The following is a 72089-nucleotide window of genomic DNA, read 5'->3' as shown; positions in this document are numbered from 1 at the left end:
CGTGGGTTTTTCTTTTCAGTGTAAACACACTCTAAATGCTGTATGTCCTCCTAGTACAAGCACATCTGTCCCAGTCTTTAGGATGCTTCTTGAGGCCCAAATGTGGAAGTGCTTTGAGCATTCACTCATATGAAGCTCACTGAACCATGCTGGGATTGCCATTGTTCTTCCCATCTCCCAGAGTACTCTCTCCGATACCTGCCACTTTTCCAGGTGAGGTTAGACCATGAGTGGTTTTCCACACTGGCACAAGGCAGACATTGCTATACATTTTCATAGCCATGAACGTGGCTGTGCTCTGGGCAATATCAGAAGGTCATTAACAAAGCAGAAAACAAAAAGCCGCTGAAAAAATATGAGGCCACAGTATATGTAGAAAGTAAACTTGGTATATTACTAGTAAAGAGGAATTTGCAAGTTAAACACGTTCCTGAATGCAGTACGAGAGTTTTTTAATGTATAGTGTAACTGAAGCTTAGTTCTTTATTTCCTGGTATCCTGGTTGTTTACTTCATGTTAAACAAATTCTGTGTTTCACATCTGGGAAAAATAAAGACTCAGAAAAGTGGGGCCACATACATCTGTGGTACTAGTTAATTTTACAATTCTAGTACCGCAAACCATTTCCACTGGCAGCATGACCCACAGACAAGATAACATGTGGTAGTTGCATGCATTTAACTCATATCACTGCTTTAGCAGGAGGAGACAGTGGTTTTTGTTTTGCTTATGTTTTGGTTTCCATTTTCATCTGAAAATCATGCTTTCTGGCCAAGAGATTTTACTCCAGTGTTTCCCATAGGCCTTTACAATAAACAGACAATATTAATTAAAAAGAGGGGGCTTTTTCTATTAATCAAAAACTTAATGTAACTCTGAAAGGGTCTATTTTCCTCTAGAATATAGGCTCTTTCCCTTTCCCTATTACATTACTTTAAAAAAAAATCTGTTTAATATATGCTATAATACCACCTGCTAAAATCAAGGTAAAGTGTTATTTTGTATCTGCACTAGGAAAAGTAAAGTTTAGGTCGGGTTTAGTTAGCCCATTTTGAACTCAACCTCTTGCCTAGTCTAGATACGGCCTATGAGTAACAAATCCTCATAGACATGACTAGGCTTTTCAACTTAAATGATCCTTCCCTGAGCCACACTTCAAGTGCTATGCACTATCTCACTAGCACAAAGTGGGCCTTAGCCCAGCAGATCTGGTGTCCAGCAGATCTTGTCTGCATACGGTGATCCTTGGGTGACTTAGAGATGTAGCAGCATTTAAGGAACTACTCTCTCCCTTGCTAGCACACAGGATGTAACCAGGGAAAAGGCAGTCATGGCCTGGGGCGCCCTTCCCCCCCGCCTCCCCGGTGATTCCTGGCAGCTATAACAGCTCTTTTAGGACATTGGCTATGGGCAAAGATGGTTATAACCTGTCCTGAGGGACTAGCCCACCACATACTAGCCCCAGGATTAAGGAGCACTAAGAGCAACTTGCAACCCCCACTTCAGCAATGGGTAATGTTCCTTATTTTTACAGCACCCAAGGGTGTACAAGGTGTTTACAGGACAAACAAGAACACTTGGTCCCTGCCCTGAAGAGCTTGATGAACTCACGGAGCAAAACAGATGCTCAGGCCACTACAGGTGATGAGCACAGTTTAAAGGGCCAGACAGACATGAAATCAAATGGAATTACACTGACATAAAGCCAACATAAATGAGAGGAGGGTCAGCCCCTTAGTGTCTGCAGAATAAGCAGGCATTTGACTCATAGTTATAGTCCTTGCAATTGTGTAATAACCGGTTATGTTAAATGTAGGGTAGGAGCAGCAAGACAGTGAGCCTCACCAGGAGGGGAGGCTGCATTCCCTCCCAAAAGGGAAGAAAAACAAGCCCAAAAGACTGGCTGAGAGAAGGAACGGACTGCCCCTGTGCATCCTAGAAGGACTGTTTTACCAAAGCCCGTCTCACCAAGGCTAAAAACAGCTGAGGCACGTGAGACTGAGTAGGTGCCTTGCCACACACGGTGTCAGGGGTGGGATGTGTGAGCGAGACTTCATGGCATACCATCTCACGGCAGGGTAAATCACCCCCAAGAAGAAGAAGAAAAAAAATGGAGGAGGCAGTGAAGGCATTGGTGCAGGCCACCGTGGCCCAACAAGAGGCTACAAGGGTTCAGATGGCTACCCAGCAGGAGTCAGTGTGGATATAGCAGGAGACAAATCAATTACTGATGAGTCAAGCGGCCCAGGATCAAGCCACCCTGCATGAGGTTGTGATCCAGCTAAAGTCCCTGACCACTCTAACGCACAGCTCCCATGGGACCCGGCTGCTGCAGGCAAGCAACTACTTACAGAAGATGACAAAGAACAACTACGTAGAGGCATATCTCCTCGCATTCAAGAGAACGGCGCTGCAGGAGGCCTGGCACCAAGACCAGTGGGCAACTATCCTTGTTCCTTTTCTGTGTGGGGAGGCCCAGAAGGCATATTTTGACATGACAACAGAAGCAGCTACAGATTACCCCCAGCTGAAAGTGGAGATCCTGGTGAGGTCTGGCGTGATGACAGCCATAAGGGCCCAGCAGTTCCATTAGTGGAAATACTGGGACAGCAAAGTCCTGAGGTCCCAGCTGTTTGATTTGATCCACCTAGCCCAGAAGTGGCTGCACCCTGAGACCCACAGCCAAGAGAAACTTGTGGAAATCATAGTTTTGGACAGATACATGAGAGAGCTACCACCAGACATACGAGGATGGGTCAGTCAAAATGATCCCTACTCCTATGATGAGCTAGTTGCCCTCGTAGAGAGACACTTAGCAGCCCAAGAAATTTCTCGGACCACCGGGGAAGGAAGGTGCGAGAATAGGAGGCAAGTCTCTATGCCGAGGGCCCGGGTTGCCATAGCCCCAGGCAGAACTATGGAGGGGAGGAAGGAGGCTGAAGAGCAACTGGAGATTGCAGAGACACTTGGAGACTGGGGGAGAAGGACTCGGGGGGTAAGGCCCAACAGCCCAAGAAATAGGGGGCTGCCCCGAGCACAGTACAGATGTTATGCATATGGGGGAAAAGGGCATATAGTTGCCCAATGCCCGAACCTAGAAGAGCCCATGCAATGCGACCTGGGAGATATAGGAGGACCATGAGACCTAATAAATCTAGAGAAGGTTGTGATGGTCTCTCATAGGTATACTAGACCAGTTAAAATGTATGGAATAGAGACCACCGCATTTGTGGACTCAGTCACGCTGGTCTCAGGAAAGCTGGTCGGGCAAGACCAATTATCTCGGGCCAAGTGCACAGGAATATCCTGTGTACATGGGGATGCCAATTACTACCTGACCATCCCAGTAAAAGTAGAAGTCCTGGGAAACCCCACTAAGGCCTGGTCTACACTAGGACTTTAATTCGAATTTAGCAGTGTTAATTCGAATTAACCGCGCACCCGTCCACACCAGGAAGCCATTTAATTCGACCTAGAGGGCTCTTTAGTTCGAATTCGGTACTCCACCCCGACGAGGGGAGTAGCGCTAAATTCGACATGGCTATGTCGAATTAGGCTAGGTGTGGATGCAAATCGAACTTACTAGCTCCGGGAGCTATCCCACACTGCACCACTCTGTTGACGCTCTGGACAGCAGTCTGAGCTTGGATGCTCTGACCAGCCACACAGGAAAAGTCCCGGGAAAATTTGAATTCCTTTTCCTGTCTGGACAGTTTGAATCTCATTTCATGGTTGGACATCGGGGCGAGCTCAGCAGCACTGGCAGCGATGCAGAGCTCTCCAGCAGAGGAGTTCATGTAATCTCTGAATAGAAAGAGGGACCCAGCATAGACTGACCGGGAACTCTTGGATCTGATCGGTGTGTGGGGCGAGGAGTCTGTGCTTTCGGAGCTGCGCTCCAAAAAACGGAATGCAAAGACCTACGAGAAGGTCTCCAAAGCCATGAGAGACAGAGGATACAGGCGGGATGCAACGCAGCGCCGCGTGAAAATCAAGGACCCCAGACAAGGCTACCAAAAAATCAAAGCGGCAAACGGACGCTACGGAGCCTGCCACCACTGCCCCACCAGTGACCATGGACTCTGACGATGGGACAGTGTCGACGGCCAGTTCCTCAGTGATGTTCGCGGACGGAGAAGATGAGGAAGGGTTTGTGGAGGACGAGGCAGGCGACAGCACTTACAACGCTGGTTTCCCCGACAGCCAGGATCTCTTCATCACCGTCACGGAGATCCCCTACCAACCATCCCCGGCCATTAACCCGGATCCTGAATCAGGGGAAGGAGCAGTCGGTAAGTGCTTTAACCATGTAAACTTTTATTCTTAATATAACAGGAATCTGAAGTATGTGAAAAGGAGGTCTCTCTATATATGGGGATAGAACAGAAATCCTCCTGGGAGATCTCCACGAAGCTCTCCTGGAGATAATCGAAAAGCCTCCGCAGGAGGTTCCTGCGGAGAGCTGCCTTATTGGGTGCTCCATGGTAGCACACTTTTCCGCGCAAGGCTTTCATGAGGTACTCAGGGAGCATTGCCTCCCCGAGCACGGCTGCATAGGGCCCTGGTTTGTGCTGCTTTCACGCAGCATGTGCTCTCTATCTCCTTCAGTGACCGTCCTCAGGGTGATCTCGCTCGGAGACTCCTGCATCTAATTAGGGGAATTACTGTAATGTTACGCCTGGTCCAAAGTATTTTTAAAAAATCTCCGGACAGACGGCATAGCAGAGACTCAGCACGCTGCTGCATGACGAGCGTAACGGAAAGCCAAAGAATCAAATGGACGCTCATGGAGGGAGGGGGGACTGAGGACGCAAGGTATCCCACAGTTTCTGCTGTCTCTGAAAAGCATTTGCATTCTTGGCTGAGCTCCAAATGCTTCTAGGGTCAAAAACAGTGTCCGCGGTGGGTCAGGGCATAGCTAGGCAATTTACGCAGCCCCCCACCCACCCCCAGAAGTGAAAGGGAAAACAATCCTCTCTTGACTCTTTTACATGTCACCCTATCTTTACTGAATGCTGCAGATAGACGTGATGGTGCAGTACTCAACACCAACATCCTTGCTCCCCCCACGCTATGGATGGCTGATGGTACAATATGGCTGGTATCCGTCCTCATCATCAGCCTATTGGCACATGGGGCAGTGCAAAAGGACTGGTAACCATGCTGACTACCATCTGTCAGGTCCCCCAGTGTCAGGTGAATCTAATTTTTCATGGTAGACGGTGCAGTATGGCTGGTAACCGTCTTCATCATAGCAACAGGGGGCTGAGCTCCATCAGCCCCCACCCTTCATGTGTAAAGAAAAGATTCAATTGCCCCTGGACTAGCAGCAGGATGCTGGGCTCCTCTCCTCCACACTCCTTAATGTCCTATCTGGACTATCATAGCAACTGGAGGCTGCCTTCCACTAATTTCTCACTAACAAGTCACTGTATCTTATTCCTGCATTCTTTATTACTTCATCACACAAGTGGGGGGACAATGCTATGGTAGCCCAGGAAGGCTGGGGAAGAATGGAATGAACAGGTCGGGTTGTTGCAGGAGCACCCCCTGTGAATAGCATACAGCTCATAATCTATGCAGGATCTGACACAGAGCAGCTGTGCTCTCTGGTTCTCTGATACAGTGGTTCTCTAGTACACTTGCCCATATTCTAGGCAGGACTGATTCTATTTTTAGATACCAAAAAGGAGGGATTGACTCAGGGAGTCATTCCCAATTTAACTTTGCCCCTGGCTAAGAGCAGCCAGGGGCACTTATGACAGCAGCAAATGGTGCAGTGCAAAAGGACTGGTAACCATGCCCATCTTATTACCAATTTATGGTATGGTAGATGGTATAGTATGGCTGGTAACCATCTCTGCTGTCATGCAAAAGCAAAAGCATGCTGCTGTGTAGCGCTGCTGGACTGCCTCTGTCAGCGGCATCTAGTACACATATGGTGACAGTCACAAAAGGCAAAACAGGCTCCATGGTTTCCACGCTGTGGCGTCTGCCAGGGCAATCCAGGGAAAACGGGCTTGAAATGATTGTCTGCTGTAGCTTTCCCAGAGGAAGGGATGACTGACGACATTTACCCAGAACCACCCGCGAAAATGGTTTTTGCCCCATCAGGCACTGGGATCTCAACCCAGAATTCACAGAGACAGACTAGACTGTGTTCATTGTTCGCAAAAATTTATCTTTGCCAGGAATTCACTCCCTTTTTCCCATCATACAGCTTCGACTGTCTCCAGACCTGCCACAGCATCCCCCTCACAGAGGCTGGCAAAGATTAGGCAGCGAAAGAAAAAGACACGGGACGAGATGTTCGCTGAACTTATGGGGTGCTCCCAAGACGAGGCGGACCAGCAGAGCCAGTGGAGGGAGGCCCTCTCTCTGTACCAGCGCTCACACAGCGAACAGGAGGAGAGGTGGCGTGAGGAAGACAAGCAGGCGTCTCAAACGCTGCTTGGACTAATGAGGGAGCAAACGGACATGCTCCTGCGCCTTGTGCATGTTCTGCAGGACCTCAGGCAGGAGGACAGAGCCCCCCTGCAGTGTATCTGCAACCGCCCTCCCCCGCCACAAAGTCCCATACCCCCCTCACCCAAAATAACCAGAAGGAGGGGCACCAGAGGCCATGTAAACTGTCACTGCACCCCAGCAGAGTGCTCAAGTACCCAAAAGCTCTCATACCCTAAATTTTGAGAAGTCCTTTCCTTCCCGCCTCACCCAAGCCCCCATCCCAGTTTCATCCCCTAACTGTCTAGTTGATAATAAAAAATACTTTTCTGTTAATTACTGTTTCTGTCATGTTCTTTTAGAGGAGACTGTGTTTGAAGGGGGGGAAGGGGGTTGGTAATTGGACAGGACAATCACCTTTAGCAGGGTACAGACATGGGGGCAGGATCAGCAGCAGGTCACACACACACTGCAGTCAGTACGCACCCTGGTCGGTATGGGAGGTGGTTTGCAGGTTCTGTGTGGGGGGCGGGTACGTGACTTTGTAGCGGGGGAGGGGGGTTACAGATCTCATGCAACGGTCCCTGTCCTGAACCACAGAGCCACGCAGCAGAGGAATCTGTATCCATCCTCCCCCGCCAAAAGGCCACATAGCCCCCGCACACAGAGTCCCAAAAAGGAGGGATGGCAGGCTCCGTTGAAACATCCAGTCCGGCACTGCAGACCGCTCTGGGAGCAGGAGCCTGTCATTCCTTGAGTTTACAGGCGGTCTTTACATCACTGCACACCCTACCCAGCACAGTCCGTGTCCCAGTTTCAACCCTGTAACACAAAGTCATCAATAAAGAAACCTTTGTAAAGTTACAGTGGAACATGTATTTTATTTTTAAACGTGTGTTGGAAGTTGGGGAAGCGGGGTGGGCGGGGTATGTAACTGCAGATGCTAGTCAACAGTCACTTGGTAAAGAAACAGGGGCAGGTTCAGCTTCTCTGTAAAGAAACTGAACAGTCACAGGTCATGCTGCTCACTGCTCGCTGGTACCTGAAGAGTTCCTTGTCGCTGTGCAAGGCGCCTGCACAGAGCTTCACGAGCCAGGGCATTAGCGGGTAGGCTGGGTCCCCGACGATCACTATAGGCATCTGCACATCCCCAAGACTTATTTTGTGGTCCGGGAAGAAACTACCTTCCTGCAGGCGTCTAAACAGACCAGAGTTCCTGAAAACACGCACTTCATGAACTTTGCCTGGCCACCCGACGTTGATGTTGGTAAAACGTCCCCCATGGTCCACCAGTGCTCGCAGCACCATTGAAAAGTAGCCCTATTTCTCAGCAGCTGAATGTGGAAGAGGTGGACGATAAGGTGCGAGGAGTTGACAACGGCCATAACTGCAGCGGGATCCGTGCTCAAAGTGCTGTGGCGCCCGCGCTGTCACTGAGCAGAAAAGTGCACGAACAGATTGCCCGCAGGCGCTTTCAGGGAGGGAGGGAGGGCGTGATTGACGGTTCAATGATGACAGTTACCCAAAACCACCCTCGACACATTTTTCCCCCCAGCATGCATTGGGGGGAAATCCCAGAATTCCAATGGGCAGCGGGGAGTGCGGGAACTGTGGGATAGCTTCCCACAGTGCACCGCTTCCAAAGTCGACACTGGCCCCGTTACTGTGGACTCACACAGTCGAACTAGTGTATTTAGTGTGGATACACAACTTCGACTTCATAAGGTCGATTCCACAAATTCGAATTAAGTTGATTCAAAATAGTCTTGTAGTGTAGACATACCCTAAGATGACAGTTGGAGTAGTCCCAAAACTCCCCTATCCAGTCCTCATAGGACGAAACTTCCCAGGGTTTGGCTGCCTACTCCCCGGAGAGGAGTCAGAGGAAGGTAATAACCCTGAGAGCAATGGGATGACCCTGATAGTTATCACACACTCCCGGTCTTCCATGAATTTGGCCAGGATTTGTTCTCTCCTCCTGGGAAGCTCAGGAAGACTCAGCGAGAAAGGAGGGCAGATAAAAGGAGGGGAAGGAGAATCTTGGCCCAGAACCAGAAGTCTACACTTGTAGGGGAAAGAGTTGGCCCAACTGATAAGGGGGACTAGGCAGGCAGTTGACAAGCTCGCAGCTGGACCCAGTTCCCTGTGGACTCTCCCCAAGAGGGAGAAAGAAATAGATCCCCCTGAGTTTGGGCAAATTGGACCTTCACTGGAGAATTTTGGGCAGGATCAGGCCAATGATCCGATATATAACAATACTGGCAAAGAAGTAGTTGAGGTGAATGTGGTCCCTGTGGAAGGGAGAGCCAAGGGCCCAGGGATATATTATCTGATAAAGAGGGATCTGCTATACAGAGCAGTCTGGGTCCAAAAGCAAGTAGTGGAACAGCTCCTAGTACCGCAGAAGCATCAGAGGGGCATGATGTATCTAGCCCACAGCCATCTGTTCGGGAGGCATCTAAGGGTAGATAAAACCCTCGATCGAATACTGCAGAGGTTTTTTTGGCCTGGAATTTATGCGGCGGTGCGACAATATTGTGCCTCCTGTCCTGAATGCCAATTACATGGCCTCCGACCATACTTAAGGGCCCCTTTGGTACCTCTGCTGATTATTGAAGTCCCATTCGAGTGAATAGCTATGGACCTAGTAGGGCCACTGGAGAAATCAGACTGGGACTATCAGCACATACTGGTTGTGTTAGATTATGCCACCCGATAGCCCAAGTCTGTACCCCTATGGAACACTACGTCCAAGACCATAGCTAAGGAATTAATCCAATTTTTTTCTAGAGTGGGGATACCCAAAGAGATCCTGATGGATCAAGGAAGCCCTTTGTGTCTAAATTAATGAAGGATTTATGTGCAATGCTCCACATACAGACCATAAGGGTGTCACTCTATCATCAGCAGACCGATGGCCTCATCGAACACTTTAATAGAACATTAAAGAACATGATAGGAAAGGTGGTGAGCCGGGACAGGAAGAACTGGTACTCCCTGCTGCCTTACCTAATGTTTGCTATAAGGGAGGTTCCTCAGACTTCAACTGGGTTTTCCCCATTTGAGCTATTATATGGTTGCCACCCCTGTGGCATACTGGACATTGCCAAAGATGGTTGAGAAGAACAGCCGAACCCAGGAAGAAACATCATTGAGCACGTGTTTCAGATGAAAGACAGGATAGCCCAACTTACCCCCATAGTGTGGGAACACATGGAGAGGGCACAAGGGACCCAACAGACATACTACAATTGCCAAGCGATGATCTGAAAATTCCAGGTGGGAGATCAGGTAATGGTGCTCGTACCCACAGCGGAGACCAAGCTCCTGGCCAGGTGGCAGGGGCCATATGAGATAATAGAAGCCATTGGAGAGGTCGATTATAAGGTCTGACAGCCTGGTCGCCAGAAGCTGGAACAGATCTATCATATAAACCTGTTGAAACCTTGGCAAGACAGAGAAGCTCATGTGGTCACTCTAGGGTCACCACCCCCTGGCCAAGTGGGAATATCCCCGGAATTGACAGGCATTATATAATGACACATATAATGCTTGCATCTGTGATTTTCACTCTATGCAACTGAAGAAGTGAGGGTTCTTACCCACGAAAGCTCATGCCCAAATAAATCTGTTAGCCATTAAAGTGCCACCGGACTCCTTGTTGGTTTTGTGGATACAGACTAACACAGCTAAACCCAAAAGACTGGCTGAGAGAAGGAACGGACTGCCCCTGTGCATCCTAGAAGGACTGTTTTATCTCAGCCCGTCTCACCAAGGCTAAAAACAGCTGAGGCTGGTGAGACCGAGAAGGTACCTTGCCACAGTATAAAATAGCTGCTAGCTGCCAGGAATTAGGAAGATGTTTCCCCCATGGATAGGCTATTCCATAATTGTTTGATATGGGGAGTCTTGCCATTGTCCAAGATAGGATCTGAACTATATGGACCAGTTGTGACCTTCTATGGAAATTCTTATGTTCGTCATTATTTCCATAGCAAACATAACTATTTTAATGAATTAACCTACTGCAGGAGATCTCATTGATGGAGACTTAAAACAATCACTTATCAGGGACTGCCCAATTTTGTGATATCACCAGCTTCTAAAATGAAAGTACCAAAAGAATTAGAAATAAAAATGGAAGGACAAGAAAAAGGTCATCACAAAGATCCCAGTAAGAAAACTTTTGAGTTGGGTTGAGAGGATTGGAGATGGGATTTTAGCCATATTTACAACTAAGGTATATAGTTTTGTAAATAGCCATTATGCTCTACCGTCAGTGCTGCACTTACCTGTCCACACACATATCTCACCTCCAACCCGTCACAAAAGCTCAGAGGAATAGACTTGACACCATTGGCTATTGGCACAGATTAGAGCAGCCTTCAGACTGCTATAACCTGTCCTGAGGGACTAGCCCAGGTCCGGTGTGGAAAGGGGCAGTGCTCTTATTGCTGGGGCTTTGCTGGATTTAAAGAGGCTTGGCAAGTACAGGTGGGAGTATAAGGAGGCACAGAGCTGAGAGTGGGAGAATGTAGCACAAGGCACAGTTAGAAGAGAAACAGCATGGCAGGTGAGAAGGAAGGTAACATGAAATGGAGCCACAAATGTGTAGTAGGGGAAAGTTGTGTGAGGACCTGAATATGTGGCTGAGGATCCTGAATTTAATGCTGAAGGAGAGAAAGATGAAACTATTCTACTACCACCCAGATTGATAGTGACACAAATTTGTTACCGGCTCATGGCTGTTTGTTTGGTGCCCTCTGTGAAATCAGTTGGCAGTGCCAGTCCAGGTTCTATTACAGATGTGTCTATGTTTCAAAACCGCTGCCACAAGTGGACTATTTGGCACCCTTAATGGTGGGACATACACTAGATGGGCATGGAAACAACAATGTTCTCATCCATAAATGTGATTCCTGCAGCTGAGGGAGGAAGCATTACATGGTGAGCATTACATGGGCTTATTTCAGTTCTGTGGCTTTAGCTTCCAGTGCTCGCCATCAGACAATTTTTAGTAACACTTCACTCACTGAGATATTTTAAAGAAGTCACTTTGGTTTCTAAGCTAATCCAGGGTTTAATAGATTCCTAGATGTCACTTCATGTTTGAACCTATTCACTATTTTCACCAATTGTGCGGGGCAAACCTATTTGAAATTTCCCGGAAAGAGAACGTGAGGAGGATTAAGAGCTTTTTTCCCATCTATTTTTGTTAATCTGTGGATGAAGCTTCCTGCATATGTGGATGGGAACTCCTTTCCCTTTCCCTGAGGATCTAGGGAGCCACAGAGCTGCACTAATTACATTCAGGAGAGAAGTGAAATTTTTTTTCTTTCCCTTTCTGATGCTGGAAAAAGAACATTTGAGGGCAACGGTCCTATTCAAGAGGAAATACTTAGCTCTTAAAATTCCTCCTTTGAGTATGGGGGAAGGAGAGAGGAGATAATCCTCCATTTCTCCCAGAGTCCTTTGCAGGAGAATACTTTCCTTTCTATGGAAAGAGTCAGCAAGATCTATGGGCAGCTAGCAGGATGCTGCACCATAAGGGTTATGGGTATTAATATGGTATCAGTACCATTATATTCCTATTTTCATAGGGCTTTACTACTGCCCCTGTATGCAACATCTGTGTGGATGGGGCCTATCCAGCTTGTAGCTATGAATAGTTCAGGATCACACAGGCATTGATCAGTATGTCCTGATTCAGGGTGGCAGTACATAATGTGGAACTCTGTGTTGTCTATGCAGAATAGCTGGACTGAGCAAACAGAGGCTCTGCATTGGGGCCTAGATACTTTGCTCTAGCTTGGTACAAGATGAGCAGTGGGCATGTGAAGGCGGCTTTAGTCACACTTTCAGCCCACAAATCTTGGGAATGGCCAAGACCTAGACTGCTCCCTGGTGTAAGATCACCCATGCTTACAGCTGTCTGCCCATTTCCTCAAGGGACTGTAATGACAGTGGGGTATCACCAGGATGTAGGGACATTTTGACTTTTCCTCAAGCCGCACTCTTTCCCTGCACTGGGATCTGGGAAGGAGGGTGGCATAGAAATCATTCAGTGTGCACAAAGCAGCTGGACAACAGAAAAGCAGTAGACAACCACCACTGGTCCTGCGGCATGCCTGCGGGAGCTCCGTCCGAGCTGCGGGACCAGCGCACGCGCCGGAGTCATGCCTGCGGGAGCTCAAGCGAAGCCGCGGGAAGAGGCGACCCTCCGCAGTCATGCCTGAGGCAGGTCCGCTTGTCCCGGGGCTCCGGTGGACCTCCCGCAGGCATGACTGCGGAAGGTCCGCCGGAGCCAAATGCCGCCCTGCCAGGACAATGCTGCCCCACGCGCCTGCTTGGCGCGCTGGGGTCTGGAGCTGGCCCTGGTTCTATGCAGGGTAGTAGTAAAGATCCCTACAGCACAGGACCCCTGGGGCAGCTCATTGTCTATGCAGCACATGCAGTCCCTTGGGTGGGGATTACAGTCATCATCTCAACAACTCCTCCAGAGAAAAAAGGCAAAGAAGGACCTACTCTTTATGCAGCAAGTTGTCACCCAGTCCATAACTTGTTAAGACTCCCTCTGACTACATAGCACAAGACTACATTGCACATAAATGTGTACTCCTGAAAATCCGGGCATCACATGTTTTCCAGAAACTCTTTGGAAACAGTTATGCTGAACAGAGCTCCCTTTCTAGGCATATTTTTTTATTTGACTCGTCCATCCCATGAGTAAAGTGGGCCCATCAGGCTTATTTGCCCTCTGAGGGCTCTTGCATACAAGTGTTTTCCATCTGTAAATCCTGACCATAGTTTGTCAATGCCTGCTTAAATGCTGCTCAAAGGTCAGCCTGCTGGAACATGCTCCCTGAATTGGAAGGGAGGAGCTTGCTGCCTCATGAGCACCATGGAAAAAGTTGTGTTTTAATCTGTTGTTTACTTGCTCTCATGTTAATGGGGTATAGGAGGGAAAGGTTAAAATGGGGAGCTCTACTCATCATATGAAAATTGTGTGTTTTCACTCTTGCTTCAGTTCCTGTGCTGTAAGGCACTGTGGGAGCTGGCAGGTTCTAAAGACTTGCTCCCATGGGAATTGAAATAAGCCAGAATGGGATGTTGACAGAAAGATGTTCTCATTGTTTTAAGCTGTTCCTTCATGTACTATGTCCACCCTGTACTTGGCAAATAAACTTTTCAACTTAGACATCAAGCATCATCACTTTTCCTTTGGAAACTCTACATCCTATTTTTTCTAAATACAAGCTGTATCTACAGCAGTAGTAAATTGGGGGAAATGTCAAACAACCTTATACGGAATAGAGCAGCATCAACCCATAGTCATAATAGTAAACCTGCAAATAGCATCCTGTATCTCAGGAGCTGCAGGGCTCTCCCGCTGTTCATCACACTGCATTATGGTTTGGCTGCTGTGTGGCTTAACAGACTCAGTGAGCTAACATTGATGAGGTCTGGTACCTGTCATGAGGGAACCCTCCAGGCAGAAGAGCAGCAAACTGCTGCTCACAATCTGTCAGAGCCTATAGCATTGGCAATCTGACCCAGTGGTTGGAGCCCAGATCAGGGTCAAGGTCATGGGTCAAAGCCAGAGTCACAAGCCACACACTGGAGTCAGTAGCTGGTGTTAGGGTGAGGAAGCGGGAGCAAGGTGTGGTAACAGGCACAGGGAGTGGGAACCAGGCCCCTCTGCAAGGTACCAACAGTTAAAAAGGAGCTGGAACATCAAAAGTGTGTTTATCAAACCATTGCAGCAGGTAGAGAGAGAAGGCAAAGTTGTGCAGGATCAGGATGCAAGTGGATTAAACTCTTCCAATTAGTCTCAATCACATCCACTTTTGTTTACTTAGTTAAGACTACAGGTGGTTGGAGATGCTCCAACTGAATGTTCGTTTGTTTCTTTTTCAAAATACTGATTCATTTAAAGCAAAATGTTTCATGGAGACGGTTCCAGTTTGACAAAGCTGTGATGGAACACAGGCAGGATTCCATCTGAAACCTAACTGGTTTCTCACCAGTTTGCCTATCTGGTTCCTCAGCAGCTTGCCTGGTGGACTGACAGGTTGCTGAGAGCCTGAAGCCCTGGGGCTTTGGCATCCAATCTACTCTGAAGATTTCCTGATGGGCTGATGGGAAGTCAGGAGTGTGGAAACTGTGGCTCCCAAGCTCCGAGGTTCCTAACTCTGCTGGTGCTTATAGGCTCCTGGATCCCCTTCTGGCCACCAGGTGAGTTGGGAGGGAGCTGAAGCCTGGGAGCAGTGGTTCCAAAGCTCCCTGGCTCTCCCAGGGCTCCTCCAAGGCTTGTCGGGCAGGCTGCCAAGGTGCCAGAACACTAGAAGCTCTGGGAACAATGGAGCCTAAACTTCAAGGTCCTGTCTTCTCCCAGCCTAGGCTCCCATAGCATTTCGGATCTGCTCTGGATCTGGACTCCATTCCCTTTCGTGCAGAATTTTGGGTTTTCATTCTACAACAAACCAAATTTCACAATTTTTGCAATACTCTGTGAAAGAGGATTCCCTTCCTCTGCCCAGCTCTAGAGACACAGTGCAGGGATATCCTTCTTCTCCACTTTGATCTAGTTATTTTGGCAGTGGTGCGTGATCACTGCATGGATGGGTTGAAATCTAATTAAATATTGCATTCACATCTGGACTAGTACACCTGCAACTGTATTGAAAAAGCTATGTTAGAGAAACACTCAAGTTAATCTTTGCAGAGTCATGAGCTGAATGCAGCAGATTTATTGTCCCGATAGCAGCAGCAGGATCGAACAGGATTAATCAGTAGACAAAAGTAGGGTCACCCAGAGGATTCAGGGGGCCTGGGGCAAAGCGAGGGAGCTGCGGCACTTGTATTGACCCAGCGGTGGTCCAGGTCTTCAGTAGCACTGAAGGGCCCCTCGCCGCCAAAATGCTGCCAAAGACCTGGAGCGATTGAAGGGCCCACCACCTCCAAAGACCCGGACCGCCACCAGGCCAGGGCTCACGGGGCATTTCAGCGGCGGGGCGCCCTTCAGTCACTCCGTGTCTTTGGCAGCACCGAAGGGCCCCCCGCCGGCAAAATCCCACCGAAGACCTGGACCGTCACCGGTTAGCCCTGGACAAAAGTTAATCTAGACCCCAGTGATTAAAGCCAGCAAGTCTAGAAGAGGCTCATATGTTAGATAACATAGTTCTTAAGCTTCTTTATAAACATATGAAGCACAAGGAAGAGATGTCACATCAAGAGGTATAATGTAAGGAGGATGTTAATAGTTGCAGTAACTGCCTTGTTCCTAATTGAATACTGGATCATTTTTACAGGGTTATCTTTTTATTTATGTATTCATATTTTATTGATTTTTCTCTCCAAAATAAGGAGAGAACAGAAAAACTAACCCCAAAAAAGCAGAAGAGTAAAGGAATGGGAAGGGAGGGGCAGAGATGGGAAAGAAGAATGACATCTCAGCTTCCATCTGCCAAGAATTAATCAAATATAAAAAGTAAGACCAAAGTGTTTCAAATTTGTCTGAGGACCTTTGATTCTGAAATGTTTTTGCTTGGGAAATCCATGAAAATTGGCAAACTTTTCTGTGGAAAAAGGTGTCATTATCAGAAAATTTAGTTTCAAGTAGGTTTGCAATTTATTGTGGTTATCTCACCAAACATTAGTGGTGGGTGCCTAGTATGGGCCACTGCTTCTCCATCCCATGAAGTATCTCTGGGGGACTGTATGTTTATGACACTCACCTGAAAAAGATGAAACAATGGCGAAGGTATCAAGGATGCAGAGAAGCACTATAAATGCTAGCATGGATTTCCTTATAACTACATGCCACAGAAGTGAAGTCCCATATCACTACTGTAGCCCCATCTATAGATTATATCTATATCTGTATATATATATCTATATCTCTATATCTATCTATTTAGATAGATAGACAGATCAATAGATAGATTTAAGAATCCCCAGTTATTACTTTGAGGGTTGTCAGGTTCTTTTCCTGAGATCAAGCCCAGTACAATACAAATTATTATATAGTTGGGAACCCCGATGTGCACCGTTGTAACACTCAGACTATAGGAACTCAGACTATAACCATCCCTCACAGAACAACCTGAAATGTTAGCCATCATCTTCCTCATCACCATCACCTTCCTCCTCATCACTGGTGGCCATCATTTTGGCACACTCCAAGGATTATATCTCCTCCGACAGCCCCTAGGCTGGGATGAAACTTTTATGTTACTCTGACACCACTATGTTTGATGCACATTCAGTAGGATTATTTCCCCTTTTCCTTATTCCTCATCTTACTAATGTTGGAGCGTCTTTACTATAGGGGAGTATATCAATTATCTCAACTTATTATCATATACATCAGTTCATTACCATGGCCCTCTTGTGGTTAGGTATCTGCAGATGCAGCCAGGGCCGCCCAGAGGATTCCAGAGGATTCCCAAGGGTCTTCGGTGGCGGGGGGCCCCGCTTTGGCGGTAAGTCGGCGGCGGGGGGTCCTTCCGTTCCGGGATCCGCCGCCAAAGTGCCCCAAAGACCGACGGCAGGGACCCCCCACCGCCGAATTACCGCCGAAGCGGGACCTGCCGCCGAAGTGCAGCCCCCACCGAGGGTCTTCGGGGCACTTCGGCGGCAGGTCCGGGAATGGAAGGACCCCCCCCCCCCGCCGAATTACCGCCGAAGACCCGGCTGCACTTCGGCGGCGGGTTCCGCTTCGGCGGTAGGGGGTCCTTCTGTCCTGGAGAGGAAGGACCTCCGGCCAGCGAAGACCGGGAGCGAAGAAGCTCCGGGGGCCCGGGCCCCGCGAGAGTTTTCCGGGGCCCCCAGAGCGAATGAAGGACCCTGCTCCAGGGGCCCCGAAAAACTCTTGTGGGGGCCCCTTCATGGCCCGGGGCCTGGGGCAAATTGCCCCCACTTGCCCCCCCCACCCCCCCGGGCGGCCCTGGATGCAGCTAATGTACCTGTTATATACGTCAATATGTTGCCACAGTGCTCTTGCGGTTGGATCATGTTCCTGTGGTCAGAACTTCCCCCTTAAAAACTCTATTTTCAGCTCCCCAATACTTGGAGTTTCTGTTGTTCGTTTATGTGTTCAAAGTTTATCTGTTCAAAGTTCACAGCCTTAAGCCTGATGCTAACTTGCTGAAGCTAATGTCTTACAGGATATAGGCCTGTAGGCATTACTACTGAACATCATAAAAGCAGAATATAATGCAAAGCAGTGAATATTTAAGTATCCCCTGTGGACAAGCTAGCCCACTGGGCTACACTATAACACGGTTACTAGAGTTTAGAAGGTGCTATCAGACTGTTCCAAAAGGAGCAGAAGTGTTCCCGGCTCCTATTGCCATCCTATCTCCTGCTTCTTGGAGCTGGCATTTGAGTGCTCGTTATGGAAGAGGAGAGTGTGAGGAAGAGATGAGTGGGGATCTCAGCACTTCATTTTGATATAGAACCAAACCTGCATACAGTGTTTTAAACTTTAAAATACAGAAGATGGAAGCAATTAAATCCAATTAAAGAAAATCAGTATGAAAAACCATATATATATATCCTAAATGCTTTAATACTAGAAAAAGGACACAATTGCCAGGCTGGTTCATAAAGCTATGGTATCCTTCAGAGGGATGATAGAAAACATTCACCATCCTCATGATCCAAACAACTTTGGAGTTGCTCCATTTTCTCATGTGCATGGTTCCTGGGACAATCATATAGGTGACAATCCAATGTGCAGTAATGTCATTTATAACATTTCCACCAACTCCAATGGACATTGAATCAGGTCCATTAAACTTACAGATCATAGACTTACTCAATTGTTTTGCTTGATTAAATTTCCTCCTTTTCTCACTGATATTCATTGACATAGTTGGGAAAAACATTAGTGATAGTGGAAATTATGAGCAGACTCCAGTCTATAAAATGTCATTCTTTATGTAAAAATATGAAGAAAGAAAGAAAGAAAGAAAGAAAGAAAGAAAGAAAGAAAGAAAGAAAGAAAGAAAGAAAGCATGCAGGCACATATTTCCTCACCTGGCTCGCTCTCTCTGATTAGGAAGAAAAGAATGCTGAGGAACTTTGAAATTCAAAACTGGATCCACTGCAAAAGTTTGCCAAATCAGAACCCTGGATCTGAACAGCCCTTTATTTTGGGATGTTCAGAATCCAGATACAGATCCAAATTTTCAAACTGATCCTATTAAAAAAAATAATATTTGAAAAGCCTCTTCCCTATCATTTCCCTTACTTGCAAAATAATACCATTACCACACCCTGCTTTGAGTACTAGCACCATCTACTGTGCATTCCCAGCATAAGTGCAGTAATATAAATTGAATTACTTCTCCTTTTAATGAAAAGTTACATTCCAAAAACTTATTGTTTCCCAATAAATTTGATATCAAATGTAGTTAGTTTAGAGATCAAACCAGAATAGAACCCATTTTATTCTCCCATAGCTGGACTGGCTAATATGAATAAAAAGTAGTAAAACTATTTTTAATTAAATATTTTGATATGATTTAGGAGACAGGCAGTGCGCAGGTCTAAATGTTATTTTTATAGTTATGATATACCAAATAACACCTAACTTATAACGGTATTTGTTTTTATCTTTACTGACTTTCATTACAGCTCCCCTAAGCTAGCAATTTAATTGAAGTGAGCTGTGGTAAATAATCACGCTAGCAACTAGAGTTAGTGGGAAATGTTTATTTTAAATGCTGTGGAAATTATAGACCTGATTTTTTTTTATTGCCTTGCTCCTGTGCCAAGTGAGTGCAACGCTCTCATTCTGACCTTTTACACTCACCATGCACTGGTATACATGACTATAGAAGGTGAAAGGCACTGAAGAACCATTATAGGGTCCAGTTCACCATTTCCCTATTCCAGGTTTATGCATGTGTAACTCCAGTGACATCAATGGAGTTACATCAGTAGAAAACTGGAGAAACAGTGGTGAATTAGGTTCATCGTTTTGAGACAATGTTGTTCTTCCCTCTAGGCTTGTGACTTGATCATTTAAATTGTAAGTCACTTTATAGATAGATAGATAGATAGATTTATTGCTCTAAAAATCTAATGCTCTGAAGTTAATCAGAGCTCAAATTCTGATAAACAGATGCCTGGCACTAATCTTCCAATGATGTGGCTCTGTGATTTCATCTCTTAAAAAATACTGGAAAGATTTGGTTATGCACAGAGACCTTATTACCTGTCATTTTAAAGAACAAACATAGCAGGAATGTTGACTTAACACAGCAGAGTGGTTTTTGGCTGTGTAAATAAATATGCAAAACTCAGCTGTTGACACTTAGCAACTGGTTTCACACCTATAGAAGAGCAATGCAGAGTCATTAAATGCACTGTTTTCTGGTAGAGTTACTCCAGTGAGTAATAAGGATGTAATGAAGGAGCCAAATCTGCAGACCCCTACACTGGGTTATATTATCTTATTGATGAGTGGGGATAATGCCTATTATCTAATGGGACCTGCACAGAGGAAAAGATCTATTCCTCAATTAAGACATTTCCCCCTTTTGTTCCAAGGGGAATGTAGCCGATTGATACCATGTTTGCTTTCTCTTTATTCCTTTCTCTGCACATTCACCACACCAGCACTGGCCTCCTTCCTCTTACTGCTGACAGTCTGGCCCTGCTGGTGCCAGAACCTTCTCCTCTGCTGCTCCTAACCCCAGGCCTCTGTTCGTCTCTCTGCCCCCTCTGCGCTCATTCTCATTTCACTTCTTGTCTGAAACATAGCAAACCTCACCTGCTTCTATCTTGTCACTGGTATTTCCCTTGGCTATTATTTACAGGGCAAGTCCTGAAATATTGTATTTATTTGTGTTCCCACAACGACTAGGAACCATACCGGTGCAACAGGATGCCATTCCACTAGGTGCTGTGCAAACACAGAACAAAAAGATGGTCCCTGCCCCAGAGAGCTTCCAGTCTAGCTATAAGACAGGAGACAACCAGTGAATTGAGACAGACTGACAGAAGGGAATAGGGAAATAAGGGGACAATATTGGTCTGCATGATCGGCAGTGATCTCTTCACAGGTAGCCTAACTGCTGTCAAGCTTTTGATAAACATCACAGACTAGACTAATGTTGAGGAATGTTTTGAAGGAGGATAATGAGTTAGTTGACTGTGTTTGCAGGGAGCTCCTCCCAAACATGGGGGGCAGCATAGGAGAAGGCATGAAGATGTTTGTATAGAAATTTAACGTGGTGATGGAGGCTTTTGTCAAAGGCTGATCAGAGGCAAAAGTCAACCTTTACATGGTGAGTGAGATGATAGGTCCAGTGGGGACGGATCATGAAGGGCCTTGAACATGAAAACAAGTAGCTTAAGTCTAATACAATCGATAAGGGAGAGCCAATGAAGAGATGCAGAGAGAGGAATGACCTGGGCAAAGCAACTTATATAACGCTCATCACTATGGAATCTGAGCACCTACTAACTCATACAATCTGGCAGAACTTTTGTTGGGTGTAACCCTGGCATCATTAAAGTCAATGGCAAAACTCCCATTCCAAGCCAGGATTTTACCCATTGAGTTTTAAGGGAGTGTAAAGTAAGGAATGACTAAGAACTGGACATCATTTGAATTAAATTCTCATCTGCCTCCAATATGCACTGCATGCAGTTCCGCAGAGGGGACCAGAAGGGAGTTGTTTCCATCCCTCCAGTACTTCGGGGTTATGTCCCAGCCTTTAGCCAGGTATAGATTATAGCAGCCACTCCCATGACACTGGGAACTTCCCCATGCCAGGGGAAATTTCCACCTGGTTGAAGCCACTGGCTTTGGAAACTCTTTGCACTGGCTGACTGGCACAAAGAGACCATTGCAAGGGAGAGAATCTGGCTCTTTAGAAAAGCCTGTTCTTCCACACAAAAAAGAGGGAGAGTGATATTTCTAACTAACCCCGCAACTGCACCATGTTCCATAATAGTTAATGGGGTGGTAGGAATTGGCAAAGACACCATAGTTTTTACCAAAAGGTAACCACACAAAAGTGTATTCCAGCAGTTACATATTTTTACGAAGTCTGAACAGGAGTCAGTGCATATTCTCATAGTAGTGTGAAATTAGAGAACATTTAGACATCCCAGTATGTTAATAATTAATTTATTCTTAATGATGTGACATCATCAATATCTACCCCTAACCTAGACTTCTCTGTGTGGATAATGAGAACATTTGGAGTTACATTAGTAAGGATTAAAAAGGTAAAAAAAATGCACCCAATTGTTAGGAAGGGATATAATAAATCCTTATGCTTAAAGGTGTGACCCAGCCACTGACACATGAGTTGAGAAACTTACATTCCCTATAGCCAGGTTATTCTGTAATTGCCCACTTCAGGTTTCTTGTACTTTTCTCTGAAGCATATGGTACGAACCATTGTCAGAGACGGGATACTGAACTAAATGGACTGCTAATGTGATCCAGTATGGAAATTCTTATGCTCATATATCATGATTCTCCATAGCAATAATAGCTGAGTAGAACATTTTCATTTTTTTGACATCATAACACAGTAATTCCATGTTCCTATGTAAATCCCTGTTTGTGTCATCTCTGAATCATGTGATGGATCAAAAGCAGCTGCTTAGTCTGAAGGCAATCTCTAGACAAGAGGCTGAATGGGAATTTTAAATTTCCTTATAACATTGCTCTTGCATTGCCTGTTTGAACTAAAGCAGCTCTTCTAATTAGAAATAAACTAGCTAGGACAATAAACTGATTCTGTAACACCACACCATGGGTAGTGGAGTCAGTTCAGAGTGTAAAGAGTCTGCCAGAAAATCAAAGGAACTGGAAAAGAAACTACAGGAAGATGCAGCGCGGGAGGCCAGGACAGTCAAATTGCTCTTGTTGGGTAAATAAATAATAATAATCTATTATTCCTTCTATTAAAGTATGATTTTCACATTTAAACTAAATTTCAATACAGTGATTATCCAGCTTTTACAATTTTACTTTAAAGCAGACGATTATGTAATGTGACAAATACAAAAAAGTTTTGTGATTTTACAGTGATGCCTGGCACCTGCTTTATGTCATTAAATGAATGATAGGGACAAGCAAGAGGAAACAAACAGGTTGAAAATGGATGTGGTCTTTTTACATTTATTCATTTTTAGATCATTTAAGTCCCTGGAATGAAAGAATTTGAGGAACAGAAATCACTTTTAGAATAATTAGTTAGAGTAATTGCTGTTGTCTTTTGTAATGTAGAATACAGAAAGTAAGAGGTAATGGTACAATAAGGACTGTTTAAATGCCCTAGCAAATGGATTGAAAGAGGCAATTGATTAAACAAAAAATCGACAGATGCAACTGCCTAATGAAAATGTGTTGTTTTAAATTTGCAAAACTGTTGCAACTTGCTGTATAGAGTAAAACAGATGGTTTAGTGAAAATTTCTATATGTAAAAATGCTTCTGTGTATAATCTGTTTTAGAATGTTTAGTAGATTATGTGAAATTAATGCAGATAGATGTTTAGTTGCATATCACATTGGCAAATGCTCTATTTATGAAAGTTTTCCCTGGAAAATTAACAAATCAGTAATGTTAAAGGGATATATCTTTTCAATCTACTGATGAAAAGTGCTACATCAGAGATAGGTATTTATTATTTATTATTAATTATTATTATTGTTGTTGTTGTTGTTGTTTGTTGTTTAAAAGCCAGGGCTGTATGTGGCCATACCGAAACATGAGAAACAGTGTTCCCTGAATATTCTGAATACAGGTTAAAAAGCTTTTTCAACCCTATGGTGAATATGGAAGTCAGCTGTGCCACAGTAAGACAAATTACTGTCCTCTCAGAGACAAACTAAAGTTGGTCAAAACTTGGGGAAGAAGGAATCTTTAAAAAAAAAATGAAATTCTAAATGTTGACAGATTTTAGTCAAAATAAAAAAAAATGAGCAGCTCTAGAAAAAAAAATCCTATTGTAGCCAAAAACAGTAGATAGATAGATAGATAGATAGATATTGGTAGGAAATATTAGAATTACCACACTGGATCAGACCCATGGTAACTCTAGTCCATTATCCTGACTCTGACTCTCTCCAGCACCAGTTCCTACAAAGTATGGTGTGGGAAAACCCACAGAAAGCAATTATGGGATAACCTGCTACCAGGAACATTTTCTTCCCAAACCCCCATTATTTAGAGGTTGCATTATACAGTGAGGCATGAGCAGTTTTATGCCTTCCAAAACGCTTCTTTTTCAGTATTTATTATTATAACTGTGGATGTGCTTCGCCGGATAAGAGTTTACTACCATGTTGAACCCCACTAAGATCTTGGCCTAAATGTGGCAATGAGTTCCATGGCCTAACTGCATGCGATATGAAAAAGTATGTCTTTTTATCATTTTAAATCAGCCACCTTTCAATGCCATTCACTGTCCTCTTGTTCTTGTCTCAAGAGGCAGGGTGTGTAGTCTGGTCTACCTTCTCAAAACCGTTCATTATGTTTAAGCCCTTTGGTTCTCAGTTTAAACTGATTTTTACTGAAAATTTCTGACGTTTTACAAAAAGTATTAGTCTGGGTTTTTTTTCTGATATTCACCCTACTTTTGTATCATTCAAACATAAAAATCACTTGTTTTATTAGGAAAATACAATACATTGCATGAGATATCAGAATTAGGATAATACATTAGTCTGTGTGCACATGCAAAGCTGCCTGTTGAAGTAAGGCTATGTATTAATCTAGAAGATACACACAATAAACAAACAGGCACGCATACAAGCTCTGAAATGCATGTGCATCTAAACATACTGCTGAATCTCACGCCCACCACATACACATTTCAAGCTGTTAACAGATAACAATTTAAAGATTTGACACACTAAAATGGGAAGAAAATGAAAATCTGTATCAGAATACGTTTCAGAACACAAGGAAGTATTCAAAAGTTTAAAAAAAAAACAAAACCAGGAGAAAAGGATGAAGTTGAGTGTATGCGCTGCAAATGGTGTGGCCCAATTATTAAATGTAAATATTTATAGGCTAATAGTTCTAAGTTTACAGCAGTAAACTGTTTATTAAAATGAAAAGTTTTATTTAGGGATGAGAGATGTATTGTTTTCTTAAACTCAGAGGTGGCACTGTGTTTTGAGTTCTGTTTTCATTCTGCAGCAAACCACGTTGATGAACGGAATTCAAAGCAGTAATCTACTGAATACTTTTTTCTCCTGTCTTTCCATCCACCAAAATAAACCCTGATATTTTTCACCTGTTTTTGTTGTTGGAGTAATAAACACTGATAAATTCCCAAGAAAAATTAAACAACATAAAAACTGAATACATAGGGTCCTAATTATGTTCTACATTTCAGTCATGTCCCCTTTTATTCACCTTCTCCCTAAGGGAAAGATCTCAATCTTTTCAATGGGAAATACGTTTTCCCTTCTGGAATCCTTGAGATGGACAATGAGGAGGCAGCTATCTACTAAAGATCAAGTGAAAGGAAAATATTTTCTGGGTTTAGCAGATCCTACTTACAGTGTCCTTTTAAAAAAAATATAGAGCCACTAAGCTGTACTTGGCCTAATGCAAAGTGGCCTTCCCCAGAGGGAACCACAGTGCCTCCCTTCCATGATTAACCAGCAGTACTGACCAGACTAGATCTGGGCCCAGTTCACAGAATTTGGATCGAGCTCCAAAGCTGGAATTTCTCCAAAGCTTAGGGTGATAGGGTCTGGGCTTTGGGTCCATACCTATCTCTGAGTAAGAGCATGGACCTGATTCACCTGTTGCTTTACACCAGGGTAAATCAAGAGTAACTGCACTGAAATCAATGGAGTTACACCAGTGAAAATCCATTTTCAGATCAGAATCAGGGCCCTTAGTGCGGGGATGGGGAAATGTACAGATGATATCAGTGCTTTGAGCATGGGTCAGCTATTTTTTGTGCAGAAGGTGTTGTTTATCTCCTTAATATCATCAAGACTCCAATTATTAAATAATTTAATTGTAATTATACTGAGCATCATAGAAAAGGACTTTCAGGTAGACAGATTTTTACCCATTCAGACCCTATATTGCCACTGTATTATGGACCAGATGCCACCATTTTTTTTTAGGGATAGACAGATCGCAAATTAGAAGAGTCTTGAGAGTGACCATAATGCCCTTATGATTAAAACAATGTAATGGTGTGTACTGTTTCCTGTGGTATTTTTACCAAGAGAAGGACTTAGTACTTAGGCTAATCTCTCTGGAGTTTACAGCTTTCAAATGGTCACATTACAAATAGGAGCAGCTTCCATACGAAAAGAGATTAATAAGACTGGGACTTTCCAGCTTGGAAAAGAGACGGCTAAGAAGAGATATGATTTAGGTCTATAAAATCATGGCTGTTATAGAGAAAGTAGATAAGGAAGTGATGTTTACTACTTCTCATAACACAAGAACTAGGGTGTCACCAAATGAAATTAAGAGGCAGCAGGTTTAAAACAAATAAAAGGAAGTATTTGTTCACACAATGCACAGTCAATCTGTGGAACTCCTTGCCAGCGGATGTTGAGAAGGCCAATATCATAACAGAGTTCAAAAAAGAACTAGATAAATTCATGAAGGATAGGTCCATCAATGGCTATTAGCCAAGATGGGCAGGAATGGTGTCTCTAGCCTCTGTTTGCCACAAGCTGGAAATGAACAACAGGGGATGGATCACTTGATGATTACCTGCTCTGTTCATTCCCTCTGGAGTATCTGGCACTGGCGCAGTCAGTAGACAGGATACTGGGATAGATGGACCCTTGGTCTGACCCAGTAGGGCCATTTTTATGTTCTAACATTACTCTTTAAAATGACCATTGGGCCACATTCATCCCTGGTGGAGATAACTCTGTGAAGATTAGCGGACTTAACACTTACAGCAATTCTCTATCCCAGGTCTTTAAGAAACAAGTTTTATGTTTAGCCGTTTATACTAGTCTGAACATGAATGAAGAGTGTATTTCAGATAGTTAGAAATGGCTTGTTATAGGTTTAAAAGCTTCATAGGTTTAGTTCAAAGAAACACCCAAGAATTAGGACGTATGTGCAGACTTTATCCCTCTAACTCAAACTTCTTGAGTCTAGGCTCTAAATATCACAAGAACAGGCTTTCTAGAAACACTTCCACCACTGTATTTCACATTCCATTCAGGAAGAAAATGGTGAGAGAAGTCAACAATCAACAACAAGCCCTGATGGACTGAGTGTAGATCTGGGGATCAGGAATCCTCAAATTTTTATCCTGCTTTTTCCAGTGACTCACTATGTAATTTTAGACAAAGCACTTAAACAGTCTGTGCCTCAGTTTCCCAATCTGTCAAATAATAAAATACTTCTCTAGCTCACAGTAATGTTGTAGGGGCCCCGACCTGAGATTTGCCAAGTATCTTCCACCCCATTGACATCACTGGAAGTTGCAGACGTTCTGCTTCTCTTTGGAACGGACCCCAATTTTCAAAAGTGGCCACTGATTTTAGGGTGTCTTCCTTTTTGGGATGCACAACTTGAGAAATTAAAATTGAGACACTAAACATCAGAGGCCACTTTGGAAAATTTGAGCTCTGATGCTTTGCAGGTCTTTGATGATATGAAGTTCAAAATACATGCCAAGGGTCATTCCTGCCCAGCTCAGCAGCAAACATTGATATTTTCAAAAGTTAACTGAACTTTTCCAAGCTTCAGAAAAGAGTTGGGTTTGTTTTGAACTGTAGACTGTATGGTCTACTACTATTCCAAGTAGTTTGCCCATTCCTGGACAAACTAACAAATAGTCTGGTGGGAAAGAGTTCTTTCTGTTGTTCCTGAATAGTTATACGGAAGTTGCCATAAAAACATCATTTATCTATAGAGAGGCTGCAGCCTAGGTAGTTATGCAACTATTATCATGTTGTGTTGCATCTTTACCTTTCCTGGGGCCTGGAGTCTGCAGAGGTAGCTGGTGTTTTACGAGCATAAGTGAAGCAGCATGTTGCAAAGGACACACACACACACACACACACACACACACACACACGGACTTCAGTTTTGCATTCTCGTTTTATAGTTTTTTTTCTTTTAATCTAAACTAACAGTGATTGAAACTGAATGTGACTGACCTTCCTGCATGGAAAAATTTAACAGAATTTACCTCAGTCTTCATCTGTTCCTCCAAGTAGGAGATAACTGAAATAGTTGGAAGGGTGCAGTGTTGCCTACTGGCTAGAGCACCGGACAGACACTGAAGGGACCTGGGGTCCATTCCCAGCTCTTCAGCTGGTCTGCTGGGCACATTTCGTCACCTCTCAGTGCCTCAGCTTCCCCATCTGTAAAATGGGGATTAAGACACTGATCCCCTTTGTAAAGCACTTTGAGATCTATGGCTGAAAAGCACTATATAATACTTAATAAATAAGCATTATCAGATTCACTTTGTAATAGCTCCCACTGTACATAACTCCGGTTGTTCAGTGTTATGAGTAGAGGTCTGGGAACTCCTTGCTTTGTCTTCTGACTCTATCCCAGACATAAGTGATACATATAAAGTAGGATTGTCACTAGCCCTAATCCTCAGAGTAGAACAGGAAGGAGCCAAAGCCCCCAAGCCCCTATGCAACCATTCAAGAGCTATTGTGACTCTGGATCCTCAGCTCAGTTGCTGCTGTTCCCTGTGAAGGAGGGGTGGAATGCAGAGACAGTCATGGCTCTCTGCCCCCTGCCCCTTAAATGCTCTGGCCAGAGGAGCAGGCTGAACATGAGGAAAGAAGAAAGAAAGATTCAGGGCTGCACTAAATTCTTACTATTACCCTCCCTTGGGAGCAAGAGTTCCTCCTGAGGCAGTATAGCTAAGAGTGATCCCATACTCAAGACTGAGCCTAAAAGTTCTATGTAGCCTATGATTAAAGTATTCCTGAGAGATAAAGAGTTTAAGCAAAGGAGAAGAGATGCACCCATTGGATTTAAATCCCAGCTCCTTCTATAATTTAACATTGTCTTTCAGTCACTGAACAGGGACTCACTTATGTATTATTTTCACTAACATTGTTCAATACCCCAGGCTTGCATGAATGTCATAAGACCAGACCTGAAGAAGAGATCGGTATAGCTTGAAAGCTTGTCTCCCTCAGCAACAAAAGTTGGTCCAGTAAAAGATATCACCTTACCCCCTTTGTCTCTCAGATATCCTGCCCACACTGCTACAACAACACTGCATAAGACCTCTCTGTCATGTAGTGAAACTGTGGTAAGCATTGCACAATTGGCCAGGGTGGGCTGTGGTTTGCTCAGTTCCTTAAATGGGTATTGAGAAGATACTGACTGATGACCTATACCAAATTTGCAAGTTCCAACTGCAAAACCAATTGTTGACATGATCGCAATTAACCACAAAGAGTGGCAGATGGCCGCATCAGCCAATTTAGCATAATCATGGTATTTTTCACAAGTGCTTTCTGCCACTCAGAGCATGGGTTTCAGAAGAATGTTTTGCATATGTTTTGCTGGTTGTTGTGACTCGTTTGCTGACATTTAAATGTTGTGAACTTTAAAAAAAGTCTGTTTAGAAAATACTTATCAACTCATTCCCTTCAGCCAATGAACATTCAGTTGGAATAACAATGGCCTGATTCTCCACTGGGTGCAGTCATTTACATCTGCGCCAAAGGAGGGTAAATCAAAAGTATTTTGCACTTGTGCTGTAACTGACAAAGAGCAGGGCAATGGAAAATCATGTTCCTTGAATTCCTGGTATTTAGCCCCCCAAATTATGCCCCCTTTTGTAATATTGAAACATTAGGGCCTAAGACCTAGATGTGGGAAGTAAGTTACTCGCCTGAGCTGCTGACATTGCTACTCCCCAATCTGGGCTCTGACAACTTCTCAGGTGAGTAAGTGCAGCTACACTTGCTTTGCAGCAGGGGGAGATCATTTTGTGATTGTTTGCCATTTTGCACCTGAGTAGGAGGGCCAGGTTCAAGTAAATAAGGCCACCCACTCCCAAATCTTGATCTCAGTTCTACAACTGACTTTATGCAGGCAGACCCAGCCACCCAGGCAGAACCTCAGTGAAGTCAATGGGGCTCTGGGCAGATACAGAGTTCTTCCTAAACTGAGCAAGCTTGTTGGGGTTCTACTTTCCACACACACTCACTCTCCCTTCTACATGAGAGTCCAAGGTTACGGTGCATAGAGAGTGGAGTTATATCTGCAACAATGGGTTTGCACCCGTGATGGTTCTAAATATAGACTAAATGTAAACTTTCCCCACCATGCAATGTAATGCAGGATCAAGCGCCTTTTATTCGCTAAGTTGAGCTCTCATATGCTTCAAGTGCCCAGTGGATGCTGACAGAACATAAGTTGGGCCCATTTTCTTTTCTCTTTGTTTCCAAAATCTATATTCTTTTAATTGTCAGTGTTCTTTTAGCTTTTACAAATGATATTTCTATTAGGATTTCAGTGCAACATACATCTTGATTTAAAATGAAAGAGGATTCTACGAGATGAAATGATGTCTCTAAAGACAGTATGTGTCTCTCCCCTTCCCAGTTTTTGTCCATGGAAATTATGGAATTTGCAAGATTATTTTAATGTCTATTAGAGTTATTCATGTATCAGTAACATTTTTGAATATTGCTTTTTTGCAGGTGCTGGAGAATCAGGAAAGAGCACTATTGTGAAACAAATGAAGTAGGTACATGAATATTAATTTCAGTTATAAAATTTGAATATTTGCAGTATTTATAGCAACTGTCTTAGCTAACAGTAATTTTATTTACAAATAAAATGCAAAAAAAAAAAATTAAAATCAACTTCCAATTCCAACATACAAAGCTAAATACAAAATGATCGGAGATATATAGCTGATTTTCTAATCAAATATATTTGGCAAATCTTGCACTGATCCAACTACTACTGAAGTCAAACAGTCTTTCCATTAGCTTCCACAGGAATTGCATCAAGCCATGAGTAAGGCTGTGTGTCTGTCATGGAGGTCATAGAAGTCACGGATTCTGTGACTTTCCATGACCTCTGTGATTTCTGCAACAGCTGCTGCTGGGGCAGTCCCAGGCCACCACATCCCCCCAAGCCCAGCAGCAGCAGTAATTTGGGTGTGGGAGGGGGATCAGGGCTGGGGGTTGTTGTGCAGGGCAGTGTTTACCTCGTGGGGGTGCTCCCTAGAAGCGGCCAGCATGTCCCTGCAGTTCCTAGACGGAGAGGCCAGGGGGCTCTGCATGCTGCCCCTGCCTGCAGGCACTGCCCACGCAGCTCCCATTGGCTGCATTTCCCAGCCAATGGGTGCTGCGGAGCCAGAGTTAGTGGCAGGGGCGGCATGCAAAGCCCCCCTGACTTTCCCTCCCCCTCGGACCTGCACAGACATGCCGGCTGCTTCCAGGGAGCTATGCGGAGCCAGGTAGGGAGCCTGCCAGTCCTGCCAACCCCTCGCCCACCAGCAACAGTGGAGGTCCTTGGGCATGTGTCACTGCTCACCCACCCTCCAGCACCAGCGGCGGTCCCAGGCTGCCCCACCCAGCAACTGCGGTGCCCCCCAGGGCCAACCCCCAGCACCCATGGTGCCCCCCCGGCCAAGTTTTATTTAAGAGCATATAGTACAAGACATGGACAGGTCACAGGCTGTGAATTTTTGTTTTATTGCCCATGACCTGTCCATGACTTTTACTAAATATACCTGTGACTAAAACATAGCCTTAGCCATGAGTATTAGATCAAGGAGTATAACTGAACTCATAAATCTATGCTTTGCTTCTCAGAGTGTTGATCACTGTTGATCGTCACAGAATTACTCTAATTCCTGTCTATAGCCAACTCCCTAGTAAAGGCAAAGATTGTGTCTGACCCTTGTGCCCTGTGCAGCGTGGGAGATGCAAGCAAACCCCATTGCACATTTTGCACCAAGTCTAGGGACAAGTGCAGGGAGTGATGTCTTTGTGCACCCACGGATGCAAACCTTTCCAAAGGGCAAGGGAAGAAGTTGGGATGATGGCCCTACCCCACTTGCAGGCATCCATGGTCCCAGCTGGGCATGCTGGGAAGTGCAGGTGGGATCATCCAAAGGGTAATATCCCTTCACACACACTCATTGGGGATTTTGATTGTGCCATTACCCCAGATAAACCTAGTGCAGTAACTGTTCACTCAACAAGGGCCTGGTCCCGCTTCCATTGAAGTCAATGACAGTTTTTCCATTGGTTTCAAAGGGAGTTGGACTAGGCACTTCATCGTGGACTATTTTTTATATTTATAGCTAGGCTGTTCACATTCCTTTACATGTACCTAAGCCAGCCAGTTTTTGTAAAGGTAGCTAAAGAAGTAGTTTAAAGAGGTAACTCAACTGTGCCAAGCCAGTGGCAACATAGCTCCTACTTAAATGTGCAGCCCATGTCCTCCTTTACATTTGCAATCTCATAAAATCGTATTGTTTAATCAGGGCTTATTTTTCCAGGTGAATTTGTGAATTATTGCCTAAAATTGCTTTTTATAGTTATCTGAAAAATACAGAGAGTAATCACAAAATTCCAGAGCCATAACCATTGTAATTATTTGAGCATGCTGCCACATTACTGGTATCAATCTGTTCAAATGTAAACATCTTTAAGGAGAGCATTTTTAATAGAGGGAACACTTTATCTCTTATTTACATTTTTCTGGTTATTTGACATTCTTATTGACCCATTTAAAGAGTAATTTGGACAATGTTGGGCACAGGGATAAATGCCATAATGGCATTTTTTTTTACTTTTTTTCCCTTTGGTTTTGCAGCAGGACAATTTTAATAACATCACCATAGCTTTCACCAAATGTTTTTGCCAACTTTTCTGTTTCACGTAAGATCATGTATTTTTTATTTCCTTCATTGTAAGTCTGATTGAGCAGCACATCCGTACTCTGCAAAGTGCTTTAAAATGTACGTAACTCCCACTGAAGTTGTGCTAAAGTGTTTTGCTGAATAGGGCTAAACTTAAGCTTGTTCTACTGAATTGGGAACTGTGAGAAATCTGATGGCTAATTTTACCTGATGGCATTAGAGGTAAACCTGAAAGGCTCTATGTCATTTTTAAAGCCCCATGTCTATAAGATTTAGAGCTGGTGGACAATGGGTTTTTTTTCCATAGAAAATTATTACAAAAATTGTTTTCATTTTTGTTAACAAATTCCATGGAAAAATTGACTTTTTGGTGAAATATCAAAACCAAAATATGTTGGCCAAAACCTGAAATATTTCAATATTCAATGGTTTGATTGTCAGGTGTTTGTTTTTTCAAAAAAATGTCAAAATTCTCCATGGAGGCAGACACTGTTTCCAAAAAAATTGTTTTGTTGAAAACTTTCCTGTCAGAAAACAGTTTTGACAGAAAATTTTTGACTAGCCCTAATACTACTAATCTGATTTTTAATGAATACATTACAATACTATACTTTCTATTATTCATCATGACAGAGATATCTGTAGACCTGATCCAAACCCCACTGAAGTCTGAATTATTCCACTGACTTCTGTATGCTTTTTGTAACATCCTCTGAGACATAAAGGAGACTCACAGTCTTAGCAGAGAAAAAGCTAATTTTCCGTTAGGATTAAGGAAGATAATTCTTCAGCTGTTAAAACTGTTCTTATCCTTCTGAGAATTTACAAGGTGATATTACTGGTTTTAAATTTTCTCTAAAGAAGGCTATGCTTTGAGCGTGCATTTGAAAATGTTTCCTTGCTTGTTAAAGTCATACATAGAGAGAATAGGGGACTGCTACTGACTAACTATGCCTCGAGGTGGGTAGCATGGATGCTGCCAGAGGACGTGAATATAAATATAAAAGCCTCAAGAGAAAACAAGTATTTTTCTTTTTGTAATTACAGAAGCTAGTGCTATTTTGAGGCCCTCTATTTTCTTTCTTTCTTTGTTGTTCAAATGCTTTTAAGGATAATAACAATATTTAAAATGACTGTTTGAGAAGTATAAGTGCATTTGCCTGTCTTCCCTTCAGATGTTCACAACCCCCCACCCTTCAAAACAGACAGTAAAAATGTGTTCTTTTAATCCCACAACTTCCACACAGACCTTACTGCACGCACTGCTAAGGGGCATGCAGAGTAAAACGGCCAACCTTAGGCTTTGAATGTACTGTAGTTTGTAGTTTCCTTATATTTCATGCCATTGTAGGTACTAAAGTACCTGATTTTTATAGATGGAGGGCTATAAAGGTCTCCGCACAAGTTCCAAAATATCTTGAAAACATATTGGAAATCATTTTTTCTGTAACAAATCGGATATACAGAAAGTGCGATGGAATGGTACAATGTGAAGGTTTTTTTGATATTCATTTGGACGACTTTCTCATGACCTGGTTTGCCACTCATGACCAACATGGACATTCTAAACTCACCCCAATAAGTACTCCATGGGACTCCATACCCACCATGTACCCTGTACATGGCTCATATGTTACATTCAACTGGCATTCATTTTGTCTTTGATTTTGAACATTTCTAGAGGTTTCTCATTCTGGGGCCAAAGCCCACTGAAATCAATGGGAGTCTCTGAAGCCTTCCACTGTCTTAGAAGGGCTTTGAAACAGAGCCAATATATATTCATTTTGAGAATGTCACTCAAATCACTAGGCACTTCCAGAATGGAAGGTAGGCTTTAAGCTATTTTGGAACTGTTTTAGAGAGAGGTTTTTGGTACCCCACTGTATGCAAAGTTGTATCTTTGCCTTTTCTCGTGTGATTCAGGTCAGAGATATTATAGGATTCATAGACATTCCATTCTAGCCTACTCTCAACTCAACCTCCTCATATACGACTTCGTCCTTGGGGTTGAGTCCGCTGTCCACAGTCCCCAACCCCACTGAAGTATCCATGGAGCTCTTGGTGGTAAAGGTGAGGTCACTGAAGAGGATGGCAACCAGCTCCTTATAGAAGCATCAAGCTTTCGGTGCAGCACCAAAGCAACAGTTTCACTCCCTTGCCTTCTGATATGCCTACCTCAGCTCCTTTATCTTTGCATGGCACTGCTACGTGTCCCATTTGTAGCCCTTCTCAAGTATGCCATGAGAAATCTGACCATAGGTATAAAAGTCCCTACAGCTCGAGTGCAGCTGGGACTGCACAGCATCCTCTCCCCACAGTACCAGCAGATCCAACAACTCAGGTGTGCTCCAAACAGGAGAGCATTTGCTGCGTGGAGCCGCCATTGTCATCTGGAAAGATGTGATGTAAGCTGTCCATGCCGAGCAAACAGGAAGTGGCATTTCAAAAATTCCCAGGTCTTTAAAGGAGGAGGGGTGGATTCCCGTGTATCTGGGTGCAGGGCAGCAGAGTACTAACTGCTGACCAGAGCGGTCATGAAGGGCATTGTGGGAGACCTCCTGGAGACCATTTACAGCAGGGGTAGGCAACCTATGGCACGGGTGCCGAAGGCAGCACACGAGTTGATTTTCAGTGGCACTCACACTGCCCGGGTCCTGGCAACCAGTCCGGGGGACTCTGCATTTTAATTTAATTTTAAATGAAGCTTCTTAAACATTTAAAAAAACCTTATTTACTTTACATACAACAGTAGTTTAGTTGTATATTATAGACGTATAGAAAGAGACCTTCTAAAAACGTTAAATGTATTACCGGCACGTGAAACCTTAAATTACAGTGAATAAATGAAGACTCATCACACCACTTTTGAAAGGTTGCTGACCCCTGATTTATAGCAACATAACCAAGTGACGTGTCTACACTGACTCTTCATAGATATAACTTTGCGGCAAAAAGCTCCTTGCTTCTCGTCGAGGTAGTTTTATTATGTCGGCAAATCAGGAAAGTTTTGTCGGCAGAAGGAGCATTGTGGTGTGTACACCTCTACTGTTTTGTCAACAAAAGTGTGTAGTGTAAACAAGGCCCTAGTGTAGGCTTGTCCCTTGCAAGAAAAGTCTCTCTGTACACTTCTGTTCATTCAGAGCTGCGTTGTCACGGCCCTTATTCTGCTGGGCAGGGAGTCCTACTTCGCCCTGCTTGGAGGGTAACTCTGGATACAGGGCAACAGCAGGAGTAGCTCACTTGGTACCCTTTCTTCACCTTTGAGTAAGTGGGCAGGGAGTGGGAGTAGCCTTGGCGCTCTGCCCTGTATTTCCAGCCAAACACCTGGCTGGATGCACAGCAGGGAGTAAGCTGCACCCTAAAATGGGGGGAAGTAACTTATTCCCCTCCAGAGCCAGTGAGGAATCATGTCAGAAGGCTTGTCTTCATGTACCGTGCTATAGCGGCGCAGCTGCACCGCTGTAGCACTTAAGTGCAGACGCGACTATGCCAAGGGGAGAACTTCTCCTGTTGGTGTAGTTAATCCACCTCCCTGAGAGACGGTACCTATGTCAACAGGAGAACCTCTCCCATCAGCATAGCGCCATCTACACAGCACGGTTAGGTCGGTATAATTATGTCTCTCAGGGGGGTGGATTTTTCACACCTCTGAGCGACATAGTTATACCAGTATAGGTCTGTTGTGTAGACCTGGCGTGAGTAACAATTTGTTCTCTGGGCTGCTTCTGGAGCAGTGCAATTAGGCACCACCCCTAACTCGGACAGATCATGAAGTTCCCATCTATCCCTCAGTGTTAGATCTTCCATTCACCCTTACTGTCCATCTGGCTGTGGAATAAGAGAGCTGCCATCCCAGTCCTTTTGCTCCCTTTAGCCCGAGGACTGTTCCCTGCTAGTGCCCTACTATATTAGCAAAAACAACAAGAAGTTCTTGTGGCACTTTAGAGACTAACAAATTTATTTGGGCATAAGCTTTTGTGGGCTAGAACCCACTTCATCAGCTGCATGGAGTGAAAAATACAGACGTAGGCATATATATACACATAGTACATGAAAAGATGGGAGTTGCCTTACCAAGTGGGGGGTCAGTCTAACGAGACAATTCAATTAACAGTAGAATACCAAGGGATGAAATATCACTTTTGTAGTGGTAATGAGGGTGGCCCATTTCAAAGTTGACAAGAAGGTGTGAGTAACAGTAGGGGGAATTAGTATGGTAAAATTAGTAATGACCTATCCACTCCCAGTCGTTATTCAGGCCTAATTTGATGGTGTCCAGTTTGCAAATTAATTCCAGTTCTGCAGTTTCAAGTTGGAGTCTGTTTTTGACATTTTTTTGTTGAAGAATTGCCACTTTTAAGTCTGTTATTGAGTGACCAGGGAAGTTGAAGTGTTCTCCTACTGGTTTTTTAATGTTATAATTCTTGATGTCAGATTTGTGTCCATTTATTCTTGTACGTAGAGATTGTCCAGTTTGGCCAATGTACATGGCAGAGGGGCATTGCTGGCACACGATGGCATATATCACATTGGTAGATGTGCAGGTGCCCCGGATGGTACGTGGGCAGAGATGTGTTGAAATAGTGGTCTCGGATCTACCCACCTCTTCACCAGCCTGAAGAGTTGGCTGACTACAGAGACTCACATTTGGCTTCACATTTCCTGATTTACAAATGGTTCTACTAAAGCAAGCTACCTTACGTTCTTCTTAGTATTCGAACAGAATTCAAAAACACTTGTTATCCCGTTCTTCTTGAACCTTTACTTGAAAGTTGTCTGAGATCTGTTTTTCTGTTTTTCAGGATCATCCATAAAGATGGCTTCTCAAATCAGGAATGCATGGAGTTCAGATCTGTTATTTACAGTAACATATTGCAATCCATCCTGGCTATCGTGAAGGCGATGTCCACTTTAGGGATTGATTATAAAAACCCTGCCAGTAGAGTGAGTATGACATCTGTGCCTTTGAAACAGGCATACAAATACGAACTTTTGTATCAAGATAATGGATGCCTATGGGATAGCAAAAGAGCTCAGCCTTTGTTTTACTATAGTGGACACATTTATTCTGCTTGAATTTTATTTGTGTCACAGTGTCCTTAAGCATCTGAATTGTAACATTTAACATTGAACTGAACTTTTTTTTTTGAAGGCTGACCCATGAGATTGGAGATCTAAACTTTTGAGCAAAATGTTATTCAATTTATACAAACGTTGACCAGAATCCAAACTGGTAACTCATCCCCTCGCCACTAAAGAGAGAGAGAATCCCTTTGTGTTTAACAGCTACTTTTGCACTGTTGTTGGGAAGTGCAATGAATATTTCCCTTTTATGGACAAATCTGGGGGCTCAGTTTGGGGGCTGAAAGGTCACTGAGCCATGGGGAGAGTAGTACAGAGTTACACTGCCCGCTTGTGCTTCCCAGAGCTCCCACATTGTGCAGAAGCAGCACACCTACCACTGGATCTGTAAGGGGTGCAGCGTCTCCTCCCCTATGTGGCTGCTCAGTTCTGCTGCTAGTGCACAGAGGAAGACATGACCTAATCTCCATCCCTCACTTCCCTCTCCATCCCCATTAGGGTGGCTGGTGGCAGTAGTGGTGCTGGTACTTTCCAGTCCCTGAGTACAGATCAAAGTAACAAAACAAAACAACTTTCAAAAATTAAAAAGAGAATAGGCAATTTGTTCCAATGGTTAGAACACAAGACTTGGACTTAGGACACCTTGATCTCATTCAGTCAAAGGCTTGCTGCATCTTACTCTAGGTAAATGCCAACACTATCAAAACTGTGTGCCCAAAAGTAAGTTTCTACATCCTTACTTAGGCACCTAACTTAGTAGCCTGGTGTTGAACAGCTAGAACACACATTCAAATTAATAGGAGTTTGGAGTATTCGGCAGATGTGAAAATCAAACAACTCATTTAGGTGCTTGCATTAGGCACCCACCTTTGAAATGTTTGCCTTATTATTTTAGCTTCATACATGTGCATGGTGCTTTGCAAAAAAATATTAGAAGACTAGATACTTGCCCTGAGGGACTCTCAAAATAGTTAAGATAGATCACACAAAAGAAGGAAAAATTCACTTCTGCACTGATGGTGTGAATGAGGCCTACACATCACCAATCTCCTAGAACTGGAAGCGACCTTGAAAGGTAATTGAGTCCAGCCCCCTGCCTTTGCTAGCAGGACCAATTTTTGCCCCAGATCCCTAAGTGGCTTCCTCAAGGATTGAACTTACAACCCTGGGTTTAGCAGGCCAATGCTCAAACCACTGAGCTATTCCTCCCCCCACCCCCAAAAAATGGTTCTGTCTACACTGCACACACAAAAAAAAAGACACATGGCAGCGCGTCACAGAGCCTGGGTCAACTGAACCAGGCTCCCGGGGCTCCCACTATGGGGATAAAAATAGCAGTACAGATGTTCAAGCTGGAGCCCAGGCTCTGGGGCCCACCTCTTTGCCAGGTTTCAAGAGCCTGGACTCCAGCCTGAGCCCAAATGTCTATTGTTGTCATTGTTGTCCCCAGAGCGTGAGTCTCGCGAGCCGAAGTCATTTGATCTGGGCTCTGAGACCCGCTGCCATGGGTCTTTTTTTTTTTTTTTTTGGCAATATAGACATACCCACATTAAAAAAGACTAATGTGGGACTACAGTGATGCACAGCCTTATGCTTGTCCTCTGCACAGGGATGAATTTTTCCTTTAGTGAAGATACAAAACAATGGGTAAGGAAGAAAAACAGGGGAGTGGCTAAACAATCAAAAATGGAAAAACAATTTCACCAAAAATATTCAAAATTTTGAATCTGTTTCTGTTTTGCAGACTTCAAAACTGAACTTTCATTAAAAAAAATCAAAATAAAATTTTAATAAAGTTTTGGATTTTCTGACTTTGGAATTTTAGTTTTTCGCTCTCCCACTCTTCTCTTCCTGTTTTCACCACCGAATGTAATAAAATGAATGTTTTTGTTTTATTTTGTTTCTCATTTTTTTTCATTATAACTTGTCAAAATTTGTCCAACTTTTGGAAAAGTTCCAGTGTCAAAATTCCAGTGTTTCAATTTTGCAAGTCTGTTACTTTTCCAAAGCTGAGTAAGTTTTGAAAAATTACAGAGTGAAGAAAAGAAAAAGGAAAAGTGGGAACAAAAACCAAGTCTTTCTATTGTATTCGGTGGCAAAAAGGAAAATGGGGCATAAAGAAGGAAAAACAAAAGTCAGAAATTTAAAAAAATCTGTCTCTTTTTGAAAATCAAAACAAAAAATTCATTTTGAAATTAAACGAAATAAAAATGTCTTACATTTCTAAATTTCCCATTTGAAAGATTGAAATTTAGAATTGAAAATGAAATTTTCTAGGGGGGGGGACAATCATTTATGAAGAAACCATAATTTTTGGTTGAAATTTTTCAAACAACTATGAGGCTATTTGGTTGCAGTCATTTCAATTGTCTTATTATATTACTTAGCTTGATGAGAAATGATGGTAAGGGATTATTTTCTATAATTATCCACTGAGATGACAGTATATCAAGTGATCCTTATATATCATCAAGCTCTTTATTTAAACTCTGCTTCTAAGCCATTAGGTATTGAAAAAATATATATTTTCCTCATAGTACATTGCCTGCAGTCTTTTCTTGATTAATTACAACAGGACACACACAACTATGAATAATATATTTAAAACTGCCACTCTTTTCTTTTTCAATTACAGGTTCTTTCCCTAAAGTCCACATCAGAAGGGAAATGCATTCATTAGCTTGATTCACTTAGCAGCTGGGGGCACGGGGGAGAGTTGTAGTGCCCTAAAGCTAACAAAACCCGTGTAATTTTTTTTTTCCAATTACATTAAAAATATTCTTAAGAAATATTTAAGTCTTAAATCTCACTAACACTTTAGTTCAGACGACATGTCTCTGATACTACATAAAAAAATCTTTCTTGCCATGTCGATCTGCTGTGAATAGCTCTACTGTATTAGGATGGAATTGACCTGTGGTACAGAAAGCCAGAGGATGTTCTCCTAAGTCCTGTTTTGGACCTGCACCAGAAAGTGGTGTGATAAGATGTGAGGCCATGCAGGTGTGTGTATGTGCTCCCTGCCCCATACACACACAGAAAAGTTCCACAGATCAACATAATAACAATAACAAAAAACCCACTACAAGAATGAGAAATTCCTAAACCACTATGATTCATTATAAAATAAGTATGTTTCAGAAAGAGATCAAGGACCACAATATGTTTGAACTCTACTTACTGAAATTTCCCTTTAGGAAGATGAAAGACAACTGTACACTATGGCAAATTCTCTAGAGGATGGATCCATGACTCCTGAATTGTCTGAAATCATAAAGCGACTGTGGAGTGACCCTGGAATCCAGGCCTGCTTTGAAAGGGCAGCAGAATATCAGCTCAACGACTCAGCAGTTTAGTAAGTGACAAGAATTATACCTTAAGAGCGTTTAGCTTTTACAATGATGTGCTCTCAAAAAAGACCTAAAATTAGATAGTCTTTACCAGAGCCTTTAAAGGGTAGTTTCTACTAGACATTCATTTATTATTGCCGTCACAGAAATATAGGAAATATAGCCTAAATATTGGGAGAAAGGCAGGGATGCATCAGATGTGGTGGGTGAAAATGAATGCCTGGTAACTTGAAAAAAACCCAAGCCAATTTTTGATTTGCCTATGATGCATTAGTCACATTTAAACAAAGAAAACAAGTAATGATAAAAGGATATTTCATTCTTTGAAATTGGGTTAATAAAATAGTTGAAATATTCTTAGACTTTTGTAAGGTATTTGATTTAGTACTACACAACAGTCAGACTAAAGAATTAGTACTATACAATATCAATCACATGGATTAAGAACGCCTAACTGACAGATTTCAAAGTAGTTATCAATGGGAAATCATCATTGAAAGGGAGTGTTTTCTAGTGGGGTTTCCCTGAGGTTGGTACTAGGTTATTAGGTTCACAACATTCAATCAGAGAAATTGTATAAAAAAATATTCTTTCTGGAAGGTGGCAGTTGCAACGTGACACTAATTTATTTCTTAAAATCCAGAACCATAACACAAAGAACCAAAAACAGTGAGAAAGTAGAGAGACAGAACTCATCCCACCTTGCTTTAGGTTGGCTCTTGGAGACTGACTCTGAAAGACCCAGGTCATCCACTTCCCTTCAAACTCCTTGCAAACTTAAAGTGATAGCTTGTAATTTTAACACAATGTTCAATACACCACACAGGCTTGATGCTAGTCAAGATTTTCATCAATGATCAGGAAGTAAGAAGAAAATCATTGATAAAAATGTGTGGATGACACAAGATTGGTAGAGTGGTAAATGATGAAGAGATAATAGATACTTCTAAAATACCACTAGATACCGATATGCATCTTTAGGTGTGTAAATATCTTTGAAAAATCAGACCTTCAGACCATGATCCTGCACCATTAAAGTGCAAGTGAGTTTTCCCATTAAAGCCTACTGGAGCTAACTAGCCATTCTAAAATTGCACTTAAATTACTTTTAAAACTACTTAGATTGTAAGTGCTTTGGAGTAGGGACCATCTTTTTGTTCTGTGTTTTGTTCAGGGCCTAGCACGATGGGAACCTAATCCATAACTGTGGCCCCTAGATGCTATTGTAATACAAATAATACATAATGAAAGCCACTTCCTCAGATGGTGTAATTCAGTATAGCTCCACTGATTTCTATGGAGAGAGTCCAATTTACACCTGCTGAGGATCTGGCCCCAAGAGTTTCATTGACTGATCTTTGAACTTTTTTGTTAGGTGAGTAAGTTTGGACACTCTCCTTCTTTCTGGTGTTTTTATTGTTTGTTTGTGTTTCTTAAACTTCTTGAACTCTGGAGGCCATCTGTATTTTTAGGGTATCATAATTTAGAAATTCCTTGTCCAAATCAGTTCAAATTTGGCTGAAAATTTTTACCTTGGAGTCAGACACAATTTATCCAAATTTAACGTCAGTGTAACGGGGGAAAAAAACTAGGGTTATCATAGAAATTCAGTTGCAGCCTGAACTATGGAATGACAGATCTAGCACTTAAAGCCTCTGACTTGTTTAGGCCCTTGACTGTTTTTGTGTTTAAGAAGACCCAAGGTGCGTGTATATTGACTAGCATATACACTTGTGCTTTACTACTTTTATACATAGTGAGGACTGCCGTGGCTCCTGACTCCCACAAACTGACCTCTGGCTAGAGTAACTGCTAGGCCACGTGCTCAGAGAACAGGAATTTAGACCCAACGAACAAGAATTAGATGACAATTTTAAAACAATAGGTTGGCCATTTCTGCTGGACATACATAACAGGCTGTCATTGAAATGCTCAGATGAGCTGAAGTACTCTTCCTTCTGTGAGGTCTATTCGGTTTACAATATGAAAATCCCATTTGTTTACTAACCTGCAGGGACTGGGAAATCCCAGCACTTGCACTTTTTAAATTTGCAGGTATGTTAAACAGTGCCAGATTAGGATGGTGAGCTGCGGCGTTTGCTTTTGTAGTTCTGATTAGCTGAACTGTACATAGGCACATCCCATGCTGGATGGACCTTGTGTGAGAGATGAAAAAAGCACAAAGCCTAAGAAACATCAGAGAGACGGCCATTCCGGTTACATTCCTTGTTTGCCTTGATAAACAAATCACTGCAAAAGTGCCAGCTCACAGACATCCTAGAGGTCTGAAGATGCTGACACCATTGTTAGATCACATATCAAAACTGATATATTTTGCCTTTACCTTTTGTCGCTATTTGGACATCAGGTGTAAGAGTCAATATACTTATAAGCCAAAAAAAGTTCTTGCCTTCCTTTTTGTTGCTGGTTCATAACTCTCTTTATGTTAGCTTTTAACCTCTTAATGGAGGGAATCTTTACATGTTAGGGAGTTGGGTTACTGATGAGCCATTTCTAAACCTTTACTTGAAGTTAAAAGGGATAGGAGAAGGGTGAGCTTCAGGATGATCAATACACTCAAGACTCATGAGATCTGGTTCAATCCCTGGCTCTGCCACAGACTTCCTGTGTTATTCCAGGCAAGGCATTTAAATTTATGTGCCTCAGTTTACCCCGTGGTAGAATGGGGATGGTACTCCCATGTAATGGGGTGTTGTGAGGATATTAACAAAATGGGCCCCCAACTTGGGTTAAGCCTCCCTGTGCTACTATAATATCCATGTGAATTAACAATAGTAATTAATAATAAAGAAGACACACATTCCTGGACCTTCAACTTGTAAATTCATGCATTTGCAGGGAAATGAACCTTAGTTGTGAATTCTTCTGAAACATAAAGTTCACTCATTATGACATTATTCCATTTAGAAGAGGGAAGATATTATAGCATTGTCTGATGCTCAGTTTCCTGGCAGATCTCCTTCTATCAGAGGGATTTTGTCATGATGGCAACTTCTACTTCAAGGGAAGGCAACCTGCGGCACGTGAGCTGATTTTCAGTGGTACTCACGCTGCCCGGGTCTTGGCCACCGGTCCAGGGGTCTCTGCATTTTAATTTAATTTTAAATAAAGCTTCTTAAACATTTTAAAAATCTTATTTACCTTACATACAACAATAGTTTAGTTATATATTATAGACTTACAGAAAGAGACCTTCTAAAAACGTTAACATGTATTACTGGCACGCAAAACCTTAAATCAGAGTGCTAAATGAAGACTCGGCACACCACTTCTGAAATGTTGCCGACCCCTGATTGAACTAAGTTAACTAGACAACCTACCTTTCTGACCTGTGCTTTCTTAGCATTCTGGAGGAAGATTAAAGATGTGCTGGAGCTGAAGTTTTCCAGCAGATGTTGAATGCATGGGACTAAATTCTTTTCTTCTTTATCAGGGCAGATCCCTATTGAAATCTGAGATACCACTCTGTATGTGAGAATAGAATGGGTCCAAATAAACGCTTTGACACAAGTGTAACTCTGACTTCAGTGGAGTTTCTCCCAGTTTACAGGTGTGGAAGAGAGAAAGAGAAGCAAACACAGGCCCATTTATATTGGGGGAAAAAAACACTGTTTTATTGGTATCAGAAATCCCCTTTGATTCACGGATTACTAAACTCTGTTAAATTTCTTTAGCTATCTCAATGATCTGGAGAGGCTGACAGCTCCTGGATATGTTCCCAATGACCAAGATGTTCTGCGCTCAAGAGTGAAAACAACTGGAATTATTGAGACTCAGTTTTCCTTCAAAGATATGAACTTCAGGTACAAAACCCTCTGATGCTTTTTGGTGGGTTTGTCACATTTCAAGCTCTTTGTAAAAAGTTGAAAAAATAATTACAAAAGCCTGATTCCTCTGGATGCTACTTATCCAAAAAGGCCGGTATGTTAATAACTCAGTTATGGTATCTTTGAACCCTTTATTACTTATTTGATAGTTCATAACAAACAAGCAAAATACTGTGTTGTAAACTTACCAAGTTTAAGTTCATAATGAAATGCTTTTTAAGAGATCCCTGAGGAATTTGAATTAGGGTTTAATCTTGCAGTCCATACACAGGCAAAACTCCCACAGTCTTCCTGTCTGAGTACGGATTGCAGCAGCAGACCTAAAAGGGCATCTTTACATTTGCAAACGTCTAAGAATAGGTTTCATGCTGTGCCACCTGCATGGTGCCTTGTGATTCCTGTGAAATTTGGTTACCTAAATGATTTTAGCAGCATGCAAACATTTTACTATTACGGATTTGCATCTACTTTCTTCTTTTTTTTTTTAAACAGCAAGAAGAACTATGATTTGAATTGGAATTGAAAATTATTAGTGTGGGTCAAAAATTGGAATTTCTATCTGGTGTGAAATTCCAATACTTCAACATTTGTTTTCATCCTGAATCAGGAAGAAGAAAAATAAATCAAAATGTCATCAATTTTCTTGGAACAAAAGTTCTGAAAAATATTGATCAAAACTAAATGGTCCAACATTTTGAAATCTTTGATGTTTCATTTCAGTTTGTTGAACCAAATCACAATATTTAGTTTCAGCTTTGTTCAATATCTAACTGCTACCTCCACAACTCCCCCGCTACCTCCTAGTTTGGGTGCCTCATTCCCCTCAATGGGCTGGACTCCATCTCCCACCACTGTCATGGGATTCTCATGATGCACTGTGACAGTTCAACTGGACAGGGAAAGGGGAAACTGCAGGGCACCATTAGAGATGTAGTCCAGCCAGGGAGCCCAGCTCATAAGGGAGAATGGGGGCATGAGTCACCTCAACCAGAACTCTTGCGAGTAATTTAGGCAAATGCAGATTAATGTCAAATGGTCCCAAAACAAAACTGTTTCAATGTGACAGACTAATATGTTTCAATTTGAGTTGACTCCACTTGGATTTTATCACTGAGAAAAAAATTTAAAAAAATTTCCTCAGAAAATTTTGATTTTGAAGAAACTGCATTTTTCATTGAATAAACATTGATGAAAAATTAATGACCAGCTGTCATAATTATGCCTTATGCTTGAAAATTGGCTATGTCTGCTTCCAACTAAGGTCTTTTCCAGACACAGAGTAAAACATCCCCCTGTCAACACACCTATACTTCCAACTAAACAAATTTTGAAAAGGTTCATATTAAAAATATACAAGTACCTCATAGCTCAGCTCGATGATCAAAGGCTCCTAAGTGACTAAATCCCTTTCAAACATTAGATTTTTGACTCCTAAATCAGTTAGGCATTGCAATGATGAGCGCAGCAATACCTAAATACCTTTAAAACTCAGAGCCTTAATTGCTACTGCTAGGTCAACCAAGGTTGGATTCCCTTTACTCCTATGCTTTCTATTGATCGATCTGCCAGCTCGCCACATGCACAAGAATTAAACAAAGAAAATGATAATGGATTTGCGTTGTTTTTTTTTTTTTTTTAAGGTTAGGGAGGCTCCCTGCCTGTGTCTATTACTAAGGGCCGCCTCCCCCATTCATTTCAATGGGAAATTTAACGTCCACTCCTGCACCGAGCTCTGGGTGGATGGGTTCCTTTACCTTTGCGGAGCCCTAGTGACTTAACTGGAGCTCTGCATGAATGCATGGGGCCAGCCACACATAGCTCCTTGGAGAAGTAGGGCTTTGGTTTGTACTGGATCCCCAATACACATTTGGAAGAAAAAATGCAGGCCTGCTTGGCTTCCCCAAGGGGGAAGGAGAATAGTGCCCACCCAAGGCTTGAGCCAGCTACATATTTTACAATATCCATCCATCTCTAGTTACTTTGTGTACTTTGGAGGTGCGAGTGTGTCTTCAGTTATCTACTGTTACACACCGTATGCATGTTATTTTTTCTGCCCAGAATGTTTGACGTGGGTGGACAGCGATCAGAGAGAAAGAAGTGGATTCACTGCTTTGAAGGAGTTACTTGCATCATATTTTGTGCTGCACTCAGTGCCTATGACATGGTCCTGGTGGAAGATAAAAATGTGGTGAGTCAGAAGGAAAAAAAAAATTTCTTGTGAGTTGTGAAGATTTAATGTGTTCTCTGATGGCACATTAGAAACCTTCCCTTCCCTGTTTGCCAGAAGCTGGGAATGGGCGACAGGGGATGGATCACTTGATGATTACCTGTTCTGTTCATTCCCTCTGGGGCACCTGGCATTGGCCACTGTCTGAAGACAGGATACTGGGCTAGATGGACTTTTGGTCTGACCCAGTATAACCATTCTTATGTTCCCTTTCCTAATACCCTCCTTTTAACGGTTAACACACTATACTGGTATATTGATAGAAGAGCACATCAGAGTACAAGTAACACAAGGTGATGGACTCTGTCAGCTTCTAATCGGCACCTTTTGCATTTTAACAGAACAGAATGCATGAAAGCCTTCACCTGTTCAACAGTATCTGTAACCACAAGTACTTTGCTACCACCTCCATTGTGCTGTTTCTAAATAAAAAGGACCTCTTCCAAGAAAAAATAACAAAAGTTCAGCTCAGTGTCTGCTTTCCAGAATATGATGGTAAGGTGTAGGTTTCAAGATGAAAAATACATTAAAATAATCAGCATCGGCAAAGTTGCCAAGAGCTATCAGAAGGTTATTAGGGCAAAAGGGCATTATGTTATCATTCTGTGTGGATGCTATACTAATACACATCCAACCAAATTCAGAACCAACATAAGCAGGTGCAACACCATTGAAGTCAATGGAGTTTCACTTACTTACACCAGGCCTGAATCTGGCCCCTTTTTTCTGCATTACGTAAAGATATAGTGTAAAATGTGTGAATGCTGGTGCTTTTAGGAGGTTATAATTTCTATGGATATAGAAAAAAGCTGTTACAGGCTGGAGCAGCAGAACATGTTAAGTCAAGTTACAATCCACCATAAGAAAAACAGTGCCATGCTCCAGACTGTTATCCTAATGTGTACATTAAGGCCCAATTTTTCAAAAGTGACTAGTAATTTTGAGTGCCCAACTTGGAATATCTTTCACAGGGGCCTGATTTTCAGAATATGGGTTCTCCTGCACTTTCTGAAATTCAGGCCCCTTAAAGGTGTCTCAAGTTGGCTACCCAAAATTCCTACTCAGTTTTGAGGCCATATGGTTAAACAATATGAGCCAGATTCAGTGGAGCTATGCTGATACTGGCTTAGGATCTGGCCTTGCATAAACATGACTGAGGTCCACCATTGTCTTCAGGCAGCAATCAGCAAAAGTTTTCTCCTCCACATTCTGCCCTTGGCTTAAGGTTCCCCTGAACCTCCTTCCAGGATCCTTCTTTCCGTTAGGGAAGCACAAATACAATGCAGGAAAATTACGTAAAGAAACAAATATTGAATCCTTAGACCTATTTGGCTGTCTTGCTTTTTCTGGATCTTTTTCCTATTTCTTCTTCTCACCTGCCTTTTCATTTCTATTTTCAACTCTTTTTTTCCTTTCCATTTTTGTCCTGCTATTTTCTCCTCATTTCTTCCTCTGTTTCTCACACTTACTGCTCTCCTCCTTTTGACAAGCCCCAAACCAGACCAATTATTTACATGAAAAAATATGAATTTTGGTGCTTAACTTAATTTCAGAATTTTCAGGCCTGGGTGCCTCAAGTTATCTTCCTGACAGAATTGTTTGTTATCAGCTGCTATGAAGCCTTTGATGAAAAATGTTTGTCATCTGCTGTTGTCTCCCACTAGGACTAAACACATTTGAAGATGCAGGAAATTACATCAAGAAGCAGTTCCTAGACTTGAATTTAAAGAAAGAAGACAAGGAGATATATTCTCATATGACCTGCGCCACAGACACCCAGAACATCAAGTTTGTTTTCAATGCAGTAACAGACATCATAATCAAAGAAAACCTGAAAGACTGTGGCCTCTTTTAACCATTTGCTCCCTCAGCTCCATCCTCTCTATCTTCCTCTACCTCTCTCTTCTCACCACTCTTTATCCTGCATGTTGGTTGTGGTGGAAAGAGAAAGTGCTGTCAGCTGGGCTTTGGTTAGATATAACTTTATACCTTGGATGTAGTTTGCATTGTAGAACAAAGACCCCTGTAAGGAGTGTCATGAGATTATATGATCCTGATGTTGAGAGAGTCTGTGCTCCCATACCTCTTATTGGAATCAGTAGGAGTTTCCTGCTAAAATCAATATGAGTTAAAGTTGATCAGCATTTCTCAAGATAAGGCCCTGTATTCTTCAATGATGGGGGGAAAGTGGTGGAAAGTGAAAGACAATATGCAAGAAGGGTTGTGTGGGGTTTTTTTAAGGTTTAAGAAAACCTTAATATTTAAAAACATATCTCTGAATGTTATCCAGTCATTTCAGTTCAGTTTTCTTGTGTTTTCATGTTACATTGATGGTTCAAAATTATGTTGCATTAATACAACAATTTTTATGCAAATATAGAATAACATGCCCCGATGGCATTTTAGATTGTTGTATTTAGTTGGCTTATGGCGCAGCAATGCAAATCAGATTTCTCAATATTATTATATGTGTCAAAGTTTACGGAATATATATGTAGAAATACATACATAATTCATACAAGAGCTATATACTGAATTTTAAAAAAATGTAATATTGGAAGCATGAGGCATCCAATTTTGGGAAAAATCATTGATATGTGGTAGAGCAGAATTAGAGATATACCTTACAGTATATCCCTTAAGGATAAACTGCAAATCTTTCTTTGTAGCTGCTAAGACATGAGTTTAAGGTTCTGAAACCAGTTATCTCTGGTCATAGCGTGATAGCTGCCATCTTGGATGACTGAAAGATCTATATATGTGCAGAAAGTTAAGGGGTATAGAGAACATATAAACAAACATATGAAGGGGCAAACGCCAAAGAGGGAGAGGATTGAAATGTAGGATTAGTGGAATAAAATTAAGAAAGGAAAATTTTAGTCCTAGTTTCAGGAAAATCCTTTTGACAGTAACACCCATTAGACCTCGTATAGTCTCTCACTTGGGTCTTTTAAAGCTAAACTGAATAGAACACTAGAAAATGGAGTGTAGTGGACAGTCCTGCATTACACAAGATGACCAAATACAGTAGGGTCTGCCATTCCTAATATCTGTGTTTCTATTAACTTCTGAATTGCAGTCCTTTCATTGACTTTCATTATTTGTGTATTCAGTAATGTGTATTCAATGCCAGCACCTTGGGATGACTTTAAATCAACAAATCATGTTTAAAATGAACCCTGTCAAGAGTGGCAGCATCAAAATTAATTTCTGAATGCCTTTTTTAAACCCTTGCTTATAATTGAAAAACACATGCGTTATTTATTATATCGTTCACACCACTTCAAGCAAGAGCATGAGCAAATGAATGGACCTTATACTGTGCCCTGAAGTTCAACAAATGTAAATTGCACACTGTGGGGTTTTATGCTGCATCCTATGAAGCATCTGGTGTTGACCACTCTCAGAGACAGGATTCTAGGCTTCAAGACCCATCGCTCTGATGCAGAATGGCAATTTCTTTGTTCTTAAACTTGAGATCTTGGAAGCCAACAACAGGAATGAGCTCCAGCATTGCGGGCCCAACACCAAAACTATTCTAATGCTCCCAAAAGTGCAAATATAATGACTTTTAAGAGAACTTCTGATCTCAGCTGTCAGAAAGGCATTATCTATTGTACCCAGAACCAAGACTATGCCTGTAAAATGACCAGTTTTTCCCTCAGGAATATTTGCATGCAAAACCTGATCTTTTCACAAATATTTGCAAACTTTGTCAGAAGCAAATCTCTCACCGAATACAGCCCTTCACTGCAAAATGATCTAATTTTGCCAACTAAGGAAATTCATCAACTTGCTTAAAATCACCACAAGAAGAAATTTACTATGGGCCCAGTTCTGTGAGGTACTGAGAGCCATCCACTCTCTTTGAAGTCACCATTCACAGCAAAGAGAGATTGAAAGTGTTGAGAACACTTTCAGGCCTAGAGATTATGCATCTATCTCTGAATACTGATTTATTTAGGAATAGAGAACAGATTATTAAAAATGAACTAATTCCTGATTTCTCAATTGCTTTTTTTTCTTTTAAAAAACCCATAATTAATATAATTGATTACTTTGTAATACATAACACTTCTTGAATCTGCACACAGAACCAGCAAACATGAGTAATAGCCATATCAGATGGTACCTACCAAAATTTACAGTGTCACATCATGGATCTGACATCTACCGGTAGAACTGTTGAGTTTTTGTTTTTTCCCCAGAAATCCTGATTAAAACAAAGTGCACCTAAAATTCTAAGTTAGAACAGCAGCAATTATATCAGCAAAGCAAGGAAAACCCCCAGGGATCCCTTTCAGATTGTCTCAAGCCTCAATGAAACAAATGATCATTAAACATTTTCATAATCCACTTGAGATAGTAGGATTTTTGGGGAAAGCAATTCTGTACATTCATTTCATTTTGCAGTGTAACAGGGCAGCAGGATTATTTAAAGAAAAAACACTAAATCTCCATGTACTTTATTTGGATTTGATGCTGAACTGATTGATTTGCCTCTAAATCGCTCCCAAATAGTGAGCAAACGGTAGTCTCTCTCTGGTACTGTGTATAGGAGTCTACAACCACATGGGGGCGTGTTGACACCATTTTTCGCCTTTTAAAATATATGGCAAAACTTCATGGATAAACTTCAGTATCAGTTCTGTGCTGCTACCAGTGTCTGTAATGGAACACTAAATAAAAATGGATTAGACATAATTCCTTCTAGACACACAGTTCAAGCTCCCAGTCCAATAATATACAATGCCATTCAAGCAATACCATAATATAATTTATATATTTTGTATGCACATACATGCACACGGTGGCTAAACATTGCTGATTAGATACTCTCCCAAATTACTGTGCATGAGAATGGATACAATTGTAATAGAGATTATATTCAGCATTAAATCCTCCATCAAGATTCTGTTATCTTCAAGAAATCATTCCAGTCTGCCTTCAGTAAGTTATTATACAAGGGACTGATCTTGCTCACACTGACTTCAAGGGGAAAAAAGAAAACCTTATACTTTAATGACACCACTTACATCATATACAGATCCTTTCATCCATGGATCTCAAAGCACTTTACAAATAAAAACATTATGTCTTGTTGGGTGACAAAGGAGATCCATGCCAATTTAGACTTGTAGCCTTTATTTTTTGGGGTTTTAGAGTAGCAGCCATGTTAGTCTGTATCTGCAAAAAGAACAGGAGTACTTGTGGCACCTTAGAGACTAACAAATTTATTTAAGCATAAGCTTTCGTGGGCTACAGCATCCGAAGAAGTGGGCTGTAGCCCACGAAAGCTTATGCTCAAATAAATTTGTTAGTCTCTAAGGTGACTGTTATTTTGTATGTTTTAAGACAAAACTGCTATACCACCTATAAGTTACACATGCATGGAAAAACAGATAAGCCAATAAAAGAAACTGATCAAGTTACCTCTCTTGGGAACAGGGCAACTTTTTCCAAGTTTTTGGTCTCAGCTATGTTCTTCCCCTATGTTTTATCCACTTTCCTATTGTCAATGACCTATCTTTTCTCTTCTGTTCTACGCAGACTGAGTTACCTCATCTGCGTACATATCCCTTCTAAACTCCTGGATAAACATTTTATGCATAAATCATAATAACTAACCTAAGTAATGCATTTTGTTTAACTTACTAAAACTTACTTTTTATCTATTTACTTTTATTCGCCACTGTTAATCCTACTGGCTCCCTCAAGTTGCTAGAAGTGGTCTATTTTTGTGGCCTTGGGTTTTTGCTGGTCAGTTTGTCTTGGGGAGCACCTGAAGTTAACACTTCCCTCAGAGAATCATAGAATATCAGGGTTGGGAGGGACCTCAGGAGGCATCTAGTCCAACCCCCTACTCAAAGCAGGACCTAATCCCCAACTAAATCATCCCAGCCAGGGCTTTGTCAAGTCTGACCTTAAAAACCTCTAAGGAAGGAGATTCCACCACCTCCCTAGGTAATCCATTCCAGTGCTTCCCCACCCTCCTCGTGAAAAAGCTTTTCCTAATATCCAACCTAAACCTTCCCCACTGCAACTTGAGACCATTAGTCCTTGTTCTAGTCATCTAGTACCACTGAGAATAGTCTATATTCATCCTCTTTGGAACCTCCTTTCAGGTAGTTGAAAGCAGCTATCAAACCCACCCCCCTCACTCTTCTCTTCTGCAGACTAAGTAATCCCAGTTCCCTCAGCCTCTCATCATAAATCATGCGCTCCAGCCCCCTAATAATTTTTGTTGCCCTCTGCTGGACTCTTTCCAATTTTTCCACATCCTTCTTGCTGTGTGCAGCCCAAAACTAGACACATTACTCCAGATGAGGCCTCACCAATGCCAAATAGAGGGGAATGATCATGTCCCTCACCCAGTCGCCATGAGTTTTCAAAGATAATGGCCAATAGCTCTGCAATCACATCTGCCAACTCCTTTAGCATCCTTGGACACAGTGCATCCAGCCCCATGGACATGTGCTCGTCCAGCTTTTCTAAATAGTCCTGAACCACTTCTTTCTCCACAGAGGGCTGGTCACCTCCTCCCCATGCTGTGCTGCCCAGTGCAGTAGTATGAGAGCTGACCTTGTTGGTGAAGACAGAGGCAAAAAAAGGCTTTTTCCACATCCTCTGTTACTACATTGCCTCCCCCATTCAGTAAGGGTCCCACACTTTCCGTCACCACCTTCTTGTTGCTAATATACCTGTAGAAGTCCTTATTACTTTTAACATCCCTTGCTAGCTGCAACTCCAAGTGTGATTTGGCCTTCCTGATTTCACTCCTGCATGCCTGAGCAATATCTTTACACTCCTCCCTGGTCATTTGTCCAATCTTCCACTTCTAAAAAGCTTCTTTTTTGAGTTTAAGATCAGCAAGGATTTCACTGTTAAGCCAAGCTGGTGGCCTGCCGTATTTACTATTTTTTCTACACATCAGGATGGTTTGTTCCTGCAACCTCAATAAGGATTCTTTAAAATACAGCCAGCTTTCCTGGACTCCTTTCCCCCTCATGTTATTCTCCCAGGGGATCCTACCCATCAGTTCTATGAGGGAGTCAAGGTCTGCTTTTCTGAAGTCCTCATGACACTCTGCTTCATCCTGCTATTTACACAGACCAGACACACAGACCAGATTTCATGGTTTACACAACCCTGAAGCTGTTTCAGCAAAGTTCTGGAATGCTGTATCAGTTGAGAGGCATACATAAGAAAAACTTCCTTTCTATATTATATATATATATATATATATATATATACACACACACACACACACACACCATCATTTCTTTTCATTACACACTATTTTGCAAAACTGCGCACAGACAGATGAAGTGACTAGGTCAAGGTCAAAGAGCAGGCCTGTGGCAAAGCTGAGGATAGAAGCCAGGTCTACTGATTGGCAGGCTCGTGTCCTAGTCATTAAATCATGCTACTGCTGTTACCCAGTAGTAGCAAGACCTGTTTACCATTGAAATTCAGACCAAAAAAAAAAAAAGATTATTTTGCTGATTAGTTTGCTCCTTACAGAGTATTCATTTGTATTTGAAAATCAACAAGCTGAAAGAATCTAAAGAAAATAAGTGGTAATAGTCACTAGCTCTAACATATATATTCCTTCACATCACCCTCTCCCTTTGCCCTCCTCACAACTAAATGGGAGAGTAAATCAGGATTGCACTTTTGCTTAGTTTATTATTACTGCTATTATTGGACAGACACAAGGTGGATGAGGTAATATATTTTATTGGACCAACTTCTATGGTTAAAGGGATGAGCTTTCGAGTCACACAGCTTTAAAGAATAGCTCTGTGTAGTCAAAAGCTTGTCTCTGTCACCCACAGAAGTTGATCCAATGAAAAAGATTATGTCACTCACCTTGTTTCTCTCGTATCCTGGGACCCAGACCGCTACAACAGCACTGCAAACGTTATTAGATGGAGAGGGGTTATTTTTTACACCCACCTGTAGTATGAGTTTGCTTTTCAATCATGTTTGTGTCACAAGTACAGTGAAATAATAGAACTGCAAAACAAAAGGAATAAAAAAGAAAGTGCTATTTTACTCTACCAGGATAGACATAGCCTCTCATTGTACCTTTCAGATGAAATACAATACACAGTGATTTCTTGTTTGTGTTCACATATTTACAAACCAGAGGTTAGGATTTTCAAATGCACCCAGGAATGTGGCAATTTTACCATTGGGAGCATTCAATGGAAGTAGCGATAGGTCAAGACTAAGCACTCGTTGTCTCCTCTAGTAGGGTTTCAGCAGGTGTAGGAGACTCACTATCCATAGTGAACCTCTGCTGAAGCAGCGCTTGAAGCGGGCACCACCCTTGTGATCTTATAAAAGCTGCTGTGATGTTGAACGGGCACCCATATGACCCACCCCGCCTTGTTTGTAAGTCAGTGTCCAAGGTTTTGAAATCTTTTGAGTCAGAAATGTACATTTACATCACTTTTACTTGCTGAATGAAACTGGAAATCCAAGTCAAAGTCTTTGTAAAGACTTACTGAGACCATGCATTGGACAGTTTGCATTTTGTGCTGTTTTTATATCAGTGTATGAAGTAAATAAAGTTGATGTACTGTATGCTGCATCCCTTTGCTAAATTATGGATATGAAGATGCAGTGCTGTACATTAACCTTCAAGCTAGATAAGAGGGGTTTTTATAGTCTTTTACCAAAGAGACTAAAGAAACAGTGGCTAAGACTGTACTTTTTATGTCTGACACTGATTAAAAGTATCTTTAACCATATGATTAAAAATAATGATATACAAACTTGACTGCTTTTGTCTTTTAGGAAACAAAGGTACATGTGAAATTTCTATGCACATGATTTTGTGACCACTGAACAGTGGTAAGGGACCATTTAATGACACAAATAATATATTTATTCATTGATTTTTATTTTACTTAGGTTTCTCCTAGCCCTTATCCTTTCATTTCTCCAATCTTTTGGGGTTTTTTTACTTCCCTCATCTTCCTCCCCTCCCATTCACATCAACTGTCCTCCCACATCAGAATGCCAGGATCGGCCCCCTTCTGGTCCTACCAAGCAATCACTATAGAAGAACAGTCTAGCAATCCATCTTATCTCTGACACTTGCCAGTTGAAAGATGCTTCTGAGAAAGAAGTAATCTGCTCTGTGATGCACATAATTATGCAGTACTGTATCTCACAGGATGGAATATTTCCTGCTAAATAACCTGCCACCACAGTGCACAAAGGCTCCACTTCAGGGAAACACTTGTGCATGTGTTTAAGCATGTGAGCAATCCCACTGTAATCAGTGGAACTACATGTGCTTAAGTGCATTGCTGGATCAGGGCCAAAGAGGTCACTAGAGAAAGACACAAAGAACATTTTCATGCTCTGAGATTACACACAGTTTTTCTACATTGCTCCTAGGCTAGGAGCAAATAATTGATGTCAAGTCTCAAATATAGAGTCTCAAAAGGTCACATTCCCTCTAGACCTCTGAATCAGCCACTCTTCTGTAAAAATAAATTCTTTATCTACTAAATTGGATTAAATACTCTGCAGTCTATTCTCCTGTCCATAGGGACATATAACTCTTATTAGCGTCAATAAAGATTGCACGTGCCCAGAGAGAGGAAAATAAACCCCTTGACATTCAAATCAGTTGCATTACATATCCTAAAGCCATTTGTAGGATACTATTGCTGACAAGCCTTCTGTAAATATTGCCCCGTCCATAATGGCTGAAAAGAAGGGAGATGCAGTTGCTGCAGGAAGAGCCTGTACATGAATCAAATGGATTTTGAGGTGGAGATAATGAATATCACAAAAGCCTCTTATCCTTGGCACAGCCCAGAATCCATTAGAAAGAAAACAAATATTAGAAAGCATTTAAGCATGCTCAGCCAGCTAAGCACTAAGTTTCTGACTGTGTTTGGATGGGGGGGGAATGCTTTCCACACAGACAAAGAGAGCCATGAATGCAGTGAACAGCTGAGGACTCAATGCACGGGAAGCAGCCATGCAAGGGAACCTCCAAAGTCCAGGCATGCCACTAAAAAGTGCTACCCAATGTCTCTCTCTCTGCATCAGTGAGGTGTACAGCCAGTCACAACACATTATCCATTGGTCAATACTCTGCTGTTTGCATAGGGGAGAGAAACATAGCAGCCACAGATGCTTTTGGAGAGTATGTAGTTTTGGCTGTACTAACAATTCACACCCTGGGGGGTGGAAGAATCCATCATCCCCCCCCAACTCAGTGCACAAGGAATATTATTCAGGCTTTGCACAGCAATCCAGAATTCAACACTTTGTGCCTTGCACTGAGAAGATAATGGGTTTTCATAATTATTTTTTTACTTAGTTTTATGTCAAGTTAATTTCAATTATGCATTTATAAGGTGGACCAAGGCAGTTAAGTTCTCTCTGTCACCACTGGGGCTGGGTTACTCTTTGTAAATATGCCATAGTCCCAAGAATTGAGGCACTCATGAAGAATCACCACTAACACAGCTAAGCAGATTAAACAAGAACAAGAGCTAGAACACCACATCTGCTGTGCAGATCAGTTGAATCATCTGTGCCTGGTTCTACAGCCTTATCACACAGGGTAGCACCTGCTTGCTGATGCACATACGAGGCTGAACTCCAGCCTCCCTGATGCCTCATGCAACCCCACTGTATGTAAAGTTATGACAGTACACTAGAGATGACACATGTATCTGAGGTATAGGAGGCCTCACGACTCACCCTAGCATTCAAATTGCTGTATTCTTGGGGGTATCATGAATGTTCAGGAGGTTATAATATCTTCATATGTGAAAACCTTCATGGATCGCGTGTAAGCCAACCTCTTGCTGTTGGGGGTTAGGTAGGTTACCCCGTCACTGCCTACCACAGGGTCTCTTGTACCTTTCTCCATTGTCTGAGATACTGGCCACTGGTCTGTGACAGAACATTAGACTAATTGTGGATAGATAAAATTGGGAGACAGCTACAGCTAACTGCACATACTATAAGCTTTCCTTGTGAGTTAATATTTGGCTTCATCCTATCATGTTAATTCCTATTAGGTATGCAGAATATTGCACTTTATAAAGGGAACCACAGTGTCTCACTTTCTTAGAAATATTTTCTTCTATTAGCAAGGAGATATTTAATCTGTGTACAAGATACATCAATTGTACTTAGATGGGAGACATATTATGCCATCAAGTTTTGAGTGGAGCTCCCTATTGATTTCAAGTCAATGGGATGTTCTGCTTTAAAATGATGGCATAACATACACATAGTGTGTATGACGATCCTGTAACAAATCGCATCACTTAGAATCATTTAAACTATATGCTATTGTAGTTTGAACCCTCTTTAACTTGCAATAAGGGATTGGAGTCTCAGGGATTTTGTGCCTTGTTTAGGATTTTTAGATCATATTGTAGTAGGGATTATTAGTTACTTTAATAAAAAGATCCTTTGTTTTGGAAAGAATACTGCCTGTGTCAATCACTTTATTGGAAGGTTATATCCATGTCCTTTAGTGTGTCCTTAACAACCTTGGAAACTTTTACCTCAGGAAGAACAGACTAAGGGGGTGAGAGGCAGGTTAGTGGAACGGTGTCCCAAAAATCCATTTTTCTGGGTAACAATCCAATACGTTGGTTGCTCACTTTGATGCTATTATTATACTTACATCTTGTAGTCCTGCTTAAAGCTGATGTTTTCTATGTATTACTTATACATATAAATTATATTACAAGTTTATACACACACACACACACACACACACACAGGGCCTATCATAATTTGCTATTACTTGGATACTATATTAAATTATATATGTTACTTTGTCCTTTTCCCATTCCCTTTCCTCCTCTCCTTTTTTCTCTTCTCTAACATAGATAAGATATTGGAAAAAATGAAATACAAATTTTAAAGCATATTGTTTTATTTTACACTGTATCAGGAATGACATTAAACTATAATAGTGTTTCACTTTTATGTCTGATTGTTTAGTCTGGGTGTATCCATATAACTAAACATGGGTAAGGAATGGTGTCCCTAGCCTCTGTTTGTCAGAGCGTAGAGATGGATGGCAGGAGAGAGATCTTTTGATCATTACCTGTTAGGTTCACTCCCTCTGGGGCACCTGGCGTTGACCACTGTTAGTAGACAGGATACTGGGCTGGATGGACCTTTGGTCTGACCCAGTATGGCTGTTCTTATGTTCTAACATTTAGAAAAACAAATGCAATTATTCCTTCCAGTCAAACAACAAACACCACAGATACAAGCTAAAACAAATGCAGAAAGGGCTGGAACAAACAAATGCGGGACAGGCCTAGCACTCAGAACCATTTTCTCTCAAAACACAGGATTAATGTTGTCTTTGGACTTACCGTAACTTTGTTGATTTTAGTGAAATTCCACTGCGTGACAGAGCAAAATTTAGCTCACGGCACATTATCATATCAACTAAATATGAGGCTATGATCTTGGTCTTAGAAGCTTTTTGCATGCAGGACTTCTATGAGGGCCAGACTGAGTCACATATGTTATAGGCTTATGCTACAGCTCATCTCCTAGAGCAGTGGTGGGCAATCTGTGGCCTGCGGGCCGCATGTGGCCCATCAAGGTAATCCGCTAGTGGACCACGAGACAGTTTGTTTACATTCACTGTCCGCAGGTTGCCTGCACCTCCCAGTGGCCATGATTCACCATTCCCAGCCAATTGGAGCTGTGGAAGTGGCAGCCAGCACGTCCCTGTGACCCACCCTGCTTCCTGCAGCTTCCATTGGCCAGGAACGGCGAACCGCAGCCACTGGGAGCTGTGGGCAGCCATGCCTGTGGACAGTCAATGTAAACAAACTGTCTCACGGCCTGCCAGCAAATTACCCTGACGAGCCATAGGATGCCCACCACTGTCCTAGAGTCCTGTGATTACAGCTTTCAATTTTTTGAAGTAAGTTGCAAAGGAAAGCTTGAACATGTGACCTGACTGTAACCAATTCAGTGGTGACTGCCTGAGTCTGAAGACAGTATGAAACCCAGCTCAGAGAAAGGTAATCGGCCCCCTACCTGTCAGGGGTAGAAAATGCTGCTGCCATTCTTGGGCAGGACGATAAAAGGCCCCATGCCACCGTCTGTTAAGATCTCCTACCACTTTTACTCCAGGTAGAGGATAGGACCACAGAAAATGGCTATGAGCAGAGCCATGCAGGGGGGGCTGCATTGTGATGTGCCTAACTCAGCCCTGGTGTCAATTAATTCAATGGGTGTTGTAGGCGCACACGGCTCTAGGATCAAGCCCTTATTTAGGGGTTAGTATCAGAGCTGGACAAAAAATCTGCATCAGAACCATTTTCCATTGGAAAAATGCAGTTCCTCCAAAATTGAAACACTTCACAAAATTGTGTCAATTTAATCAAAATTTTGAAATTACTGTTTTGAAAAATATTTTGTATTATATGACAATATAATAAAAAGTTGTAATAGAAACAAAACATTTGGACATTAACCTCAAAGCAACTGTTTTTTCTGAATTTTGCTCCAAATCTAAACAAAAACCAATGTTGAAATCTCAAAATCCTCCACAAAATGGAATTGCCCTTCGGGACACAGTTCTAGTTAGTTGTATGTATTTTCTCTTTGCTTACATTGATGTGGCAAGCAAGTGGCAGCGAGTCTCAGAGCCTAGATCTACAGACCCAGATTTGGGCTCGTGGTATGGCACTAAAAAACAGCAGTGTAGAGATTCAAGCTCAGGCTGTGAAGCCCTCCCCCTTCCCTAAGCTTCAGAGCCTGAGCTCCAGTCCAAGCCTGAATGTCTATTCTGCTAATTTTCATGCCGTAACAAGCCCTGTGAGCTTAAATCTGCAGACCCAGGCTCTGAGACTTGATGCTGCAGGTTTCTGCTTGCTGTGTAGATGAACTCTATGTCAGCCTGCATGTAGTAGGCACAACATACTCTGGGGGCAACCGGCTTAAATGTGTGAATAGCTTTAACAACACATCCAGCAGAGAGCAGTGGTTTTCACACCATATTTCATCAAAGACCCAGACACTGCATGATCTGAACACCTTTAATTCCACTTAGATACTCCATGTTGGACGTGCACTGTCCTCACAGGAACAGGCTCCAGTACTTTCCACCCTGGGGTTCTATTTATTTTATTTATTTGAACATGTGAGTCCCCACTGAATTTAAGTTTATTAGATTTTTTTCCAATGACTCCATCAAATATTCTTTGCTGATACAGTTTGATATTTACCTGCTGACAACATTATTTCTACTCAGGAAGGCTTTGTTTATCCAAACAGAAAATCTCACTGCACTAGCTCCCACAGCTGCAGAGCTCCTACTTCAGAAAGGTCCCAGCTAATGCCTGAACTAGGAGGTTTGCAGTTTGGAGCTAGTGCTGGTCTATGGCAACAAAACGTCCATACAGAGTCACAAGTGCACTGAATCCTGGAAGTTAAGATATCACAACATCCACTGGCTAATTGTAACATTAACATCTCAGCAGTAGGTAGAGTGAGATTAATGCTGCGCTAGAGGCATGTTGCCATGTAAAGTCATTTTATTCTGTGCTGGAAGTCATGTTGTTATGATGGCTTGTACAGACCCATCAAAGTGACACTGAATAGAAAGGAAAAGGAAAGCAAAGAAAGGACAAACAGGTTTACTACTTTTAAAGAATAACATTTTGAGAAGTGGCTTCTGATTTGATGTGCCTCAGTGTTTAGGTGCCCAACGTGAGACACTCAGAGGTCACTTTTGAAAAAAAAAACTGACCACAATGTCCAGATTATATCAGAGCAGCTGGTGGCTTTGGAGGTCAGTGCAGAGAGTGAATTAAGGGGCTCAAGACCACCAAGTGAAGGATGCTAATGGCACCTCTGGATCTCCTTGTCTTCCTCTCTCTTTGATGAGAAACTCGATTGGATGCTGGGCACTGTAGCAAACCCTGAGCCCACACAGGTGAATGACTATCAGCTGAGCAGGGCCAGAATCTTTGTAACTCCCTAATGCCAGAGGAGAGTCATTTGATGGATGAAGGGCAAGAAGTGACCCTGGTGCTGAGGCCAGTAACCAGGGAGGCTGTGCCTTCAGAGCAGCTGCAGCACATCCTAGGTCCATATTTGGAGAAGCTATTTGGGATGACCCAAATTAGCAGCACACGATGGAACCAACACAACAGGAAGCACTGTTGGAGCTGGAGCCTGGTAAGTTTCAGCCATCATGTTTATTGTTATTAATATATGGACAGGAAGGATTTTTGGCTTATGACCCTATTCAGTTACTATTACCAGCTGGGTTGATAGCATGCTTCCATTCAAGGCAGAACTCAGACCATTTATCTAGCACCCCATCTCCCATCTGACACGACATGGGATTGAAAATGGACACCGGGAGTGGAGGAGAAAAAGGTTAAACAAGCAGTTCTCATGAAATTTACACTAGTTCCTCTCTGATTGTTAGAAATATGGGTTGGGGCACTACAATTATGCAGGGCCACCCGGGGGGGGGGGTGCAAGTGGGTCAATTTGCCCCGGGCCCCTCAGGGGCCCCGCAAGCCCCAGCCCAGTGGCGGTCCAGGTCTTCAGTGGCATTTTGGTGGGGGGGGGCCCTTCAGTGCTGCCAGAGACATGGAGCAACTGAAGGGCCCCCCGCCACTGAAATGCCACCAAAGACCCGGACCACCGCTGGGTGAGTACAAGCGCCGCAGCTTCCCTGCTTTGCGCCAGGCCCCTTGAATCCTCTGGGCGGCCCTGCAATTATGGGCATCACATACTCCTGCTAATACAATTTGCCTTATAAATTGAGCTGCATTGGACTGCTCAGTTAACTGAGTCAAAAAAACCTCACAAACCTGGCTGTAGAGAATCCAAACGAAACCAGAGTGTGTATTTGGTCCATAGCTGGCTGAAATAAGAGTTCAAATGACAGGGGATGGTGTTGGTATTAGGGAGTCTCAATGGCTGGCAGTCAGCTGGGACTGTCCATGTCACCAGGGTGCTTGTAAGGTGGCTGCACTGTGTCTCCTTGCACATCAGCATCTTGCTGATTTGAGCATGAATTTTTGCTGGTGTCCTATCCAAATTAAGAGTCTCTGAAGAACTGGAACATCTGGTAACTCTGGAGATAATTGCAAGAATATTTTTAGGACCAAACAAGTTTGATACATATTTTCACTTAAAGATCTCAGATCAAGTTCTGAAAACATGTGCCAACGACAGAGGAACTTGAAACTCCAGAGCCCATTCTAGGGAAGCAACTAAAAGCTCCCATCTGGAATTAGTCAAGAACTGTCATGTCTGAAAAATGTGAGCTAAGTAAAAACATCAGCTCTCGCTCTCGGAGGAGGAGTTTATTAGGAAATCTCTTTCTTGCCTGCTCTACCTGTGAACGTCACAGACAAATCCCATATGAGATTTTCCAGCCGTGGAGGATTCCTCTTGTTAGTTCCTCCGTTTCCTCAGAGACTTTTATGTTACATAATACAGTGCACTCAAAGCACAGAAATCAACTGAGCAGAGATGAGTAAAGCCTGCCAGCTCGGTCCCCTTTAAAATACACATATCCTCATGAACATTTTTTGGGCTGCTACAGTGAAGCCAAGCAGCAGTTCCAATTTTTGAGGTTCAGTATGGGCTTTTTCTCCCAGCTCCTGTATTACCTACATGCCTCCAGCTTCCATCCAGGACACATCATATGATCCATTGTCTACAGCCAAGCCCTAAGATACAACCGAATTTGCTCCAATCCATCAGACAGAGACAAACACCTACAAGATCTTTATCAAGCATTCTTAAAACGACACCTTATAAAACTACAATACCCACCTGGGGAAGTGAGGAAACAGATTGAGAGAGTGAGATGGGTACTCATAAGTCACCTACTATAGGACAGGCCCAACAAGGAAAATAACAGAACACCACTGGCCATCACATACAGTCCCCAGCTAAAACCTCTCCAGCTCATCATCAGTGATCTACAACCTATCCTGGAAAACAATTCCTCACTCTCACAGACCTTGGGAGGCAGGCCAGTCCTCGCTTACAGACAGCCCCCCAACCTGAAGCAAATACTCACCAGCAACTACACACCACACCACAGAAACTCTAACCCAGGAACCAATCACTGTAACAAACTCTGTTGCCTACTCTGTCCCCATATCTACTTTAGCAACACCATCAGAGGACCCAACCACATGAACCACACCATAAGGGGCTCATTCACCCGCACATCTACTAATGTGATATATGCCATCATGTGCCAGCAATGCTCCTCTGCCATGTACATTGGTCAAACCGGACAGTCTCTACGTAAAAGGATAAATTGACACAAATCAAACACCAGGAATGGTAACATACAAAAGCCAGTAGGAGAACACTTCAATCTCCCTGGACATTCAACAACAAATTTAAAAGTAGCTATCCTTCTACCAAAAAAACCTTCAAAAACAGACTTCAGCACTACAATTCATTTGCAAACTTAACACCATTAATTTGGGCTTGAATAGGGACTCGGAGTGGCTGGCTCACTACAAAAGCAGTTTTCCCTTTCTTGGTATTGACACCTGCTCATCAGTTATTGGGAGTGGACCACATCCACCCTGACTGAATTGGCCTTGTTATCACTGGTTCTCCACTTGTAAGGTAACTCTCTTCTCTTCATGTGCCAGTATATTTATGCCTGTATCAGTAATTTTCACTCCATGCATCTGAAGAAGTGGGTTTTTTACCCCCGAAAGTTTATGCCCAGATAAATCTGTTAGTCTTTAGGGTGCCACCAGGCTCCTTGGTGTTTTTATGGATGCAGACTAACATGGCTACCCCCTGATACTTGAGATTAGGGGAGTTTACTGTGCATGCCCACTCTTCAGTTTTGGAGGCTGGATTCTACCCTTTGGTGGCAGTGCCTCTGGAGGGAAAAAGTTGTCATGCTATTGAGCCAAGCCTTGCTCCTGAGTCATATCCCAGGCAAACCCGTCACCTTCAGTGGAGTTTCAGCATACTTAGCACTTTATTTTTTCAAAGTGCTGTACAAATATTAACCCATTAACTCTCACACAGGTCCAGTGAGTGACGGAGGTCAGTAATCCCAGCCCCATTTTGCACACAGTAAGTAACTGAAAGACACAGAGAGAGCAAGGCTTCATAGTGTCTTCCAAGAGGAGCATCCAAAGGTATTTTTCCTGCAGGAGGCAGGGTTCATCCCAGAGCACACGGGGCCATAGTGCTGTGCATCTAATGCCGTACCTCTTTATGGAATGCAGACTGTTACCCACAGCACAAGCATGTAGCTTCATAGGCTGGTGTGCCTGGCTAGGCAAACTCCTTTGGGGGTGCCATGTGTCCCCAGGTAATAAGCACAAAGTAGCCCCTAGTCATAAGGACTGCAATTCCACCAAGCCCTTACACAGACCATCACCACATGGGTCTTTATGCACCACCGCTGTGCCCCCTCCTAGGGTCAAGGCACTATTTGGCCCAAATCAATTCAAAGATCCTAGGCGAGTAATTAGCCAGTGCTTGGATTAGACTCTGACTATATGCCCAGATCTTAATTCACATGAGCAACTGTTCTTACTTTGCTGTACTGAACATTTACAGTTCCCAGGAGTCCATCTCTGCAGCAGTGGCCTTTTTGCCATCTTGTCATGCAGAATGGATGAAGCCTGTTACAGAGGAGACATAAGCTGTGCTTTCTCCAGGACACTGTTACTGTTGTTCGCTGTTTTCCCTTAATCTAAAATAAAGTTCATTCAAACAGCAAGTATATGGTTGCTTGTTGTTTATAGAAATTATTAAACAGGTACCTTTCTCTATTAAGGTCCTTCTATGCCCTTCACCACAGTATCTAAATGCTGCATTAGGGAATATAGAAAATGGGTATAAAAAAACTAGTTGCTCTTCTTCAAGGTGAAAAATCCAATACAGTACCATGTTAGCCCTGTTCTCTTCCACACGGAGCTGGTCTGGAGGAGATCTTGTCCTGGAAGTTGAATCACTGTGACAGGTTACCGCCTCCACACTCCGAGGTGCCTCCTGATGTACTGGGGTTCCACCAGCCTGGGCTCCCTTACCATGTCCTGCCAAGCCAGGCCCTCAAGCCTCCTCCAGCACCCAGCTGCAGAAAGACACAGACACTGAAATCAGCTCCTCATGGGAAGACTCAGTTAGGGAATTGCCTGGCACTCAAGTGCATACCCCCTCTGGAGTGCAAACCCAAAATTTTACTGTCTTGTACTGCACAGAAAACTATGCTGGGTAAGCTCATGAAATTCACCCCCTCCCTGAATGTGGAGGAAGACATTGTGACAAAATTCCTCCTCTCCCTTGGTGGGTCCTGCGCTTATTGGCAGATTTGCGCACCTCAGTGATCTTCCTCTCTGGTGGAACCCACAGTCTGGGTCAACTCCTCCTGTGTCTGATCAGGAGTTGGGAGGTTTGCGGGGGGGGGGGGGGGGGGAAACCCGGGCCCCCCCAATAAACCGGGTTCCAGCCCAGGGGTGCCCAGAGGGGGGGGGGGGGGCAAGTGGGGCAATTTGCCCCAGGCCCTGGGCTCCACCGGGGCCCCCACAAGAATGGCTGAGGCTCCCTCCCCAGCCCGACCCCGCCTCCACCCCTCTCCCCGAGCCTCAGTGCACCCAGCAGCGTCCCTGAACAGTGCTGCAGCATGGCTCCAGCGGGGCCCCTGAGCTCCGCCCCACTCAGAGCCGTGTGGTAAAGGGGCAGGGCTGCGAGCTCCAATGTGGCCTGAGCTCCCTCCGCTCGGCTTGGAGCTCGCAGCCCTGCCCCCTCACCACGCGGCTCTGAGCAGGACGGAGCTCAGGGGCCCCGCCAGAGCCACACTGCCACTGTTGAGGGACGCTGCTGGATGCACTGAGGCTCTGGGTGAGGGGGGGGGAGCCGAGGGTAAGGGGTCGGGGGGGTTGGTTAAGGGGCAGGGAGTCCCAGGGGACAAGGAGGGAGCAGAGGTTGGGGGGCGGTCAGGGGACAGGGAAGGGGGGGTTGGTTCGTGGGCATTCTGGGGGTCTGTCAGGACTCAGCGAGTGGGTGGATAGGGGTCGGGGCAGTCAGGGGACAGAGAACAGGGGTGGGGTCCCGGGGTGGTCGTTGGGGGGCAGGTCTCTGGGGGACAGTGAGGGGACAAGGAGCAGGATGGGTCGGGGATTCTGAGGGGAGCAGTCAGGGGGCAGGAAGTGGGTGGGGGTCGGATGGGGGCAGGGCCAGGCTGTTTGGGAGGCACAGCCTTCCCTACCCTAAAGCTCATTCAGCAGTTTGAGGCTTGTAGAAGAGCCAAGCTGTTAGCTTCTCCATTAGGGCTCCCATCCCTTTCACTTCTCAAATGCCAAATTATAGTCTGTATTTAATTTCAGTGCCATAGGGAGATTCATGTCGGGGAGGGTAGCTTCATTTAAAATTAGCCATTGGGGGAGGGATCACATGAGAACAATATCCTTCCTAACCCTACCAAGGGAACCCCCCCCCCTTCCTCTGCATTCCATGAGGCTCCAGAGGGGTTAATTCAGTCGTTCTCAAACTTTTATACTGGTGACCCCTTTCACATAGCAAACCTCTGTGACACCCCCACCCCTTATAAATTAAAAACACTTTTATATATTTAACACTATTATAAATGCTGGCGGCAAAGCGGAGTTTGAGGTGGAGGCTGACAGCTCATGACCCCCACTAATAACCTCATGACCCCCGAGGGGTCCTGACCCCCAGTTTGAGAACCCCTGGGTTAATTTAATTTTAGCACCCTGTGTCCATTCACATGCATGTGCTATTTTGAGCATTTCAGTTTTCACAACATAGGCTCATCCCAGATTCTGGAACAAGCTCAAATGCTCAGTTCATGGAGTATGTACATAAGCTATACTAAAGACAAACCCACAGGAACCATCTCCAGTTTGTGAGGGACCCCATGGAGCCAGTCTCTAAGAAACAGATAAATGCATGGTGGTTAAGTCCATTAATGGCTATTAGCCAGGATGGGTAAGGAATGGTGTCCCTAGCCTCTGTTTGTCAGAGGGTGGAGATGGATGGCAGGAGAGAGATCACTTGATCATTACCTGTTAGGTTCACACCCTCTGGGGCACTTGGCATTGGCCATTGTCGGCCGACAGGATACTGGGCTGGATGGACCTTTGGTTTGACCCAGTATGGCTGTTCTTATGTTCTAACCTAAATGAACCCAAAGTTATGGAGACAGATATGAATCAAGGAAGCCAGCAGAGTATCAGAAACCTGGAAAAATCTCTGACTGGACGGGCTCAGGCGTCTGGTCACAAGCTGAGGTGGTTACGAAATTTTGGATTTTTTTTAAGCAGAATTTTTTTATTGTTTCTTTAAACAATCAAACACAGCAAGCAGCAAATATTTGGCCACACACTTCTGAAACCCCAAACCATATTCAGGTTTTGGCAGACTAATTTCAGCTTTTCAATTAAAAAAAAAAAAAAAAAAAAAAAAACACACACACACACAACAAATTTTGAAGGAAAGCAGATATTGTCCGTGATTTTTTTCTGCTTTTTAAAAACCCCTAGTTTTCAATCCAGAAAAAGTTTTGACAGAAAATATTTTTCCAACCCTTTTAATGAGCTTTAGTGCCTTTTAGCATTAGCTGATACTGAGAACCAGTGATACCTTGTAAAGAAGTTCTCAAAACTGGGTTTGTGCCATGATGCACAAGGTTTATTTTTCCCAGGGCCACCTGTGGCAGGGGAGCAAGTGGGGCAATTTGCACCAGGCCCTGCAGAGGCCCCCACAAGAATATAGTATTGCAATTTTTTTTATGGAAGGGGCCCCCAAATTTGCTTTGCCCCAGGCCCCCTGAATCCTCTGGGTGGCCCTGCGGATTGCAGCTGTCTATAGTGCCTCCTGTAACAGCTGCATGACAGCTACAACTCCCTGGGCTACTTCCCCATGACCTCCTCCCAACACCTTCTTTATCCTCACCACAGGTCCTTCCTCCTGGTGTCTGATAACACTTGTACTCCTCAGTCCTCCAGCAGCACACCCTCTCACTTCCTTGCACCTCTTGCTCCCAGCTCCCAGCACCTCACACACACACCACAAACTGAAGTGAGCTCTTTTTTAAACCCAGGTGCCCTGATTAGCCTGCCTTGATTGGCTGCAGGTGTTCTAATCAGCCTGTCTGCCTTAATTGATTCTATCAGGTTCCTGATTACTCTGGTGCAGCCCCTGCTCTGGTCACTCAGGGAACAGAAAGCTCTTTCTCCAGTGGCCAGAAGACCTCCTTTCTGCTCCTCTGCTGTAGAGGGTAGGAGGGAGAGGGCTGCTGCTGCAGTTGCTGTTCCTGCTGGGCCCTCACTGCTGCTACTGCTCTGGCTCCAGCTGCTCCCCTGGCTGGGCTAGACACCACCACCCACCCCCTTTTTCTGCTATCTGCTTGCTGGCTGGCTAGTAGATTTCCCCCCCACCACCCAGTTGCTGCTGTTGCTCCACCCACAGCCCCTTTGGGGGGGGGGGGCTGCTGGCCCGCTCCCCAGAGGAGGGGAGTGAGGGACCCCAGCTCCAGGCCTTGTTGCTGAGGAAGCCACCACCACCATCTTCTGGGCGGGGTCCCTCCTGCCTAGCCACCAGACCACCACCTGGAGCTGCTGGAGCTGCTGGGGAGCTGCTGGAGCCCCGAGGAGAAGGAGAGTGCTGCCTGCTGCTGCTGGAGGACCTCGTCGAGACTCTGAAGGCCACCGTGGAGGGGGCACCTAAGGACTGAGTATTTTTCGGACTGTGCTCTTGTGGTGGGGGCTTGGACTGTGTCTTTTGGGACACTGGGGGTGTGGCGTGGAGCCTGCCCCCGGTCCATCTGTGTCCCCCTTCGCCCCCACCACCGTCGTTGCCCCCTCCACCACCCCCGCTGGCGTTTTTCCATCTGCCTCATTCTCCTGCCTCTGGGACTGAGCTGCTCACCTGGCTTGCCACGCCCACCTCCACCATTTGGGCCTGCAGCAGCAGCCAGCTGCATTGACTTTTTGCACAAGTGCCCGTGGGCACACACCCCACCCCCACCCCCTTGGCCTGACCCCCTCTCCTTTGCCACATTTGTCTGCCCCGCCCATTTCCTCTGTGGCCCTGACTGTCCTGCCCCAGCCCTGCAGCTAGCCCCGTGGTCCCACTGCCCTGTTCCTAGTTTGATTTTCCCCCCGGCCCTGTGATCCCCCAGCCCTGATTGGCCCCTCCCCTTGTGCGCCCATGCCCCCTCCCATGCGCTTGTGCCCTTCCCCCATTTGAGTTTGCCCTTGTTCACTGCACCCCCCCCCAATGTTGTTAGCCCCCCTGGTCCCCTAGTGCAACTAGAGGAGCCGGGATTCCCCGCTGGGTCGGTGGCCTGCCACCCTCCCGCCCCTGGGGCCGCGCTTGCGCCCCACGCCCTTTAGCCTTCCCTTTTGGCACCCTCCTCCCTGCCTGCAGCCTAGCGGGGAGGGGTGGTCGCCTCCTTTCCCTCCCCTCCCCTCGCTGTTTGTCCCCCTTCCCGCTCTCGTTATGGCGGGGGACGCGGCGGGGGAGACCCCTCGCGATGCTCCCACCGCCCCTCCTCCCGAATCCCCCGTGTCCAATCCACAAGCCTCTACCTTGACCGCCGCTGCCGGTTTACCTGCCACTGCCCCCGCTGGGGCACCGGCAACGGCGAGTATCGGGGAGACGTCCGCTGCTGCCACGTCCTTCGCCCCTTCCGATTCGGAGGGAGCCCCCCCAGCCGGTCGGAAAGGTCGGGGTGGGAAGAAGGGTAAGGGCCCAGCTATAAAGACCAGGCCCTCCATGGCGGGGACTACCCCCGCTGCCGTGGTCCCGGTGCCGGCCGCGGCATCCCTCCCCGCTGTTCCCTCTACCAGCTCCGCAGGTGTCCCTCCCCCGGCCCCCAGGGCATATGCCCAGGTGGCGGGGGCCCCCCCGCCTGCCGCTACTCCTCCGCCTGCCGCTTCCACTACCATCTCTAGCGGCCAGGGCCCCTTTCCCACCTTGACTAGGAAGCACGGCGTCCGTTGCCTCCTGGTGCCCGCCTCGCCCCACGTCGAAACCTATGTGAGGGCGTTGGCGAGGATAGTGGGGCCCACGGCCATCGTGGCGGCCTCCAAAATGTACGGGAAGGTGGTCTTCTTCCTGGCGTCGGAGGCCGCCGCCCAGGAAGCGGTAGAGATGGGTCTGGCAGTGGGGGGCGTGTTTGTGCCCCTGGAGCCCTTGGAAGACCTGGGGGTCCGCTTGGTCCTGACCTCCGTCCCTCCCTTCCTGCCCAATGCCGCCCTGCTGCCCGCCCTTTCTGCCCTGGGGCACCCTATTTCTGTCATCAGCCCTCTCCCGTTGGGCTGCAAGGACCCCGCCCTCCGTCACGTCCTCTCGTTCCGCCGGCAAGTGCAGCTTCAACTGCCGCCGGCGGCACGTGACGGAGAGGCGCTCGAGGGGTCCTTTGTGGTCCCCTACCAGGGAGCCCGCTACCGGGTGCATTATTCAACGGGGGAGGCCCGGTGCTACCTCTGCCGGGCGATGGGGCACGTCCGGAGGGACTGCCCCTTGGCCCGGCACGGAGGAGCGTCCGGGACCCCCGAGCCCCGGTATGGCGCCGGCCCCGTCACCGCCAGTGCCCCTAGCTGCCCAGCACCTGAAGCTGCCCCTCCTCCTTCTCAGTCCACCGCTGTGGAGGAGGGTGCGGCGGAGATAACGCCAAGCGTGGGAGAGGGCCCGCCCCAGGGAGACCCCTCCCTCGTTCCTGTTGCCCCTCCGTTGCCTCCCCGAGTCCCTAAGCCGCTGCCCTTGCCCCCAGACCTGACCCCTGTTAGCCAGCCCCTGGATGATGCCATGGAGGGCTGGTCCTTAGTGCAGGGGAAGCGGGGCAAGCGGAAGGCTCCGGTCCCATTACATCTTTCGGATTCGGAGGCCCCCCGGAAGAGCAGGAAGGGGGTCTCTGATGACGAGCCTTCCGCCTTGCCCCCCGACGACGCCCGTTTTGTGGTGCCGGCTGGGCGCGACGTGGCAGCACCGGACGGTGATGCTGCCCCTCCTCCAGGGTCCCTTCCTGAGGAAGCCCTCGAGGGAGCCCCCCTTGCCCGCTTGCCATCCGCAGCCTCCGCGAGGACTGAGGTGGGCGTCGCTTCGGGTGTTGGCGGGGAGGGCCCCGGGGTGGCGGACGGCGATCTCCCCTCCATCTACGAGGAGATCGAGGCCCTGGGTCTGACCCCGGTTACGCAGGGGGAGGATGACCCTTTACTAGCGGGCCTCGATCTGAGTGACCTCACCTCGGTCCCCCTGTCCCCGGTTTCCCCTCCCCTGAC

At 44.1% G+C, this 72089-nt stretch overlaps 1 protein-coding gene across 3 annotated transcripts; it reads left to right on the top strand.

Moving 5' to 3' along the window:
* Positions 1-29259: 29259 nt before the first annotated feature.
* On the top strand, positions 29260-50881 carry LOC120395895 (guanine nucleotide-binding protein G(t) subunit alpha-3). Of its 3 annotated transcripts, XM_039520703.1 has the most exons (9): positions 29502-29822; positions 29916-29989; positions 30111-30153; positions 37093-37234; positions 40570-40727; positions 44418-44546; positions 46629-46758; positions 47139-47292; positions 48462-50880. In XM_039520703.1, exons 3-9 carry the CDS (start codon positions 30149-30151, stop codon positions 48650-48652), a joined length of 909 nt encoding a protein of 302 aa, XP_039376637.1. In that variant the 5' UTR covers positions 29502-29822; positions 29916-29989; positions 30111-30148; the 3' UTR covers positions 48653-50880. The 3 variants fall into 3 exon arrangements, with proteins under 3 accessions (XP_039376635.1, XP_039376637.1, XP_039376636.1); XM_039520701.1 differs by lacking the exons at positions 29502-29822; positions 29916-29989 and adding an exon at positions 29260-29347 and having other exon boundaries at positions 48462-50881; XM_039520702.1 differs by having other exon boundaries at positions 29502-29989.
* The last annotated feature ends 21208 nt before the right edge of the window (positions 50882-72089 follow it).

The sequence above is a fragment of the Mauremys reevesii genome, linkage group 1 (assembly GCF_016161935.1).
Source record: "Mauremys reevesii isolate NIE-2019 linkage group 1, ASM1616193v1, whole genome shotgun sequence".
In the NCBI taxonomy this organism is placed as follows: domain Eukaryota; kingdom Metazoa; phylum Chordata; order Testudines; family Geoemydidae; genus Mauremys; species Mauremys reevesii.
This window is presented reverse-complemented; position numbering and strand designations above follow the sequence as displayed.

Coding starts and splice junctions, on each gene's coding strand:
- LOC120395895 (XM_039520701.1), top strand. CDS start 29,275: ATGTGGGAAGTAAGTTACTCGCCTGAGCTGCTGACATTGCTACTCCCC. Junction 37,235..40,569: donor ATAAAAACCCTGCCAGTAGA/GTGAGTATGACA, acceptor ATTTCCCTTTAG/GAAGATGAAAGACAACTGTA. Junction 46,759..47,138: donor TGGTGGAAGATAAAAATGTG/GTGAGTCAGAAG, acceptor GCATTTTAACAG/AACAGAATGCATGAAAGCCT.